This window comes from Strongylocentrotus purpuratus, unplaced genomic scaffold (genome assembly GCF_000002235.5).
Source record: "Strongylocentrotus purpuratus isolate Spur 01 unplaced genomic scaffold, Spur_5.0 spur5_scaffold_13, whole genome shotgun sequence".
In the NCBI taxonomy this organism is placed as follows: domain Eukaryota; kingdom Metazoa; phylum Echinodermata; class Echinoidea; order Camarodonta; family Strongylocentrotidae; genus Strongylocentrotus; species Strongylocentrotus purpuratus.
In genome coordinates, this window is record NW_022145598.1 from 36603037 (window position 1) to 36675125 (window position 72089).

The following is a 72089-nucleotide window of genomic DNA, read 5'->3' on the forward strand; positions in this document are numbered from 1 at the left end:
GTGTCATTTTTTTATTTCCACAATTGACCCTTTACATATGTATCGAGTACCCCTTTTCAGGTACATGACGTGCCCTTTACCGCATCGGATAAGTGCCCCCTTCACCTCTGATATATAACTGCACCTATTCAAATCCCTTTCCTTTCTAATAATGCCCTTCCTCTTCCAATGAGCATATCTCCGCTTGTTGCCCCATTTATTTTTTACACGTACCGCTTTTCCTTTTTTAGAAAGAGCCACTTTCCCTTCTCATAAATGTTCCTTCTCACTTCTGATAAATGCCCAATGGTGCCCCATTTTAATGTGCTAGAAGTGCCTCTTTTCCCTTCTAATAAGTGCTCCCTTTTCTTTTCTCTATAACATGTGCTCCTAATACGAGAAACTTTTTCTCAAATTTCCACCACAAATTAAGCTCACCTAGCTAGCTGCTATGCTCTCTCGCAGGTATAGATGATGTCATGTTTGTCATGTGTGGTCTCATATGAGTGGCCGGCCTCATATCTGTGGTCGGCCTCATTTGTGTGGTTGGTCTCATATGTGTGGTCGGTCTCATTTGTGTGGTCGGTCTCATATGAGTGGCTGGCCTCATTTGTGCGGTCGGTCTCATATGAGTGGCTGGCCTCATTTGTGTGGTTGGTCTCATGTTTGTGGTTGGTCTCATATGTGTGGTCGGTCTCATGTGTGTGGTCGGTCTGTGTGTGGTCGGTCTCATATGTGTGGTCGGTCTCATAATGTGTGGTCAGTGTGTGGTTGGCTTTATATGTGTGGTCGGTCTCATGTGTGTGTTCGGTCTCATGTGTGTGGTCGGTCTCTTGTGTGTGTTCGGTCTCATGTGTGTGTTCGGTCTCATATGTGTGGTCGGTCTCATAATGTGTGGTCAATGTGTGGTTGGCTTTATATGTGTGGTCGGTCTCATGTGTGTGTTCGGTCTCATATGTGTGGTCGGTCTCATAACGTGTTGTCAGTGTGTGGTTGGCTTTATATGTGTGGTCGGTCTCATGTGTGTGTTCGGTCTCATATGTGTGGTCGGTCTCATAACGTGTTGTCAGTGTGTGGTTGGCTTTATATGTGTGGTCGGTCTCATGTGTGTGTGTTCGGTCTCTTCGGTGTGACTGAGGTATGAGCGTATGGCACGGTTCATGTTATATTTGATTTAAGGGCTTACCGGAAGATCTGATTAACATTTGAAATATCGAACTCTATGTTATAGATTCATCTAAAGCGATAAATGGGTGATCATATATCCTATCCGAAGAACAGTTTCTAAAGACAGCTTTCACTCTAAGCTATAAGTTTGTGTTAATGAGTTCAATAACAAAATTTTAAAAAAAAGAGAATCAAGTATCAGTTAATTAAGGTCTCTTCCCGAGCTGCATCTATGAACTTGTTCCGACTCCGTCACCCTCCTCTCTCCACATATACACATATATCTCTCTCTTTCTCATACCCCACTCTCTATGTTTCTCTCTCTCTCTCTCTCTCTCTCGCTCTCTTTCTCTCTTCTCCATCTCTCTCTTTCTGTCGCCTACCCTTTTCTAACAATGCTAATAATATGTTCATTTATATCGCGCTCTCACACAATTGGTTTCACAGCGCTTTCCAAGGTATGAATTAAGGTGTGTAAAATCAGTTAAATAAATATGTTGTTTGTGTCTCTTACATGCGTCTATGGGTGCTGTTCCGGGGCAGTTGATTCCAGAGGGGGGGGGGGGCATTTGATTGGCAAATTATATGGTGCATGATTGTTCAAAGATTTCAAAATAGCCCATATTTTCATTTCATTTTCATGCAAATCAGGTATATTGTGAATTATACGACGTACCTCGTCTTTCAAAAGCATTTTCAACTAGACCCCGTCAAGGAACTATTTTAGCATCACATGTTCCTAGGTCTGCCTTCTTCTTTTCTACATGTCAAGAAGAAAAGAAATCTTCATATCGCGAATCTGTTATCTCATTATTCATGGTAATTCAGTCATTGGTCTCTGAGGAGACATGTATTTCTTAAATTTGTTTTAAATGCTTATAATTGATTTGTAATGTTTTGTTGGAAACATGAATAAATTTGAATTTGAATTTGAATTTGAATAACTCTTCGACTGGAATCTCACTTAATATTCTTTTTATGTTCATAAGTCTTTAATCAGTCTCCAATACCAATCATACATTTACCTGCACTATAATCTATTTTGACACGAATCATATCCTCATTGCATGATTAAAAAGTCATGGTTTATTTATCAAAACACAGCACACACATGTAATGGAACCTCGAATCACAATGTATACTGGTACACTAAACCAAATATTCAAATTTGTAAAAGGAAATGACGTGATTATAAACCCGTTCTGCATAGGACTGAGGAATGGCACTTGTTTCATAGAGACATCTATATTTGCAATCGAGATATTTCAATTGCATAAATGAAGCAGGAAAATAATGTTACGATATTTTAGCTACTATGATCAAGTTTGGACTCTTCGAAAAAACTAGATATAATATAATAAAGAGAGAATGATTTAATAATTTTGCACATAACAAAAAACTTGGGGGGGGGGGGGAGCTCTCTTTGTATGACATGATATACATTATGGAAGATTTTACACACCATTAGTGATCTCAACTTAAAAAGAAATTATCAAATCTCTCTCCTTTGTCCAATATTTTTGTCAAACTTTCTGTCAAAGGTTAATCTTTGCATATATATATTTTTTTTAAATATAAAACAGATACATGTAGCTCAAACTCTCTCATTCTGAATTCACATTTGCATAGATGCTTAAATATGTGACGTATTCAATGTACATGCATGACATGTTGGTGTATATGATGTACACATTAAGCGAGCAGGACATGATGAAAAGGTGCGATCCACTCCTGCAGCAAATTTAGTGAAAAATAAGTGTCTGGATTATTTCAAATCATTCTTATTTTTCTTACAAGTGAAAGTGGCTGTGCATTCATCTGAAATTTAGCCTTGCTCATTTGTCAAACAGGTTCATAAACATTGACACCATGACTTTTTGGAAATTACCAAATACAGTCAAACCTGATTTAGTGACCACCTGTCTACACAGACCACATTTTGTGTTTCCCTTGAAAATGGTTTCTCATTGAAACATGAACTAAAGGAACCTGTCTACAAAAAATACTTTTTGTGTGTCCCTTTGGCAGTAAGGTTTGACTGTATGTATGTACATATATGAGCTTGAACATAAGAAACAATATTTACTTCCATTGATAAAGAAAACAACAACAACACACACACACACCAATAGCTAGTTCTCTGAAACCTCTCGTTGGCAAGGATATTTCACTATAATACAAACAACACATCACACTGTCAAACATATAGGCTCAAATAAACAAAGGAGTTTTAAACTCTCATTTACATAACCCATGGTCTAAAATTAGCGCAAAATAAGCGTGAGACAGTCAAGAGGTCCAATATAAGACAAGCGCAAGGCAAGGTACACTTATTTTGTGCTAATTTTTAAACCATGGGTTATGTAAATGAAGGTTTAAACCATGGGTTAAATGTAAACCTCCTTTGTGAATTCGGCCATAGAGTACAGTTATATATATACACATTCTTTTACAATCCACTTATATCTTTGTTCAAATATACAAAAGCATTATTGGCAATTAAAAATAATAATAATACTTAACAATTATATAGCACAATTCCTGTCCTAAGGCATATCAGTGCGCTTTTCATAAATTACATAACATGAAATATAAAAGATACTGCTTAAATTAGAAATATAGATTTACTGTAACATTTTGTATCCCATAAACAGTTTTACCTAAATATTTTAAATACCAATTACCACCCAGCAAAACTCCTGAATAAGAATGTATGCTAGTATGCACTTTAAAAAATAACCATTTAAATGGTAAAAACAATCTAAATCAACATCAGTTTTTATGTTACCAGTATGTCAAGTATATCATCTTAAAATATGCTTAGCATGGAAGAAAATAGAGGAAAAATGTGCATAGATAACATGGAATGTATGAACATTTCAACACTATATATAATAGCCAATCTCTGTGCCTCCCCCTAAATTTAGTACAAAAGGTCTTGACATATTATGATAACAAGGTTAATACTTTTAATGTAAAATATCCTCTATGACCTTTGATCTTTGTGCTACTTACCTTAAAATATAATTAGGTAATCTTCCTGTGGTGATAATCTTTGAAAGGTCATACCTAGTTGTTCTTGAGATATTAAAGTAATTTCAGCCATTGACATGTATGACCTTTGACGTTGACATGTATGACCTTTGATCCACTTATTCCAAGATCTAATCAGATGATCTTCCTATGATGATACTCACTGTCCCTAAGTTAAAAGTTCAAGTGGTTCTTGAGATATTGTGATGAGGATAATACCTGTCTTTTCAGAAATTTGACCCTTGACCTTTGATCTAGTTACGCCCAAACCTGATCAGGGCCCCGTTTCATAAAACTTGATATCAATAGTTACAAGCTACTGTTATAAGCTACTGAAATCATGGCATGTGATTGGTTGAGAGCAAATTTGTCATAGAAATTTAGCTTTTGTTATAGATAAAAAGTTTTATGAAACGGGCCCCAGATTGTCTTCCTTAAGCCTCGGTCACAAATGCCATTACGAACTGCTACGAATGCCATACAAACAATTTTCAGACAATGGAAATTCGGGAAGACAATTGAAAAACAGGGAGATTCATACAAAATTAACGTTCGTACGAACCTTTGTGACCGTAGCATAAGGGACATACTAGCTATCATGAATTTTGACGTTCATATCTCAAGTGGTTCTTGAGATATCGTAATAACAAGAAAGTGAATTAGATGGACGTACGAACAACCTGACACATAATGCCTCCAGGCTCCAGCACTACCTTCGATGAGCAGAGGCATACAAATTTAATTATTGAAAAACACATAGATTATTTAGAAAGTTGTTGTAATCTAGTTACTTTACTCATTCACAGATGAGACATCCATAAATTAGAAATCAACTTGGGGGTGTTTCACAAAGATCCTAGGTTGAACTTATCTCTAAGTTAGACTTAACAATTATGGAAAGCCGTTGGCATGCATCTATGAATATATTTTGTAAAAGTTATTTTAAAAGGCATAAAATGTTGATTCAATTCAATAATATTTTCCATTACCAACAGGGATTTCATGTTCTTGATGTGGAATTTATAAAAAGTCTAAAATACGTGAATTTACGCTTTTGAATGACTCTTTATAATGTTTAAGTCTAACTTAGAGTTAAGTTCAACTTAGGATCTTTGTGAAATGCCCCTCTGTTCTGCAGAAATACCTCTGTCTAGCATGTAACATTATCAACAAGACAATAAGCAAATTCTGCATCTCTAATATGCCTCCGCCTGAATGTCATGGCTTGAACAGTTAAACGAACGTACGGACAGATGGACAACCCAAAAATATAATGCCTCCGGCACTACCTTCGGTGGGTGGGCATAGGCATATTGCAACTCTAATAATTATTATGATTTCTGTAGTCATGTACTTGAATTTCTATCAGATATTAATCAAAATGGATTCATTTGCATAGATAATGTTCAATGGTCTGCATCAGAATGGGTTGCCTTGGTTACAGGGACCTGGAAAACCACAGAGACCTGGAAAACCACACATTTCAAAAACAAAATATCTTGAAAATATATCATTTATATACATATACACCCATATACATATATATACACCCATATACACTGTCGCTCATAAAGGTGGAATATTTTAGTTTTACCCCAATTTATGGAATTATTTTAAAAATTATTTAAAAATAATAGATATAGATAATAGTATACATTCTCAGATTTTATTGAATAATAACTTGCCAATGTGTGTTTTGCGGAACTGCTAAAGCATGTGTATGCTACTATGCTTATCAACTAGGGGACCTACGCTCTCAAGTCATAAATGACAGTAATGAGGATTAATGCCCCACAAAAGGGCACTAATATAGCACATCGACACGGTTTTGATCCTGGGGCCTCACAGTTACGAGGCCATTGTTTTGTCACTGAACCATGACTGTACGCAGCGGGGGCTAGGGTAGGGGGCAGTTTCCATAAATTTAAAAAAAAAACAGAAAATGCAATAAATTTTCAATAATTTATTGCATTTTACCCCGGTCCCCAACATAAAAAAATCCTCTGGACGGCCATGCATTATGGCTCAAGGCATAGGCACACATAATTTCTTTTAATGTTAAGCACCGGGGTTAAATGCAATAAATTATTGAAAATTTATTGTATTTTCTGTTTTTGTTTTGAATTTATGGAAACTGCCCCCTACCCTAGCCCCCACTGCGTACAGTCATGGTTCAGTGACAAAGCAATGGCCTCGTAACTGTGAGGCCCCAGGATCAAAACCGTGTCGATGTGCTATATTAGTGCCCTTTTGTGGGGCATTAATCCTCATTACTGTCATTTATGACTTAAGGGCATAGGTCCCCTAATTGATAAGCATAGTACCAAACACATGCTTTAGCAGTCACGCAAAACACATATTTGGCAAATTATTATTCAATAAAATTTGAGAATGTATATTATTATCAAGATCTATTATTTTTACATTATTTTTAAAATAATTCCATAAATTGGAATAAAAAAAAAAAAATTCCACCTTTATGAGCAACAGTGTAAATATAAAGTGCGGGAATTCTCAACTCTGACATGACACCCATATAAATATATATACATACATATACATTTACCGGTATGTAAAAATACTACTCCAATGTTATTATAATGTTTAAGTACTTGGATTTGTGTGAGAGCCATCATACATGTAAAGATATTCCCTTCTGATAACTTTAGTGATACAGTCCTCTTCTTCTTCCAGTGCAAGTACAGCAAGTACCTCTGGGTAGAGTATTTTCGTACTGTTGTGTAGTGCTGTGAACGAGTGTAGGCCTACCGTGCTGCAATGTGTGAGCCTCCAAAAAAGAGGTCCCAAACGGTTTTAGAATCGAGTAGTAAAAAGTGTTCATTGCGCAAGTAAAAATAAATTATGTTCATAGGTGATATTTTGACAGCTCTCACATGGTCATTTTTCTTATGCATGTAAACCATAAAAAGTACATGTGTACACACCAAAATCTCTCTTTCCTTATTTTATCTGTGAATACAAAATGAAAGCAGCAATAAGAGGGAATTCCCCACAGGCAATGCAGCCATGATGTGTGATCCTACACACAAACTCTACCATTTCCATGTCATATTCATTAACGTACACTTTTTCCTGATTTTCATAAACAAAGAGACATTTTTATGACACACATTAATCAATCTGCTCAAAGCGTGTGAAAAAAAGGGAAAAGTACTTTTATTTTGTGTATAGAAAAATAGAGAGTTCTCCCATCATAATTTACGCACCATTAGCGATCTCATAACTGTAGGGATCTTGTCATTCTAATCATCATAACAGTCTTATCTTATATCTGATTTTGCTTAAACTCTGCTTCTGATCAGATAACATTTTTGACATTTCCTTTAAATCTTAAATACTGGATAATCTTTGATTATTGAAAATTGATTTGATAAGGTGACTTACAAGCAATTTTTCATCAAATAAGCACAAACAACAATTCTTTAGGAAGATCTTAAAGCACAATGACATACTTCATTCAAAAGGCTTTGAAAATATACTTTACATCCTCTCAAACAAATATATGTACAAAAATATTATATATAAAAATTCAGCCAATTTCATTGCATATTCCACATGTGTTCATGATAAGAAAGCTTAGTGGAAGTAATTGTATAAAAACCTGTTGTGTTTCCTAACCAGCTGCATGACTTTGATATTGCTAGTACATGATTATCCATAAACTATAAATGTATTATCCTGTAATGTAGGCAAAACTGTGTTTCCTTCACAGCTCATTGCCCTTCTCCTCTGGGCCAGGCTATATCTCTCACTGCCTGTTATGTTTAAATCTCTCCTGCCCACCCCCTCTCCCTCTCTCTCTCTCTCTCTATATATATGATGTTCTGTTGTGACATAACTCTTCAAAGCATAGACATATCAGTTCACCAGAAAGTGAATTCTGTTTCTAATAAGCTTTAGACTAATATAAGTGTATATACATTCATGGGTAATTCTTGAGAAAATATAAAAAAAGATGAAGAGAGAATTATTCTCAGAGTAAATCAGCCTCAAAGATAAACAAGAGTAGTGAGCACACAGGCGAGCAGGCACTTGAGTTTGCCGCCATACCTTCCTTCCATCAATGAAAACAAATATCAGGAGTGAGAAAAGATGGCGTTATTAGAAATAATGCATAATTCAAGGCGTTTTCAGTCTGAACTTTAGAAAAATAATGGTAAGAAGATAGATTTGATATCAGAGATTTCCATCAGACAGCATTTCTACGATCGTTACCGACTCATAAGCTACTCATGAGGGACCTTAAATCCACAAGCCTTGCTTTCAACCAAGGTCACCTCATCTTTCTATTTGTAACGCCATATTCTGTTCACTATTCATGTCATATTTGTAATGTGTGTTATGAAAGAAAGAAAGATAAAACAACTTGAAACTTGAAACTTGAAACACTAACAACAACAAAAATTGAAGACCTTTGACCAGCTTTTCTGGTGAACTGATAACATATACTCCTAATAATACTGTTATTCATCTTGACTTCACTTCTTCTTTGGCTTTACAGGTTGTAAGACCTGACCGGGTGATTTTGGCCTACCTTGACCTCTGACCTTTGACCCCATGTCACCATTGGGGCCTACAGCATTCTTCAATCCTCCTCTGAGATGAGCTGGTTTAACTGGCTCAACGAGTGTGACACGTTTCTTGACACCATACTTGGGATCAGCTTGGCCTGCTGAGCTGCTAAGCAATGGCTGGTCTGATCTGATGCTGGAAGCAGGGCTACGTCTACCTTTCACTTCTTTCATGTTAGATTTGAGCTTTCCCTTTCCTGAAACCAATCAAAGCAGAGGAGTGTTTAATATAGCTGTTCGTAAAGTTACGCATGACTTTACGAATGACTTGTGTATGAAAAGCCAAATGGGATGCTCAATCATTATCAAATACATCAACTAAAGTTGAACTGTGCAGATGTAGATTAACATTCTTATGATAACAAACAGTTTTAATGCAAAGTATATTTTTTGCCATAATTTAATTGAGGTTATTGAAAATATCTGAAACAATTTTGGGCATCCTATCTGGCACTTCATATACAAGTCGTTCGTAAAGGCATGCGTAACTTTACAAATTGCTTTATGAAACACCCCCCAGATCAAATAAAACCAATCTGGAATTTCACTGGTAGCATAATAAAGAAGGAAAAAAAAAACACACACAGTCTTATCTTATATCTGATTTTGATTTATTCTTAGAAGTGTTGTAGTCGAGTGGTTTAAGCACATGACTTGGAAATTAAAAAGTTGTGGTTCTATCCCCGACATGGCAATAATTAATGTCTGTTGACAAAGCATTAATCTAAATTTGCCACTCAAGACCCGAGAGAGAAATGGGGACCCAGTAGGATGACAGAGCATCTGTGTTAGTAATTGCCCATGCCCTCATGGCGACCATATGGTAGTAATACTCCCCAGGGAGTGGAGATGGTGCACATTGTGCGTGAATGAATCCGATGACCGGGGTAATAATATCTGTAAAGCGCTTAGAGACTGTATTTGGTATCAAGCGCTATATAAATCCAGCTGATTACTATTACAGATTGCAAATGCACATTCCAAGAGCCCCACAAGGGAAAAGAACAAACCAGGTAGACAACAAAGTGGCCCATTTGCAAGTTTAATTGAATAAAAAGATAACAATTAAAAAACAAACAGTCAAAGTCTCATCAAAATCGGATGAAAAAAGCCCCGATAGTTATGGAATTTTGAATACTCTCTGGTCTTACCGTGTTTTTCAGATTCATTCAGGCAATTCTTAGCAGCTTTCTCCGAGTGCGCCAAGTATTGATCTTCAGCTAAGCATTCAATAGCTGAAAGATAAACATTAATCATCAATTGAATAGAATCTATTTGCATTCCAAGAATATACCTTCTTATAATCCTTAGATTATCTTCATTTATTATCATTATTTTTTTTTTACCCCTTTTGTAACTGTACTTGTAACAATTTACCAGTTGCAATTTATCTTTAATAAAACATATCTGATCAATCTGAATGTTTACATCTACACATCAATGTTTATCAGGACTCCTGTTAAAACTTTTCCACAACATATCTTTGGGGCCATTTAGTAAACATCTATATCTAGAATATTTCAAAAAGTGTAAACATATTTGGAATGATGATGAAATAATGTATAAAATTAATCTAATGTGCCCAAAGCCTGCAATTTTAGGCGTTCTTTTGCCTGTGTGACATAAGAGAATTTTAACAGGAATGAATAATTTATGATTTCTAGTGTTTGATTTTTGTAAACGTTCAGGTGGTGCAAACATGTGGAGGAAATAGGTGCATACTCTGCCATTTATTGGCTGGTTACTTCTCTTCGTTTTAGTGTTGTTTTTTTTCTTCCCCCCCCCCCCTTTTTTTTCAGTGTTGTACTTTATTGAAATCCAAACAATTATTGGTCAAATTACTGCCGTCTTAATTTTAATTGTGTACTTCTCTCTACAGTAAACATTTTCTGTCCCTGTCATTTTTTCAAGTCTCTCAGGAACCTATTCTTTACAAGCTCTGCTTTTCTATAGGTTCCAGCACATTTCACTGTTTGTACTTTTGTCTGGGTTTTCCTTTAAATGATATTAAAATGTAACCTTGTTAATTACTATAATCATTTTTTTTTAAATTATGAAACATTATGTCTTTTATGTATATTTTGTTATCTGTATTATATTTGTGAAATATATGTGAAATGTGAAACCAATAAACTCAACAACAAACATAAGTAAACTGACACCCTAACTGTCATAATGATCAATAAAGTCTAGAATCAATTTTTTAAATGTTTTGAGGCCATTATGAAACATAAAGTACATGTATGTGTGAGAATAAATGGAAATAAAATAGTAGGAAAAAGGCTAGAAGCAATTTCAACTGTTTTAACTAATTTAATAAATTTGGACAGTTTGTAATGATTTTCTGTGCGAGCTGTGAATATGCATGTGTGCGATTGAGAAAAATCCTAAACATTTTCAAAAATAAGTTTGCTCTATCATACATACTGGAAATCGAATAAAGACTAAATGTCCTATCATATACTGGAACTTCAAGGAGAGGTACTATGCAAGACGGCAACATGAAAAGGCGGTTACATGGTCATTTTCAAAAAAAATTTGTGGATATTTATGATTGTTTTATTTTTTAAACCAGTCAATATCAAGCAAAGACCACATTATTCATGCAGAAATTGAAACTGGCACCGTGTCATCAAAGTAGGAACAAAAAATGCCACTTTGATGACACGGTGCCAGTTTCAATTTCTGCATGAATAATGTGGTCTTTGCTTGATATTGACTGGTTTAAAAAATAAAACAATCATAAATATCCACAAAACATACCTGACATAAGACTTGAGGCTCTATCATCACCATTGAGTAGCTGCTTCTCCCTCTCAATCCCTTGCACGTAGTCAGAATACTTCCAGAGTACTTTCTCCTCTTCTTCTTCTTCCTCTTCTTCCAGGAATCCTGGTATGATGCTAGAGAGACGGGTTGACATACGTCTTGAATTCAGACTGCTAGCTATAGCAGAGAGGTGCTCGTCTTCCTTTGGTGCATTCTGTTTGGCAAAGTCCTAGCAGGAATAAAAGAATAAAGTGGATATCACCATCATCAATATCATCACTATCATCGTCCTCATCATCGTCATCACCACAACCTCCATCACTATCATCGTCCTTGTCAAGATATACAAAATAGCCACAACGACTCTCATAAATGAGTTTTACAGACCTTTATTTGACAACTACACCAACATCTAAATTCATAGACATCTGCTGTTACAGAAATATTACATATACGTACGGTCATTTAATTACTCCAATACCCAAAAGTGTAATTCGTACAAGTTAACTTCCCAGTTTTTAAAGTGTCCGAAATGAATACAAGTGTCCGAAATGAATACAAGTGTCCGAAATGAATACAAGTGTCCGAAATGAAGACAATTGTCCGAAATAAGGCGAAAGCCTTTTGCTTAGTATTTGCTATATCAGAAGATCAAATACCGACATAGTTCCTACAACGATTCGATGCTTGAAGACTTGTGAAGGTTGATGTCCCGTAATCGCTTGTTACGGCAATCGGTCACGTGCTTCAAGATCCCGGATATACTGACTAGGCGGTTCTCGGATGCTAATTCGACGATCCGATGCTTGGATGCTAATTCGACGATTCGATGCTTGGATGCTAATTCGACGATTCGATGCTTGGATGCTTATTTCGACGATTCGATGCTTGCTACTAGTTAGTATATCCGGGATCTTGAAGCACGTGACCGATTGCCGTAACAAGCGATTACGGGACATCAACCTTCACAAGTCTTCAAGCATCGAATCGTTGTAGGAACTATGTCGGTATTTGATCTTCTGATATAGCAAATACTAAGCAAAAGGCTTTCGCCTTATTTCGGACAATTGTCTTCATTTCGGACACTTGTATTCATTTCGGACACTTGTATTCATTTCGGACACTTGTATTCATTTCGGACACTTTAAAAACTGGGAAGTTAACTTGTACGAATTACACTTTTGGGTATTGGAGTAATTAAATGACCGTACGTATATGTAATATTTCTGTAACAGCAGATGTCTATGAATTTAGATGTTGGTGTAGTTGTCAAATAAAGGTCTGTAAAACTCATTTATGAGAGTCGTTGTGGCTATTTTGTATATCTTGACAATAATTGGCGACCTTGCCAGGACCGGCGAAAAAAAATTAAAATTGTTAGGATTACAATAGGGTATGTTATTATAGCTGGGATTTCTAATATTTGAACGACTATAGGATATTTCTGGAACTTGCATTTAATATCTATAGTGTGCATATGTTTCTGTATAATATTTTCTTTGTATGTTACCTACTGTATTACAGGTTAGAGGTAATCAACTGGAGGTACATGCAGGATACCTGGTGACTGGTGCACGTTCGCCTTCCACATCGTCGCTCTCCACGCGCTGCTAAATTGTTTCTGGCTCTGGTGGTAAGTTCTCATGTGAATGACTGTGAGTGTTTGACATGGATGTTGAAAAGTTAGTAACGATTGGGGAATCTTTGGGACTCACAGGTTTAGAATTAAGGGATTTCTTAAAGGTAGAACAGGACAGAGAGAGGGATAAGAGAGCAGAAGAGCGTGAGCAATTGAAGGAGGAAAAAGAATTGGCAGAAATTAGGTTGAAAATAGAAAGTGTAAAGCTTGAGCAACGAGGTAACCAGGATAGGAGTAACAGTACTCATAATATTCGTCCCCCTAAACTTCCCTCATTTGTTTGTGGTAAAGACAAATTAGATGTTTATTTACTTAGATTTGAACGTTATGCGGTTGCGCAAAAGTGGCCGTCAAATGTTTGGGCTGTAAATTTAAGTGCTCTGTTAACGGGAAAAGCCTTGGATACTTACTCCCGGTTGAGTGAAGACGATGCTCAAGATTATAATGTAGTGAAGACAGCGATATTGCAGCGGTACTCGCTTACTAGTGACGGTTTCAGAAAGAAATTTCGGAGTTCGAAACCTGATTCGGGTGAGACAGCCGAGCAATTTATCATTAGGCTCAGGAGTTATGTTGATAAATGGATTGAGATGTCGGGACGCCAGAAGACGTTCACCGATGTAGTGGAGCTGTTCCTTATAGAGCAGTTTTACACTACCTGCTCGAAAGATATGGAGACTTTCATAAAGGAACGAAAGCCGAAGGGACTCAAGGAAGTCATAGAGATTGCCGACTGCTTTGTAGAAGCAAGATCGGGATGGCAGGGTGGGACTGGTAAGTCACACACCATTAAACCCACTTCTCCTCCTCTGCATGCAGGCTCGAAACCAGCAGGCTCGAAACCATCGGACAGGTCGCAAAGCCGTCCTGGTGGTTGTTTTATCTGTGGGAAACTAGGGCATCAGGCAAAGCATTGCACGCAACGGAAGAGGAAAGAGGTTGCAGCTGCGGGAGCTGAGATTCAGAGTGAATCGGACAGGACGTCGAGCATGCCGAAGCAACCTCAGAGACAGGTCCATGACAGAGATACAGATTCACTCCAGGAGTCGACTGGTCGGGATAAAAGAAGGGTGAATCGTCATGAGTCGGAAATGTACGATGTTAATGCATGTTTGGTAATAATGTCTTGTTTCTCATGTACAGATGTAGAAGGAGAAGTCACTGAGATACAATCGGAGTTGGCATTGCCGATAGTTAGTGGTGCTGGTGGAGCTAAACCCCTCCAGCTTATGCCAGTCAAAGAAGGGATCATCAACGGCACGCGTGTCAAAGTCTTGAGGGATAGCGGATGTTCCACAACATTTGTGAAGATGGGACTTATCAAGCCAGACCAATTTGCTGGGGAAGAGAGGAGGTGCCTCATGATAGATCGTACTATGAGGACGTTCCCCGTTGCTAAGGTAACGCTTGACTCACCCTTCTTCATTGGTGAGGTGGAAGCATTGTGTGTGGATAATCCTATCTATGATGTAGTTCTTGGGAATATTCCAGGTGTTCGAGAACCGAATGATCCGGACGAAGACTGGAATGGTGATACATGTCTAGCTGTAGAGACAAGAAATCAGCGGAAGAAAGAAAGCAAACCTATCCAAAAGTTGAAGGTACCAAAGCAGACTGACGTTGCTACCGCTGAAGAGTTCCGAAAAGAGCAAGCTAATGATGCAACGTTGGGGCGTATACGAGAGCAAGCCGAATCGGGAGTAGTCAAGACGACTAGAAATGGGAACCGGTCACTCTTTCGAAGAAAACAAGGATTGTTATATCGCGAGTTCCAATCCGCATCAGGTGATGTCAACCATCAGCTAGTTGTTCCTTGTAAATTCAGAGGACAGATTCTGCGGCTTGCACATGAGTGTCTATTGGGTGGGCACCTAGGATCACATAAAACCGCAGAAAGAATCTTACAGAATTTCTTCTGGGGTGGTGTAAGAGCGGACACATCTCGATTTTGTAGGTCGTGTGATGTGTGCCAGCGCCCAGTGTACAAGGGTACGGTAAGGAAAGTACCATTGGGGGTTACTCCCTTAATTGATGAGCCATTTCACCGTGTGGCCGTTGACATTGTTGGCCCTATCGCTCCTATGACGTCACGAGGTTGTCGGTATATACTGACGCTCATGGACTACGCGACAAGGTATCCTGAAGCTGTTCCACTTAAGAACATAGATACAGTGTCCGTAGCGGAAGCTCTTTTCAGCATCTTCACTAGAGTTGGATTTCCCCGTGAGATGTTAACCGACCGTGGGACACAGTTCGTGTCAGATGTGATGCAAGAAGTGAATAGGCTAATGTCAGTACGCCACCTTACTACAACTCCCTATCATCCGGCCTGTAATGGTCTCGTTGAGAAGTTTAACGGGACGCTTAAACAGATGCTTAAGAAGATGGCGGAGGAGAGACCCACTGACTGGGATCGATATATAGATGCACTCCTCTTCGCATATCGCGAAGCACCTCACGACAGCACAGGATTCTCTCCATTCGAACTTCTCTATGGACGAGCGGTGAGGGGCCCCTTGATGATCCTGCGGGAACTTTGGGCAAATGATGAAAGCACGGATGCTGAGACAAAAACCACATACCAGTATGTGATGGATCTGCGTGAGAAGTTGGAAAATACAGTCAAGCTTGTGAAAGAGCAACTGACGAAATCGCAGTCTGCGTATCGAGCGCAGTACAACAAGAAAGCCAAGGCTAGGTCTTTCAAGGTTGGAGATGAGGTGTTACTACTACTTCCTACAGACAGGAATAAGTTACTGATGCACTGGAAAGGCCCTTTCAAGGTAGTAGGTAGAGTTGGTAAACTCGACTACAGAGTTGACCTTGGGTCAAGGATAACTACTTTCCATGCGAATCTTCCCAAGGCTTATTATCGTCGAGACGATAATAATTCAGATGCTGGAATAAAATATCCAGCAGTAGCAGGTGTATCTGTCATTGAAGAAATTGACGAGGTCAATGATGACGAAGATGCACAGACGACAACCAAGATGAGGGTAAACGAGCAACTCATCGAAGTCCCCAGCCTGAGACAGACTCAGACAGTTGCTGATGTCTGCATCGGAGACACACTTTCTGAGGAGCAGAATAGTCAGCTGAGGCGACTTATCGGTAATTATTCGGACGTTTTTACAGATGTTCCTAGTGTGACCAGTTTGGGTCACCACGACATCAAGTTGACAGATCCTCGACCGGTAAAGTCCAAGCCCTATCCTCTTCCTCACGCTCTCCGACAGGTGGTTGGTGACAAAGTCAAAGAGATGCTCGAGCTTGGGGTGATTGAGCCATCATCATCCCCATATGCCTCTCCGGTGGTTTTAGTCAAGAAGCCGGACGGGTCTAACCGATTTTGCTGTGATTACCGTAAGCTGAATATGAACACAGTATCAGACGCAGAGCCCATACCGGACCAAGAGGAAATCTTCACTGCGTTAGCGAAGGATCACTACTTCAGCAAACTGGATCTCACTAAAGGATACTGGCAAATTCCCCTTACTGAGAATGCCAAACCCCGTACAGCCTTTATCACCCCTAATGGCCTTTTCCAATTCAAGACAATGCCATTTGGTTTGATTAATGCCCCGGCCACCTTTAGTAGAGTTATGCGAACTTTACTTCGTGATCTTGATGGAGTTCATAACTTCATTGATGATATCTTGGTACACACAGTTTCTTGGGAGAAACATCTTGAGGTTCTGAAAGAACTCCTAAGTCGCTTACGCACAGCCAATATGAAGGCAAAGCCGAGCAAGTGTAGTCTTGCTCAAGAGTCTCTAGATTTCTTGGGACATAGGGTTGGTGGTGGAAAGCTCCAACCGATGACGAATAAGATTCAGGCGGTACAAGAAGCACCAAGGCCCGAAACGAAACGACAGCTGAGGTCATTTCTCGGCCTAGCGAGTTACTATCGGAAGTTCGTACCATGCTTCGCAGAAATAGCCGTACCCCTGACGAATCTGACGAAGAAAGGCAAATCAAACACCGTAGAGTGGGGAGAGACTGAAGAGAGAGCTTTTCGATGTCTCAAGAGCAAGATCTCAAATGCTCCAATCTTGCATCTGCCTGATGTCGACCGCCCATTCATACTTCGAACTGACGCCTCCGAGACTGGTATAGGTGCAGTCTTATTACAGGAGTTCGACGATGAAAAGTTTCCGGTGGCGTTTGCAAGTAGAAAGTTGTTGGATCGAGAAACGAGATACTCTACCATCGAGCGAGAGTGTCTTGCTGTAGTCTGGGCAGTACAAAAATTCGAAGCCTATCTCTACGGTAGGGAATTCGTACTCGAGGTTGACCACGAACCTCTTCGCGCTCTTCGTCGAGGGAAGCTCGCGAACGGACGTGTACTCAGATGGGCGCTTGCCTTACAGTCTTACAGATATCGCGTACAAGCGATAAAGGGTAAAGAAAACGTAGGAGCAGACTATATGAGTCGTATTTGCTGAATATAAAGGGAATGTAGAAGTACACATTTTGTGTTGGTTAATGTTAGAGTCCCAAAATATTTTCTGAAAAAGGGGGTAAATTGTCAGAGTAAAATGGGAAATTTGTTCTTATTTTATTTGTTTTCCTATTTTCAAGGTCATCTAGACATTAGAGGGCGTTAGTGATAGAAAATATTTCGCTTGTCTGAATATATGCAAATTAGGGTGTGGTGCCGAGAATGCTTAAAGGTGTGTACGTGTGGACTTAAATCAGTGCAGTTGACTAGAAGACGAGGTTGTAGCTGGACGTGTGAGAGGTCTTGAACAGGTACCCTTATGTGTGTTGTGGAAGTTGCTACCAGAGCCTTGATTTTGTATTCGGCGCAAGCAGTCCTTTTCCTCAGGCGACACCGGTATGAGAGGTATCCTCCATGTAGCCCAGAACCTCGATTTTCCTGCCATTGGCACAATTTTGTCAACATAACTGTAAGTAGCTTTCTATACATAACCTATGTGTGATAATGAGATTCAGATAATTTACATGTTTACAGTGTGCAAGAAGCACCATGTTAGAGCAAATTAGCTCGTATGTGTATCAAAAGTAATTATTCACGAACACGTGACGAAAGAGCCGTTCATGAAATATCGTTCTCCTGAGCGTCGTTCGATAGGGATAATTATATACGTTTATTGATATAAATGCTTTAACGCTTCATGCATACATTTTGAAATTATATGTAAAAGAACATTTTATTTTGTGTTAATGAATTAACGCAGTACAACCTAGTAGTAATGATGAGAAACAAGTTATTATTGAAATTATTGTGCTAGAAATGACTTAATTTCTCTAACGAATTTTTATTGACATAACGGAATTCTTATAATGATTGATTAAGTTTGTGGGTCATCATCCTTCCGACACAAGTCTCCAGGGTTCTATTCCTCGTAGAAACCATGTCGGTTTTGGATCTTCTGACATAGCAATTAAATCTATTTTTGCCCGGGTCAGTTAGATTGGTGACCCTAGTTAATAATGAAATGAAAGTGTAGTGGAATGTTGGTTTTGTTATAACCGGATAAAGAAAGTCTGGTGAAATAACCTTTATTATTTCATCGTTTGCTTTATTCGAAAATGAGTATTATAAATAAGTGTTGAAACCGTAGAAATTAAATATCATGTATTTTGAAGGATATATTGATAATTTCATTTATATCCGTAAGAGCGGACAAGAACGTTCTTCACTACTAACTAGTAGCACGCTGAGCGTCATCGAAATAGCATCCAAGCATCGAATCGTCGAATTAGCATCCAAGCATCGAATCGTCGAATTAGCATCCAAGCATCGAATCGTCGAATTAGCATCCAAGCATCGGATCGTCGAATTAGCATCCGAGAACCGCCGAGTCAGTATATCCGGGATCTTGAAGCACGTGACCGATTGCCGTAACAAGCGATTACGGGATATCAACCTTCACGAGTCTTCAAGCATCGAATCGTCGTAGGAACTATGTCGGTATTTGATCTTTTGATATAGCAAATACCAAGCAAAAGGCTTTCGCCTTATTTCGGACAATTGTCTTAATTTCGGACACTTTAAAAACTGGGAAGTTAACTTGTACGAATTACACTCGTGGGTATTGGAATAATTAAATGACTGTACGTATTTGTAATATTTGTGTAACAGCAGATTTATATGAATTGGGAAATTAACTTTAGACGGGATTACACTTTTGGGTATTGGAGTAATTAAATGACCGTACGTATATGTAATATTTCTGTAACAGCAGATGTCTATGAATTTAGATGTTGGTGTAGTTGTCAAATAAAAGTCTGTAAAACTCATTTATGAGAGTCGTTGTGGCTATTTTGTATATCTTGACAATAATTGCAGAAGTGGGATTGCATCGTCATTATCATAATCACAACTATCACTTTCATCATCACTATCATCGCTATCACCGTCATCATTATCGTCATCACCACAACCTCCATCACTATCATCGTCCTCATCATCGTCATTATCATAATCACAACTATCACTTTCATCATCACTATCATCGCTATCACCGTCATCATTATCGTCATCACCACAACCTCCATCACTATCATCGTCCTAATCATCGTCATTATTATAATCACCACTATCACTTTCATCATCACTATCATCGCTATCACCGTCATCATTATCGTCATCACTATCATCTTTGTCACCATTTTCATCATCATCATCCCCATCATCATCATCATCATCATCATCATCCCCATCATCATCATCATCATCATCATCATAATCACCATCATCATCACCATCACCATCATCATCATCCCCATCATCATCATCATCATAATCACCATCATCATCACCATCATCATCCCCATCATCATCATCATCATCATCATCATAATCACCATCATCATCCCCATCATCATCATCATCATAATCACCATCATCACTTTCATGGTTTATCATCATTACTATCATCGTCATCATCATCACTGTCATCACTAGCATCACTTTCACCATCAGCGGCATCATCATCTTCATCATTTGGATACCAGCATCACTCTACCTTTATCATCACCTTCATTAGCAATATCATCACTACAACAGATAATCAAAACAAATAAACACTTAGAAAATATCTTCCAAAATAATACTTTCAGAATATGTGCATGATTTTATGAAAAAACAAAATTATGGGCAAGCGTGTATTCAATCGGATCTCACAAAAGGTAGTGACAATATTTTCTGCATGAGTGAACTCTAGGTAAATAAAAAAAAAACCCTCATGAATATTGTTTTTTTGCAATCACGTTTTAATCGTGAATTGGATCAAAGTGCAAATCAGGCAGTAATCGCAAGTGTTCTGCTAACTATTATTATTATTATTTCATTATTAAGTATTTGGCATCACCTGTGCCTGGGAGGCAAAAAACAAACTGAATCACTGTAGCCCTTGGGTCTCTCCTCCTGGTATAGCTGATTGGGGGTGTGGAGGTGGGCCACTACACCGGGGTTCCCCCTACACTTATACTGATAGTTCAGTGGGTTCTTAACATGCAAAGATGGTGACTCTCCTCTACACAGGGCCCCCATTTTACGTCCTATCCGAGGGACAAAGTATTTTCCACTTAACCTGTGTCTATGAAACAAAGGGAGGGGCACGTCAACACACAACGCAGGCTTTAGTTATCTGCCTGGGTTGGATTCGAACCAGAGATCTTTGGTTTGACAGACAGACGCTTTACCGACTTAGCCAACTATGAACAATTGATGTGAACAAAAATTTGATCTATAATCCTATACCCAGCTTCTGCATACATGTACCTCTAGTGGCATATCTAGAAATTCATAAAGGAGCTCACAGACTGTTAAAAAGGTACCTTGTGCAAGGAATTCTTACTAATGCCCTCACTGCTGTGTATTATTTGTATAATCATCTCAAACATCATCATCAATATCCTGACCATCACCATCTTTTAGTACCAACATGAAAACTCACTTTTTCATCTTCAATACGTGCTCTCTCCAACTCCTTCTTTCTCATTTTGCTCCGCTTTCTATCAAGTTCTTCTAGCATTTTCTCTTCTGAGAGGCTGGTTCTATATTTCTGAAAATCTTTCCAGTGACTGGAAAGTACCCGGAACACTGTCAACTGTAATAGAGCATGATACAAAAAATAAGATATAGAGAGGTTAACTTCTGCCATCATTCAAATGCGTGTCAAGAGAGAGAGAGAGAGAGCAAGAGAGAGAGAGAGAGAGAGAGAGAATGAGAGAGAGAGAGCAAAAGAGAGAGAGAGAGAGAGAGAGAGAAAGAGGGAAGACAGACAGACACAGAGGAATAGGGAAAGAGAAAAGTAAAGAGTTATGGTATGGTACTGATAACTAAAAAATGTACATTGTCACAAAATGATCCCCAACTTCAAAATTGTAAATGTTAAATCATGATTTATTTAAGGTGTATATCTGTATCTTTAATAGAGAAGCAGTGTTATCCATTGTTGGTGAATTCACTAGAAATATATATGTCAAGACAGAGCTATGTTATTCATGTTTTCTCTGATTACAGAAATAAAAACAAACCTAAAAATCAAACTTCAATGCCCTATCTACAAAACCTTGTTGTCTTATACACCAGCTCATAGTCTAAGATCATCACACCAGCATCTTCTTAAGATCTCAAAGACACGAGTAGCCTGTGGTGAAAGGGCTTTTACATCTGCAGCACCTGGTCTTTGGAATAATTTACCATTTAATTTGAGAATCATTACTTCCTTAAATCTTATCTTTTTTAACAATACCTGTATTTGGCACTATGACACTCATCCAAACTTTCTCACTCTTTCTATTTTTCAGGGGTGATAGTGAGCACTAAAAAACAAATAGGTTTTTTGTTTGCCCCTCAACCACGCCCCCCTTAAGTAAAAAAAAAAGCGAAAAAATGGCATCTAACAACATTCCCCCCTTTCGAGTAAGAAAATTGGGACAAAAATAGGGCAAAATAGGAAAGAATAGAGAAAATAAGGGGAAAATCTGGAAAATCAGGATAAAATAGGGAATTTATTTTTTTTAATCTGGAAAAAAAAAAAAAAAAAAAAAAAAAATTGGAAAACCGATTTAAATCTGGTTTTTATCAGGCCTGATTTTTCTTGTGCGCCTCGGAAAACATTGTCTAGATAGACGGCGCTATACAAATGCCTATTATTATTATTATTATTATTATTATTATTATTATTATTATTATTATTATTATTATTATTTCATAATATATACCTGAGCATCTCTGAAGACATAAGGTCCCATTTCCCTCATACGCTTATCAAGGATCTTCTCTGCTTGTTCTGGAGTGATATCAATCTGTAGACTGGATCCCATCTCAGAGTTGATAAAACATCGTAAGATGGCTTGAATCTTCTGGTGTATTAGGACCTCTTCACTATGCACATGGTACATCTCCTACTCGGATTAAACACGGACAAAAATCTGATGCTAAGCCTTGTACAGGAATGGGTTCCCTTAAAGCCCCACTGCACTAGTTTGGCCAGGAGGGATAAGGGATATGGGACAGTCCTTTAAACAATTTTCCTTAAATCAAGATTATAAAACATGATATGAAATTTGAAATGTTTTTTCACATTTGACCTTTCCTTTTTTTTTAATTGATACTAGCTCTACACAACGCTAGACAGGTATAGAGTGGTGAAGTGTGACGTCATCAAAAATCAATTTTTGGAATTTCTCAATTGTTTCTTCCTTTTTTGAAAGAGCATCAAAAATAATGTCCAAATGTAGAAAACCAATTGAATATGTTAAGTATGGGCTGAGATATGACCATCTGAATAAATAGATTTCCTATAGGAACTCAGTGTTATAGTGCTCTGGTTCATAACATTACAAGATTTATTCAGATGGTCATATCTCAGCCAATACTTACATATTCAATTGGTTTTTGACATTTGGACATTATTTTTATGCTCTGTTGGAAAATGAAGAAAAAATTGAGAAATTTCAAAAATGGATTTTTATGTCAGAGCTTTGGTAATCTATATGACATCTATCTATTTCTTAAGTGAGGACCCTCCCCCACCCGTAATCACTAACATATTCTTTGTTCTTTACTATCTATCTCCACTACATAATTTTCAGAACAAAATAGTGTCATTTTGATTTTCCAATACTAAAGAACACATTCATTTTTTTCCTGCACAAATTTTACCAGATTAAATCTCAGATATAATGCTTACCTTGAACTTTTGGACCTCGATCCAGAAGAGAACGTCATTCTCCAGGTTTTCTCCTTTGAGGCTGACGTACTTTCTGAAATGTTGGCATGTGATGGGGTTGACTAAAGCTTGGCGTAATGCAATGATCTCATGAGAGGATGACACAAAGCGACTCTCCAGTAGCTAGACATTCAAAGAAAGGGGTAACAATTCAAATGAATAAATCATTGTACAATGAGGCCTAAAAAAAAATAATTGTATTGCCCTTTGCGATCGACCCAAACATCTTGAAATCTATGGTCGGCTTGAAAAAAAAAAAAAAAATTAACCTTTTTTTTGGAGAAAAAAAATGTATTACCGGTAAAGCATTCACAATTAAGAAATATCAGCCAAAAGAGGGAGTAAATAAAAAAAATTTAAAAAAAAATTTAAAAAAAGATTTCAGACTAACCGACCATGTTTTAGCACTTAAAGGGCAATACAACATCTTTTTTGATTAGGCCTGATGTATCAAACGACTTTGAAGTAGCTAAACATTCGAAGAAAGGGGTAATAATTCAAATGAATAAATCATTGTACAATTATGTATCAAACATTGTTTGGAGTCCTTTTGCCAAATGTCTCTTAAGGGATCAGCGTAAGCATACATATTTCCAAATGAATGACCTTTGATTTCTTGAGATAAATATCCATTACAAGATATCTGGAAAGTCCATTTATACACACATAATAATAATCATAATAATAAATGAAACTTATATGGCACCAAATCTACAATGTGGAGTGCTCAAGGTGCATGTAGAAATAATTCATAATCAAAAAGCATTTTTACATGATTTTTAAAGGAATCAGAGGTTTGACACTTTCTGATGTCTTCAGGAAGGCTATTCCATTAAGTAGGACACGCGTGAGCACTGAAAGGATCCCCCCCCTCCTAGTTTTTGCAACTTTAGGAATCACAAGATAACCATACATACATGCATGTACTATCACACGAAAGAGGAGAAAGAAAGAAGAGGTAACAAAATGTAAACAAAATAATCATTAAATAGCACCAAGGATGCTGATAAACAGAGGTAAGCTAGGTACCTGTATAGTTAAACAGGTTGGTAAGAAAAATGTGTGCAACAAAGAATAATTTTTAAATTACTTTTGTTTGTATTCAAAATACTCAATAATCAAGCTCCACAATATTTACCCGGTAGATACCTGTTTGAATTTATAAACACCTGCCAGGGCAGTCTCCTTCTCACATATTCAGTTATCCGAACATTAGCCGGTGATAGGGCATGTGTCTGCCTCAAAATACTGGAATGATCTCCCACTTAGAATTAGGCAGTCTCCATCAGTTATTACCTTCAGAAAGACCTTAAAAACACATCTTTTTTGTAGTTTGTAGTTGCAAGACTGTTTTATTAATTATATGTATTTATGTAATTTTTATGTTTATTCACTGTAAGCGCTTTGGGCCTTATGGGAAAAGCGTGGTATAAGTAATAATAATAATAGGGTTAATAAAGGGAGAAAGTGTACCTTGTATATAGCCATGTATCTCTTGCGTTTATTAGCCATGACATCATCCACCACGTCTTCCAGTCTGATATGAGGGCGCTGTCTGTCTTGGAACGTCTCCGTCATGATAAATAGAGGGAGCCATTTACGAGCTAGACGCTCCCTCACATACTTCTGAGCCTCCACCATTATCTGATTAGGGGGGCGATCTTGAAGCAGTTTACCCCACCCTCCTCCTGCCATCATTGCCTAATAACAAGAATGATAATAATAATAGTATCCATTTTTTTTTTATATTGCGCCATCTCAACATGAATAGCGTGCTTAAAGCTACGGTCACAAAGGTTCGTTCGTACGAATCTCCCTGTTTTTCCATTGTCTTTCCGAATTTCCATTGTCTGAAAATCGTTCGTACGGCGTTCGTAGCAGTTCGTAATGGCATTTGTGACCGAGGCTTTAGGCACAAAAGAGGAACATGAAAGTACAAGAAAATGAGACAACTTAAAAAATACAAGAAGATCTGCTGGAAAGCAATTTCGAAAAGATTAGTTTTCAAGGTAATTTTTAAAGCAATGTAAAACTTTTAATTTTTTGAATGTCCTGTGACAACTGACTCCATAGCTAAAGTCCAGCATATGCAATGGCTCATCCCGTCATGATTTCTCTGTGTTAGGAACAAAAAGCAATCAACAACACCAAGTTATTTCAGTAACATTTTGGTAATAATACCAATTAGGATATATATCGAAGCTTCTAAAGACTTGACCATTGGATCACCTGCCGTCAGATTTCACCACATACAGTGAGTGATTTCAAGTTGGGTGTTTAAGGCTGGTGTTAGTGTTTAATAAACACTAACACCAGCCTAATCACCGAAATGGAAATCAGCTTGTGTAAAGGCTCTCATATCGTCAACTTCCGGTAGCTATAGTGTTATCAATTTTGCAAAATTGTCGTCTGCTGAACCGACCTTTGTGGCAGGTGTTAATATTTTACGTACAAATGTCCTATTCACTAACACTAGCCCCTAGGGATTAAGCAAATGTTGATTTCCAGTTCGGTGTTAGTGTTGTACCGCACAACAGTCAACACACAAACGACGCCAATTTATTGTCTGATGATCAAATAAAACTATGTGAAACAGGTAATTCATATATTCTTTTGTGTAAAATGAGTTATTTTATAAGACCAGAGAAATAGGTGTAAATTTATTCTGTACTTTTCATGATATCTTTAGTTTTGATGTACTATTTTTAAGTCATCGTCGTGAAATCAAGAATGTGGTGACGTCACAGCTGGTGTTAAGCTATCGATTTTGATATCGGTATCAGGCTCTTAATTTCATCAGCAAATTTTTCGCTTGATTTTAAGAGCTCTTGACTGCTCTTAACACTAACACTAACACTAACACCCAACTTGAAATCACTCAATGTGTGTTACCATCTCCACTTTCATTCCTACTACATAGTCACAATGAAGGAATATGGAAATTTAATCCTGATTTAATATTAACTGAATGCATCATACGTTATGCCACAGAAGAACTTCTACAAAAGGCAAAGTCCCTGGAAATCCCACCAACAATTAAAGGACTGTATGTCTACTGGTATTAAGAATAGATAATGATGAAATGTGAAAAACATTCATCTATTTAAAGCTCAATTCATTTTATTTCCATTTCTCTTAAAAAATACATTTAACAATACATTATACATATAAGCAAATATATAAATAATACAAAGAATATGGAGGAGCCAGCAGAGGCCATTGGCCTCTAAAAGGCTGGGCTCCAATGTCCGCAGATAATACAGGTAATACAAAGTAAAGAGAAAAGAAATAATGAGTAGTAAATAAATAAACAAGTGAGTACAGGCTAATTAAATTAAACATAAGATAGAAATTCCTTCATTAGATAATTTTTGTATTTTCGTTTTAAGTGACAGGAACATCAACTCTTGCCGGCTACACACATGAACGTCATACCTCATGCTGTTGCATTCTGGTTGCAGGACTGTTTGGACCAAAGAAGTACTTTTTGTTGAGGTACTTGGTCTTGATCTCAGTGGCCTTTGTATCTCGCTTCTTGGTGTCCAGGTGTGGAGTACGACGGAATGACTCGATGTCAAGCCAGCACATCAGATCCTTCAACGCATAGTTCTCCTCTGATGTTCAAAGTATATGGTCAATAGACGATTTTATATCATGCATCAAAAATGTATTGGTTTTTGATTGGTTGAGAGCTCGTCATGTGACCAGAAATATTTCAACTATTTTAAGGTTGCTTTGAAAAAGTACTACTACTATTTGGGGAGTTGAATTTTTTCTTTTTAATTGATTTTTTTTCTTCTTCAAATCTTAATTTTATGAAAACAAAATATTTCAAATCTTTTTCGATAGAAATTGACATTTTTTTGTTTTTTATTTTATTTTTTCCCCCAAAATTGTATTATTTATTAATTTTTTTTAAAAATAAATTTTTGATGCAGGATATAAAACAAAAATACCATGCCTCCTATTTGAGGTACTGGTTAAAACTATGGACCTCTCTGACTCCAAAAGTACCATTTGTGCCCATAAGCAAATAGTACTATTGGAGTCACCTCTTGTGCATAGTTTTAACCAGAACCTGTCAAGACCGTGTATATTTGTATACCGGTACTAGCATCCCAATACTGTCAGGAAGCAAATGCACAGAAACAAACTTATATACTTGTTTATATACTTGTTTATATACTTGTTTATATGCTTGTTTATTTACTTGTTTATATGCTTGTTTATATGCTTGTTTATATACTTGTTTATATGTTTGTTTATATACTTGTTTATATGCTTGTTTATATGCTTGTTTATATACTTGTTTATATACTTGTTTATATACTTGTTTATATGCTTGTTTATATGCTTGTTTATATACTTGTGTATATACTTGTGGATATACTTGTTTATATACTTGTGGATATACTTGTTTATATACTTGTGTATATACTTATTTATATACTTGTGTATATACTTGTTTATATACTTGTGTATATGCTTGTTTATATACTTGTTTATATGCTTGTTTATATGCTTGTTTATATGCTTGTTTATATACTTGTGTATATACTTGTTTATATACTTGTTTATATACTTGTGTATATACTTGTTTATATACTTGTGTATATACTTGTGTATATACTTGTTTATATACTTGTTTATATACTTGTTTATATACTTGTTTATATACTTGTGTATATACTTGTGGATATACTTGTTTATATACTTGTGGATATACTTGTTTATATACTTGTGTATATACTTGTTTATATACTTGTGTATATACTTGTTTATATACTTGTGTATATACTTGTTTATATACTTGTGTATATACTTGTTTATATACTTGTTTATATACTTGTTTATATACTTGTTTATATACTTGTTTATATACTTGTTTATATGCTTGTTTATATACTTGTTTATATACTTGTTTATATGCTTGATTATATACTTGTTTATATACTTGTTTATATGCTTGTTTATATGCTTGTTTATATACTTGTTTATATGCTTGTTTGTATGCTTGTTTATATACTTGTGTATATAATTGTTTATATACTTGTTTATATACTTGTTTATATACTTGTTTATATACTTGTTTATATACTTGTGTATATAATTGTTTATATACTTGTGTATATACTTGTGTATATACTTGTGTATATACTTGTTTATATACTTGTGTATATACTTGTTTATATGCTTGATTATATACTTGTTTATATACTTGTTTATATGCTTGTTTATATGCTTGTTTATATACTTGTTTATATGCTTGTTTGTATGCTTGTTTATATACTTGTGTATATAATTGTTTATATACTTGTTTATATACTTGTTTATATACTTGTTTATATACTTGTTTATATACTTGTTTATATACTTGTGTATATAATTGTTTATATACTTGTGTATATACTTGTGTATATACTTGTTTATATACTTGTGTATATACTTGTTTATATACTTGTGTATATAATTGTTTATATACTTGTTTATATACTTGTTTATATACTTGTTTATATACTTGTTTATATACTTGTGTATATAATTGTTTATATACTTGTTTATATACTTGTTTATATACTTGTTTATATACTTGTTTATATACTTGTTTATATACTTGTTAATATCTTGCTAGAAATGTATTTAAAACAAATAATGACAAAACATTTTATAGGCTTACCCAATCTACACATAAGGTTTTCATTTTTCAACAGCAAAATTGGTCTTGATGTATACCTTGTATTTACTGCTGGAATACAATGTAATTGAATGTTGAATCTAAATTGAAATCAATTTCCTGAGCAAATTGCACTTGCTTCTGAGTGATATATAAAAAAGGGAATGTAAGGAAAGAACACCTGTGTAGCATTTATCTAGGAATTTTCTGAATTGCTCTACTTCCATTCGATTCAGGATAAGTTTGTCTGGAATACAATGTAATTGAATTTGAATCTAAATTGAAATCAATTTTCTGAGCAAATTGCACTTGCTTCTGGGTGGTTTATAAAAAGGGAATGTTAGGGAAGAACACTTGTGTAGCATTTACCTAGGAATTTTCTGAATTGCTCTACTTCCATTCGATTGCGGATAAGTTTGTCAAAGTCATAATCTCTGAATTCTGCTGGGACTTTCTCTGCAAGTGTCTCATAGTAGACTTCTCTCTTAGTCTCTTCGTCCTCTCCTTCCATCGTAAAGTCTGGTGTTGCAATACGCTGTCATATAAAAGAGTACAAAACTTTCATATAAAAGAGTACAAAACAAAACAAAAGATGTAAATAATCATATCTGATTATCAGCTGCTGCGGTAATATCTCCAACAGTGACCACCTTCCAGGAGGCTGCTCTACCCATCATCAGAGCGTTGCCTCCTCCTGTTAGGTCCAAGCTACTGTAGACTCCACGTCTTGGTTTTTACTTGCACGTCCACTGTTTTATTGTAAATAATAGACATCATTCACCGTTTTGAATTACTTCATGCACTGTCACTATGCCAGCACGTTGCACAGACATCCCAGTTTAGCTGTATGATAGCTGCCATCGGGATTATCTCTACAAGTTACAAGATACACGTCTGTAAAAACCCAATACACACTCTCACTGAAACTACTTAGGCATACTCTACGATAGCAAAAGTTATTTCCAGGGGTGTGTTTCATAAAGATCCTAAGTGGAACTTAACTCTATTAAAGTTGGGCTTTAAAATTATGGAGAGCCATTTGTAGCCTTCAAAAGTATAATCAAAAGCAAAAATTCAGTTATTTTAGACTTTTTATAAATTCCACATTAAGAACATGAAATCTCCTTTATAATAGAAAACATAAAGGATTTGAAACAACATTTTATGCCTTTTAAAATAACTTTTTACAAAATATTTTCATAGATGCTAACAGCTTTCCATAATATTAAGTCCAACTATAGAGATAAGTTCAACTTAGGATCTTTGTGAAAAAAAAACCCAGGATAGCAAGGTTATTTCCTGGAAAAGCTGATCTCTTTTCTTCAGCTCCTGTTTTTCAATTCTCCCCTCATAGCAATCATTCTTTAAAATCAGGATACAGGGTGAAAATCAATGTACAAGTTTGTGAAATGAAAAAGGAAGTACGTTCAATTGTTTAATCTTTTCTTTTGAGGGCTTGTTACATTGTAAAACAAGACAAATGCAACTGCGTCTCCAATATACCTCCAATAGTCCCATATACATCTTTCTGTATACAGTTCTTGTAACTTTACCAAGACTGGCCAAATTTCTTATCATTTTGATGGTTCCAGAACCTTGCAGTACACACCAATACTTGTATGTAAATGCTAGATGATCAACCTTTTCTGATCGATTCCACAACTTTTCTTTCACATTGCAATCGCATGACTGGTCTTTATCTTTAAGGAATATATGTACATACCTCTCTCATGAGTCTGCGCTGCAGTTTCTGTAGATGCTTGGATTTTATGTTGTCCAATTGCCTCTCTTCTTCAAGAAGCTCAATCTATAACAAGAGGACAGAATGACATACTTTCATTTGAAACATTTTTCTTCAATGAGTAAATAATAATAATAATAATAATAATCTTTTTAGTCCACTCCAAATGTTATTAAACCGAAAATGGAAATTCCTTTTGCCCAATTGATCGTGAGCCCGGCAGCCACTGAGCAGCGCCAGATCGACGTTGCTCTATCCCCTTATTATTGAACGCCAGACAAGGTAGCAGCAACTCCGTCTTTTAACGTCTTTTGGTATGACGCGGCCGGGATATGAACCCACGACCTCCTGGTTGTGAGGCGGACATTCTACTAACTGAGCCAACACACCGGTAAATACCGTCTAATGCTCATATAAACTTCATCCAATTTTGGTTTGAATTGCTTTAATGCTACTCAAAGTTTCGTGATAATGCGGTACTTTTATGACCCTGTGATTCATGGCATCCCATACCAAAATCACAGATGAGCAGCATTAGCGATGAAAGAAGTAATTGTAAATATCACAAATTTAGCGATGCAATCGGCGGTCCCACTTTGAAAATTTGAAAACATGCATTTTTTTAGCATAGCAATATAACAACATGGTTTTGAAAACTCGACACTACAAGTACAATCAAGTTAAATGTTTGCTCTTTCATTAAAATTTAAAGAGAAAATTGTAAAGCAAATTTTTTGTTGGAGTTGCGGGGATTTACATGTACATGTTTCTATGCGATTACGCGGTTTTTATGGGTTTTTTATGGGGTTTAAATCATATTTTAAGAGGTGATATCATATTATCGTATTTCACTCTTATTATTGTACTAAATATGATTTCAATCGTACTGGTTGACACACACGAACATTGTCCCGGCCATCATACTGACCTTATACCAATACACACGCACACACACACACACACACACACATCATACTGACCTTATTTGAAAGTGAACGGTCATTCTCTTTCATGTCCAGCCATGGGATGAGCAATGTGGCTAAGATGTGTTCTTCTAGTCCATCAAACAGGTCTTCATACGGAGGGTTGATCTGACGGAATACTTGGTACCTGATCACTGGAGGGCACCTCACCTCAAAGAAGCATGTCTCAACCACATACTTGGACTGGATTGTCTTTATCATCAAGACAAGAATTATAATGAAAAAATGTTGACAATAAACAAGGCCATGGAAAATAAAATAACATCTTTTAAAATGTGGATCTACAGAAGAATGATGAAAATATCCTGGAAACGAATGAAAACCAACAAAGAGATATTGCACATGGCAGGGCGTAAACAAATTGCACTAGTAGGATTAGTTAAGGAGAGAAAAATCAAATACTTTGGTCATGTTAAAAGACACCAAAGCATCTAAAAGGATGTATTGGAAGGAAGAGTGGAAGGAAGTAGACCTAGAGGGAGACCCACAATCAACTGGAAAGAGAATGTCAAGAACTGGAGTGGACTAAAACTGCAAGAGTGCACCAGAATGGCAGAAGATAGAGTGAAATGGAGAGATGTTGCAATCAACCTCTGTACCGGGAGAAGATACTTATAGATAGATAGATAGAAAAAATGTTTATACACAAAGTGAGATGTTAAAACTACTCAATTACATAATTGTTTTATAAACATTAAAAGTTCTTTGTACAGATAAAAGTAAATCCATACAAATCTTTAACAAACAGTTTCAAATGATGATGCTATTGATAATAACCTAAAGCCCTGAGGTGAAGAGCATTTTATTTTCCTTTAAAAAAGCTGAGTGTAGGTGGCTTCAAAGTGCTTAAGACATAAAGCCAACCAATAATTACAAATCTTTTGTAAAAAATTCTTCTTGAAATGTCATTTTATGTGATTTTTTTTTTACAAATCATCAAAACTGAAACTCACTCAGAAAATGCAGTAGATTTTGTACACAACACAAACCGCCTACTCTCCTTTTAAAACAATCAGCAATTTTACTGATTTGAAATGCACATTTGCTTTCCTCATCAGAGAAAGCAAAAATACATTCATTGGTTTGGAATATTTAAAGAGTCCAACAGGCAAATTTGATCATACTTTATCTTTTGATGTGATATAAACAATGCATTTTGCATGATTGTTGATATTCAATGCATATACATGTACAGTACAGGTATGTGTACATACATGTGTGGACTTCAGCTGTTACATTCATAGTCTTCTCTCGCCACTCATTTCTGGTATAAAGACTCAAGGACTTACGAAAAGGTTGAAAAAAGCATCTTACTAACCTTAGCTTTCCTTGTGACATTATAAGGGTTAAAGACATCTGTGTAGAAAAGAGCATGGTAATCCTGAAGCTCATGCCAGCAGCCCAAACAGTTTACAGCTACCTATGAAAGCAAGAAAATAAACTTTACTGAAAATATCTGCAATCAAATATACACAAATTTTACAGAGAGTATAACATATTCACTTCTCTGTGTATATCTCTCAGATAATGGTTCCCAAGCCCAATACCATCAATGTGTTAATATCTTTATACCGGTAACTAATTGAGTTCCAAGGTCCTTATGGGAGTGTCATGGACGAGTGGCTTAAGGCACTTGACTGGAGATGCGAAGGGTTCGAATCCCGATACGGCACTAATATCCTTTAGCAAGATATTTACCTGCACTTGCTACTCTGCCATAGTTCAAGTCCAACTTGAGTCGATCTTAGTCTTTGAGAAACACTCCCCCGGTGTTAACACTTTCAGGATCAAAAGGATTAAATGGTATGTATTAATAAATCTTACCTCATCTTCTCTCTTCTCTAGGAAGGTTCTAATAAAGCCACCGGTTCTTTTCTCCTGATAGAGATCCTTGAGTAGGCCTTCCATCTGAACTCCTCCACGGAACTCTGTATCATTGGAAACCACACTGCTCGTAGCAGAACATGGGCGGGATCCTTTCTCGGACTGACATGGCGGCGAGCTCAAGAATTCAAATTCACAACCAAGTTGGGTTAAAGGGTGATTAAAATAAACATGCAATGCTTCTGTGAACAGGTGGTCAGTTGATGGAAGGGACATACCAATGTCTTTTGTTCATCTACCATACTGATGAATGACTGGCATGATGATGTCATAGAAGTTATTTGCTTTTGGAGGGTTTTTGGTTAGGGATGGAGCTTAGCAGGTAGAACAAAAGTAATAGAAAAAATAATACAAAATATATGAAATAAATGTACATCTAAAAGTCAAAAGATATGTGATGTATACATAGTAACAAATCAACACAACTCAACATGAATTTCTAATTTAGTCACCCTTTAAAACATGTCAATGTTTCTTGAGTTATCGCGGTATCAAAAAGCGGGATGGATATGGACAACCCGAACCTACAGTGGTAGAGGCGTAAACATTCTCAAAGGAAGAAGCCTCATGAAGGAAAGCAGAAATTAGAGAAATAGAATGATTCACCTCCAAAACAAAACTGAAAAACAAGGAAGTATGAATTTTAAATATTTGACTCCTCTTACTTATGGTAATCTTGAAGTGATAGAATGTTATGTCAGATTACTCAGTATCCATCTACTCCGTCATTTATTCTTTATTTCATTGATAAGCCGGGTCTCATTTTAGTGAATACATGTTATGTATTGAGTGTAGCCCTGAGGGGAAAGTTACTTAGGAGAAAAATCATGTAAACTTCATGGTTTTAGTGTACATGAAAATGGGGGGTGGGGGTATTCGCGACTCTGTCACAGTCAATTTAAGATTCTGTGATCTTCATTAATTTATGTCAAACTTTCATCAATCTATTTCTCTGATTTTTCTGTTTCCAGATGTTCAAATTCAAATTAGAACAACTGTTGGATTTCCCTTTTTAATACAGCAAGCAAGGTACATGTAAATAGAGAGACAAAGCAGTGACATAATGCTCTAGAACCAACTATGGTGATCAAGGGCAGATCTGGGGGGGGGGGGGGGGTTCGGCGGTTTAACCCCCCCCCCCCCCTCCTTGGGCGGCCGAGTGAAGAAGAAAAGGGGGAAAAAGGAAGGGGAAAAAAAAAAAAAAGTAAAACGGCGGTTTAACCCCCCCCCCCCCCCCCCCCCCCTTGGCAAAAAGCTAGATCCGCCCCTGGTGATGTATGCATAAAACAAGAATAATGAATCTTACTGTTGTGAATTATTACTGCATTGAGATCCTCTGTCTCCTTGGCCCTCTGATGCATCACTCTTCACATCATCATCATCAACACGCTCTTCATCTTCCGTCCCTTCTTGTATCGCTAGCTCCTTCTCTTCATCCTTTACCGTTGGCTCGATCTCAAGTCGTTTCCTTCTTGTCATTATGGACGATGGAGGAGCAGACTTTGGAGGAACAGGTTTGACTCTGCTAATGAGACCAGGTCCTGCTGGAGAGCCATAGTTGATCACTTCCACTCTCTTCTTGGTAGGGATACTGGTAACGGATGCCTTACCAAGCGGTACGGCTTGTTTAGGGGAGATAGTTGTCAAAGCACTTGTGAGGGGTATGATAGGTAGGGTTTGGCTCCTATCATGTCTACTGTTTGCTCTGTTTCCTGATCCCTGAGGGCTACTGGACGGTCTAACGTCTGAGCATGATGGTGATGCTGGTGGATTCATCATGTGTTGATTTACATGAACTTCGACGGGCTGTAACAATAGAGAAAAAAATATATCTATTATTTAAATTATTTAAACATATTTGTTGCTTACACCCAGTAAATAAGATCGATTGATCGATCTGTATAAAAAAACAAATCAGAAAAAGAAAAAAAAAAATTCTACTTCTATATTTCTGGAGTTCAACTTGAAAGAATCTTACAGCACTGTTCATATGAAATTATAATATCAACATTTCTAATTTGATGTATCCGAAAAATGCAATATCTTACTGAAAGAGAAGAGACCCGATTCAGAATCAGATTGTACTAGAAAGGCAAGGTAAGACCTATATGCATTTCATAGCCGGATTGGAATAGAAAGATATACGTCAGAATCAGACTGAACAAGACAAATGCGATTGCGTCTCCTATATGCCTCCACCCTAAATTGGGTATAGGAAATGGATGGAATAATCCATGACATATCACAATGAAACCAAAAAGCCTGTACCTGGTAATCAAATGTCGACCGACGACTATGATCTTGACCTACTAGCCCCAAAATGTTGAGAAGGAAATACTACAAGTAGCAGTCGAAGGAAAACAGGGTAGAGGGCATCCACCAATATCTTGGACTGATGATATCAAGAAAGTGTCTGGACAAGGAATGCAAGGTGCAACACAAATGGCAGGTGAAAGAGTTGCATGGCATGCTCTCGTGAAGACCACAGCAGCGCTTTACAGCGCCACCTGAAGTTGATGATCGATGATGACGACCTTCTTTAGAGTAGTACTGTCACCATGTTTGAGGCTCATACAGTGTATCTCTTGTGGTTTATAAGATATTGCAATAGGGACTTTTAGATTTACACGACGAGAGCATGGACTGCCGCGTGTGACATTGTGTAAAGACACTGGGCCGTGCCCGGCAGTACCTTAAAAGGACATCACAGTACCTTAAAAGGATGTCACACATAGCGGTCCATGTTCTCGTCGTGTAAATCTAAAAGTCCCTAATAACAAGAAAGCAGGACGGACAGACAAGCCCAAAACATAGTCCCATAGTTATAGAGAATGAGACCTACCTCAGAATCAGCCGAATATGAGCGAAGTCTGGGGCAGCATGTCTTAGGGCGAAGGGGAAGTAATGTGACTGTTGGAGGATCTGGATGGGTTGCAGTGTCTCGTTGGGTAAGAAGCTGCTGTCGGATGTAAAGGTAGTTGCTTGACTGGTTCTGCTGGTAGGTCTCTCGCATCAGGAAACATGGCGCCCTGCATAACAGAGACACAGGGAGATGATCGGAATTGAAAAAAGTTATAATAAGAGCATACACTACGAACATGTCGGACAAAGAAAGCGGACAAAATATACAGTTCCTCATTCTACCCTCAACAATTGCTGCTATTATGTAAAAATGTGTAGAACAGGTGTCACATGAATATTCACCTATTCTACCTATTTTTACATAATAGCAGTAAATGGATGTTCCTTTGTCTACCACAGCAATTGTTGAAGGTAGAATGAGGAACTGTATATTTTGTCCTCTTTCATTGTCATTCATCTTAATAGTGATAGTAAACAGAATTGTGAAAATGAAAAAAGACTAACAAGATCATTAAAGAAAACTGAATAGAGAAAAAGGAAGAAAAGCCAACAAAAGAGGAAACAAAATAATTTGCCAAACAATGCACTTTCACTCATAAGACCTGCAACCATTACATGTATAACCAATGTAGAGGTGTCCTAGCTTGATGGATACATTATCAAAATGGTGGCATACATAATAATAAAAGTGGGTTCTTGTATAGCGCTCATGTCTTTCAGACTTGACACTCCTGGCGCTCCCGATTACGGCACTCTAGCATTTAAAGAAATTTATTTCTGCCAGGTACCCATTTACATCACCTGAGTTGGGGGTGGCAAATGTAGAGCACTGTCTTGCCAAAGGACATTAGTGCCGCGGCGGGACTCAAACCACGGACCTTGTGATCTACAGTCCGGGGACATATCCACTCGACCATGACACCTATATGTTCTCTTTCTACTTTTATACCAAGATTCTACATTCTGAGGCATGAAATTGGCACTATAAATATCACCAAACATGGAGGAAAATAATATAAAATGGGAGAATATATAGATACATGTATGAGCCAAGGTATGCACATGAGTTGCTTTATTTGATTGCTAATTTTTTTTTCACATTTAAGGGGTTTATTTTTATTGCGATCCAATTTTGGGTAACTCTTATTTTTTGACCGGGGACCCAAAGGTCACGAGCAGGACTCTTGTACCCAATTTTCAGTACCAGCCCTAGATGCAACATATTTGCGAAATCATGTTTAGATTTATTTTAGGAGTACATTTTCTTAAAATTAAAAAAGAGGTTCTCTTGTGTAGTTATCAAAGCGCAAGTAAGCCCTTCAGTTTTTCACTCCCACAAAAGCAACCATCCCTGTAGCCTATTAATACACCTGTATCAGATGAAGCTATTCCTATTCTAAAATAGAATTTTCAAAACCTGATCTACGAAATAGCTCAGGGGCATGAAACACTTTTGTCTTACCAATACAGGAGCAGAGGTTTAATGATATTGGTTTTGAGCAGAGCAAGTTATGCCTATTCTAAAATAGAATTTTCAAAACCTGATCTACGAAATAGCTCAGGGGCATGAAACGAATTCTTACCAATAAAGGAGCAGAGGTTTAATGATATTTGTTTTGAGCCGAGCAAGTTGTTCCTATTCTAAAATAGATTTTCAAAACCTGATCTACGAAATAGCTCAGAGGCATGAAACGATTGTCTTACCAATAAAGGAGCAGAGGTTTAATAATATTTGTTTTGAGCCGAGCAAGTTGTTCCATCGATGTCCAAATTGAAGGCTTTTTAAGACCCAGTCTTTCTCTGATGGCAGAGGACAGCTCACATTCGCCTCCAGTCTTGATGTACTTGTCTCTAAGATGCGATAGAAACCTGCAGAAAACACACTTCGGTTACTCCAACAAAATATAAACTTTCACCAAAAAAAATCAAATACTCACCATAAAAACCATCCAAAATTCTCTTTGACATCTACTAAACTATAACCAGATGTTCTGATTGACATACAAGTAAATGTGCAGTTAGCTGTTGCGGTTTTATGTCATTACAAATTCTGACATTACAATGTGACTCTTCCTGAGAACTCTGACTCTAATGATCTTCTTTTTTTGTTTCATAATAATCAGTTCTTCTTTTAAAAGGGATGCATACATGTACCATTATCATGTTTGATGTTCAAATTAGACTTGGAGATGTTGCAAAGAAAAGGAAAAAAAAACAAGCAGGACAGAACTTCTTTCACCAACCAGGGGGTTGTTTCACAAAGACTAAGATTGACTCTAAGTTGGACTTAACTATGACAGGCTGTTCATGCCGCTGTTTGCTCTCACCATTTATTGGCATTGGTCTCTCAAGAGACGTACAAATCATGGTCACAAATCTACAGAATTAACATTTTTTGATTATTCATTAATGAAGGAAAAAAATATCATCTGAAGATCATAATTGAGAGACCATTGGTGACAGCAACCAGTGGCATGAATGGCCTGCCATAGTTAAGTCCAACTTAAAGTCAATCTTAGTCTTTGTGAAACACCCCCCAGACGAGCAGTGTGAATTAACTTACACTTTGCACACCTCCTGCTCATCAATCATGGTTCCCCGGTCAATGTCTAACCATAAATTCCAGCACTTTTCTCCTTCTGAGCCCCAAAGAAACTTCTTGAAGGCATCTATACCCTTCTTACTGGTCAAGTCAAAGGTTTGTTTGGGTTTGTTGAAGAAGATATCCCGGCTTTCCTCTTCTTCTTCTGCTTCTTGATCACTGTCAAAGAGAGAATCTGCATCCCCCACTGTGTCAGCTTTACATTCAGACAGTGTGGTAGACAGTCGACTAATGGAACGCTCAACTTCATCAGGAACCTGCATCAAAAACAATAACGAATGGAGTCATTTAAAAAAAAACATATTTGTGGCTTACAACTAGTAAATAAGATCGATTGATCGATCTGTATTGAAAAACAAGTCAGAAAAAATCTTGGAACCAGCGGGACTTGAACCTGCATCTACTGCTTGCCGGACAGCGACTCTACCACCAGGCCATCACTGGTCCATGGCACAGTCACGATGAACTAGAAACAAATACCCAAGCTCTCCTGATTCATTCTGACTTATTAATATTTGTTAGTCTGCCATAGGAAATAACTTTTATTAATGTAATGCTTCCTGGGAGAAATTTCAATTATTTAAACATATTTGTGGCTTACACCCAGTAAATTTTTTCTGACTTGTTTTTCAATTACAGATCGATCAATCTATCTTATTTACTGGGTGTATAAGCCACAAATATGTTTAAATAATTGAAATTTCTCCCAGGAAGCATTACATATATAAAAGAATGGACTCATGTCATGCAAAGTTATTCAGAATTGAAAGATAATACACAAATGAGTTCATGATACGATCTATCCACCCTCAAGTTGAGGCTGTTTGCATCTATTGTATTGAAGCCTTAACATGAGCAGAGAAATCCTGTAATGAACAAATTAAAAATGTGTTATCTTTTTTATACACAGGGGTGATAGTGAGCACTAACAAGAAAATAGGTTTTTTGTTTTTCCCTCAACCACGCCCCCCTTGAGTAAAAAAAAAATTGGAAAAAAATAGGGCAAAATAGGGAAGAATAGAGAATATAAGGGGGAAATCAGGATAAAATAGGGAAGAAAAAAAAAATTGGTAAAAAAAAAAAAAAAAAAAAAATCTGGATTTTTTTTTTTTTTTTTTTTTAAATCGGGAAGAAAAAAAAATCGGGAAAAAATCGGGAAAAAATAAAAAAAATCGGGAAACCGATTTAAATCGGGTGTTTATCAGACCTGATACAACAAAAACTCCGGTATTAAAAGAATCTTAAAAGAGTTCATTTCATTTGTGAGGTTCCTTGGGCCCATATTTTTTTTATTTATTTATTGTTTTTTTTTGGGGGGGGGGGGGGGACACAGCGGACAAAACCATCAAACTTTCTACAGGTAATTTTAGCCAAATATACCAATAATGTTTGATTTGGTTCGGCAGTTGCATGTTCGGTGAAAATCGGCTACAGCACTAGGATTAAGCATATGAAATAATAAATGAAACAAAAAAAAAAGGAAAAAAAGTTCATGCGTATATGCATAATGTTCGTGGTCTGCGGTAAATTTGGTCATGATCTTTTCATTGGTCTTAAACTACCATGGCAACCTGAAAACAGAATGCCTTCAGCACTAAATTAGGTATTTATAAAAAATAGAATTTGAGCTTAATTTTGTCCTAATGTAAAAGAAACTTAGGCCAAGTCATGGCATGAGGCTCTTGGGGACAAAGACTTGATGAGCTCCCAAAATAGTTCAAGGATTGAGAATAAATACCTGCAGTGTGATATTCTTGGGAGTGACTAGACTTGATGGTAGTGCATACTCTAGTTGATCCTCCCACTTTGCAGTCAGGTCGGCCATTTTAACCCCTTCAACCTTCAGCACTTTGTCATCTAGAAACTTATCAATGTCCTCCTTGGATGTTTCAGTTGCAACTAATATTGCCTTCTTTAGTGAGATGGACACGACAACACTAGCAATATCACTTATATTCCTTATCTTGATAACCCTCGGGGTTGGGGTAGACGCAACCAATTCTTTCTCTTGTGTCTCAGACTCAGTCTTGTTTTCAATCTCAGTTAAATCAAGAGATTCTCTCTTCTCAAGCGGCTGACTGTCACAACCACTCTCATCACTTTCTACCGAAGCCTCGTCATCATCTTCTTCTTCTACCATTTCTGGTTTGTTGATATCCAGATAGTACGCCCCACCATGTCCTTTCTTTTCGATGTCGGCGGTCACCACACACACATTGTCACCGATTGGTGCCCGCCATTCACGCAGCTTTAAAGGATTCTCAAACAATGTTTCTTTGTTTGGTAGATCACTGAGCATATCCATACTCAGGTCCTGATTGCTGAGCGATGTATTTAAGCCATCCAATCTTGAAGGGCTGGCAAAGCCACTGTCTAAGGTCAGAGCAACACTACCAGGTCGTGAGGTTCCTAGTGCTCCAACTGCACTAGCCGGTCTATTGCCTACTGGATTGTCAAACAATGTTTCTTTGTTTGAGGTTCCGAGAGCTCCAACTGCACTAGCCGGTCTATTGCCTACTGAGTTTGTTGTGGATGTGGTAGCTGACATCTTGACGGTAGTGAACCACTCTTGAGTTTGCGTAGTTGAGGCTTCACCCATGCAAACAAATAAGTCTCGTATGGCTATGGCTTGTTCATCAACCTCAGGCGGTTCAATCACAGGTGGTCTTTCAATCGCAAATGGTTCATATTCTGGATCAATGAAAAGCTTTAATGGAGTATCAGATACCTTGTCGGCAATCTGAAATAAGAATGGCAAGTTTATAATACAAAACATTAGAATACATATACCGGTAGTAAAAATCTGGTGAAGATAAAAATAACATTAACAAATTCTGTCTCATACATGTAACTTGACAAAAGCAATATTATCATCCAATGATTTCCTGTCCACTGTTCAAATATTAGTTCTTGATTTCGCTTTCTTCCACATAATGATTTTGGTGGCAAAACCTTACATCGGATATACATCAATACCAACTAGGTTTTATTGTTTTCATATCATTGAGCATTAAAGATACATCAGCCAACATCAAATTCTGTAGAAGTTTGCAGGAATTATGAATGTGTGTCATGTATGTCCTATCTGTGAAATTTAAACATTAGCAGTGTCCTGATATTCAAATTATGCAAGGAAACCTGTTTACTTGCTAGAATTCACTGTCAGACACTATTGAGTGACTGACTGGCTTTTTTTCTTCTTTGCTATTAAATAACATACATAAAATGAGATGTAAAGGGTACATGAGCATTTGTCTACATCAATAACCCGCTTCTTGTTATGGCCAAAATCAAACTAATTGAATCTTTGTGCAACATAAAACGTACGACCATTCGGTACAATGGTCTGAAAATCAAACTATTACTTACTGGCTCTATAGCTCTTAAGTTGATTCAACAACTAATAAAACATTTTCAAGCCCCCTCTTTCTTAGGGAAGTTCTAAATTACTAGTATGTTTCAAATGCCATTGGAATTTAACCTTTTTTATTTTTTGGCCTGCAAATGGGACATAGTACCTTTAAGAAAAGAAGTAGAGTCAATTGAACTGTGTGAAACCTCTGAAGGGTATTAACAGCAGCTCATGAAGAACAATTATTTTGTCTTATCTTTCAAAATGTAACCCAGTCCGCACCACAAAACCACAAAACCACAAAATGTTACCAGAAATGACTTTTTAGATGAGGTCCAATTCAGTGGGCCCATGCATGTTTAAAAGAAAATCTTTTTGAATCAGGCCTATTAATTGAATAACCTTAAAGGCATCGCTTAACAATGTTAAGTCTGAGATGCACAGCCCAACGTGTTATCAGCGTCTGTGATATGGTGTAATATTGAAGCCCTTAAAAAATTTCAAAATGACCATGAAGTGCCTCAAAAAAGTAAAAATCTTTGAGTGACCGGTTTTATCACACTCTTTTCCCCCAATAGACTGTAGTGTTATGAAAACCGTTAGGAAAAAGCAAAATTAAGTTGATTTCAATTTCCAATCAGAAATATCTTGATAATCAGACAGGCGATTGGCTTGTAAAAGTCATGGAGTTCCTGACTGACCTAAAGTTTTATAATTATCATAGCAGCATGAGCTAATTCCATAATTTTGTTTCAGAATCCGAGGCAAAGACGTAATACCCAATCCCTTTAATGCTACATTTTACCTCTGTTTGTGAGATGAGCTTGGCCAGTCTGTACTCAATAAAACAGTCGCTCTGTAAGAATGTGGGTAGTCTCTCAGCCTTTATCCACTGAATGCCTTGCTCCTTGTTCAGACACTGTAATACACAACACAACATCATTAGAATACAGTGAAACCTGTCTACAAAGACCACCCAGGGGAGACAAGAAAAGTGGTCTCGATAGGCAGGTGGTCTTTATGTACAGGTTCTTTTTAATAGTACATGTTTCAATGGGAAACCATTTTCAAGGGAAACAAATATTGTGGTCTTTATAGACAAGTGGTCTTTGTAGACAGGTGGTTACTAAAGCAGGTTTGACTGTATTTATTCCATACATGAATATGTCCAAGCTATTATGCCCTATATGTTACCAATCATTTCTATGATTTCAGTGTATCTGCATGATGACTGAATCAAGCTGATAGCCTATTATAGAGCTTGAATCAGAACATACATCAAATATAATTATATTTCAAGTCAATTAATGTTCCATAAAATATATTTCAATAATAATTGGTAGCATATATGGGACACAGCTTGGCCTCGGCGACATGTATTTTATTTATTTATTTATTTATTTATTAATTTCTGATATTCATACAGGGTGGCAATTTCACCAATTTGGTGGCCTTCCATGAGGCCCTGTTTGGCAAGAATAAAACAAATAATAGCAGCAAAAACAAAATAGATAAATACTAAAGACGAAAAGACAAACAGGTACATGATAAATGGAAGAATTTTTGTTGGTCGTACCAGAGAAATGCCTATTAAGCCCGACTGGTTCATTTATAGTTGATCGATACACGTCAAATACATGGATATTACAATAAATCTTATTAAATAGGATGTAAATGGCACACTTGGCACACTTGGTACACTTGGTACACTTGGTACACCTTTAGTACTAACCTGTACTTTAAAGCTGGTTTTGATATCTGGCTCTTCCATCTCTTCAGCATAGTGCCAAGGCATCTTAGGAGGCTTCTTGGCCATCGCCACAGCAACAGCTGCCTTGTAGATAGGATTAGGCTTCTGCTGAGAGCGCACCAAGTCACGCAGACGTTGCTTAAGGCTTTGCTTGTCATCATTGACCACTTCAAAGCCACCATACTCCTTGTTGAAGTAGACAGGTTTGGAGAATGTCTAAAAGAAATATACATTAATTGCTTCAGCATTAGTCCTCATGTTATTGAAACTTATTCCTGCAACAACAACACAATTCCACTTCAAATAACAACAACCAATGTTTACCTTTCCTATAGCTTTGAAAAATGATATCCATTAAAACAAAGTAATTGGTAACAAGGTCTTTCAAAATAAAATTAAAGGGATTTTGTATCTTTGCCTCAGATTCTCAACAAAAGCCCATGCTGCAATCAGGCCTAAAAAAAAAGATGTTGTATTGCCCAACCGACCCAAAAATTTGAAATCGACGGTCGGCTCTTTAAACAATTTTTTTTTTTACTATTTTGGGGAAAAAAAATGTATTAAAGCATTAAAAACTGAGAAATATCAGCCTAAAGAGAGAGTTTGTTTAAAAAATTAAAAAACAGATTTCCGACCGACCGACCCATGTTTTGGCACCTAAAGGCCTCATAATTATACACTTTTAGGTATTTATGATTGAAATTAGAAATGTCAAAAACTGTTTGCCAAACAGTTTTGAACAGTTTGTTATAACATAAAATGAGTATGGTAAAACCTGCCTCTCAAAGATTTTTACGTTTTGAAAGCGCTTCATGATCATTTTGAAGCGCAATTTTTTAGGGCTTCAATATTACACCATATCACAGACACTGATACTACGTACATGTAGGCCGAGCCATGCATCTTAGATTTGTAAAACTGGAAACATTGTTAAACAATACCTTTAAGTAGAATAAAAAATTATGACTACATTTTAAAAGGTTAGAAACATGTCATATAAATGTAGATTCTCTAACCCTGCCAACATGATCAATGTGACATTTAGATCTTTTCTTGTCACCCAATGAATATCGGTTGGATTTAAGATTTACAAATTGATTCTTACATTTGAAATGAAAATTTGTCATCCTATCAAAAGAGCATCAAAGATTCAAGATTTATTCTTTCCATTCAATAAAAAACATATATGTATATAAAAGATATTACAAGTGTAAAAAAGAAAAAAATGCAAGTTATACAAACATCAGAAGGTCACTGATCAATACATTTAAAGGTAAAGAAATCAAATGGAATTTGGGTCACTGCAAAAGTTCAAATAAATTTGAAATTGTCGAGGCTGTGCCAAAGGTTTGAATTAAAATATTTTTGCAATGGATAACTATGTACAAAAATAATTTACTGGACAATAGCAAAACAATCCAAAACGAAATATATATAATATGTGAAGAAGTACTTGCTATTAATAAGATTGAGTTTCCTTTTAAATCCATTACAAATTCTAGTGTTACATATTTCCTGAGGAAGTGCATTCCAGACAAGAGGTGCAGTATGTCTAAAAGAAAAGGAAACAAAGTTTTGTGTACATTTGAATAATGAATGTATCAAAACACATACCGACAGCTGCAAGAAGGCATTGAAATAATCAATGAAGAGATCATCTACTGCCAGATAATCCTCCTGTGGAGAGACAAGTACACCATGAGCACCAAGAACATACAGAGTACTGTCAATAGGCCATCGATCGTAATGTAACCAAATTTAATGCTTAAGTCTTTGTGAAGTGCCTCAATACAATTTCATTCACCTGATAAGAATAATAGTATTTCAATAGACAGAATTCAAACTGCATACATTAGTTGTTGCCAGGTAGGACAACATTATGGCTTGACCTACCTAGCAACACTTAATATATGCAGTTTGCATTCTGTTTATTGAAATACTATTATTCTTATCAGGTGAATGAAATAACTTGTATTGAGGCACTTCACAAAGACTTATGGATTAAATTGAGTTACATTACGAAAATGGCCTATTGAAATTCATGAACAAAAATATGACAAGAGACTAAGATGTATTTCTATCACTCTCATATATTCTTGTATACATGTCCATATATTTTAACGGCTCATTCAGAAATGATGCAGTAAATCTGTGGCAGTATATTTATGACGTTAAAGGTAAAGACCAGTTATGGTCATGCGATTGCATTGTGAAAGAAACGTTGTGGAATGGATCAGAAAAGTTGATCATATAGCATGTAAGTAATGGTGTGTAATGCAAGGTTCTGGAGTCATCAAAATCATCACAAATTTAGCAGACTCTTGGTAAAGTAACAATCACTTACACAGGAAGATGTATATGGGACAACACACATGGTGTCGGGGCTAGTACTACCCCGATTTCCTTATCTTTCTATGCTCATTACTCAGCCAGTATACATTTTCTTTAAAAATTGTTTGGCACATGACATTTATTTGTAATCTTGAACATTCAGTGTAAGTTTCGTTAGATTCTGTGAGAATTCATTTTCTTTTTTTACCAGAACTCAAGTTTATCTTTAAGTGTAATGCGCTTCACTTTTTCAAAACTTAAAACACAGAGCTCATCAGTGTGAACACACCCAAGTCCTTAACTAGCTGCACACAGTTGCTATTCATTTTACACGTTTAAAACAAAAATTGGCAGCCTTTTTCACCGCAGTTCTGAACAAGCCTTAATTAAGTAGGAATGAAATAAGTGTTGAATGGGCAGCCCAACCAATGTAATCTGTGTGAAAACAGATAGGAAAAGGATGATGGCAGTTTGAAAGAAATTAGATGTATTATAAGAGTGCAATGTGTATGCCAAGTTTCAAGAAGACTCAATATTAGGAAAGGGTCGAAAATGTGTCACAAAGATTTGAATTTTGAAAGAAAATGGTGTTCAGCATGTCACGCTTGAGTAATTTTTAAAGAAGCAAGAATGCATGCCTAGACATTGATAGTAAGATGCCCAGAAAATTTGAAGAGGATTGGTGGTAAGGAAAAGGTTTTTAAAAAAGCCCTGCACAAAAAACATGTAGCCATAGCGATAATGCACAAAGAAGAAGAAAATAAGAAAAATAAAACTTACCAAATCCTCCAGTGTTACATCAGGAGGTACTGTAAAGGAAAGGTTGAATAGTCAAGCATGAATTACATGAAACATACAATTAACAGTTGCAAAGTGATTTGTTAAAACATGCAAGAGAGTCTTATATGTAAACTTTAATATATGACCTCAAATGACCTTTGACTTTAGCATGTGACCCTTGGCAGCGGTTCCATGACACATGCTCCGCCGACGATTGCTCCGCCGACATTTACTCCGCAAAACGCGACAATTGCTCCGCGACATTTGCTCGGCGACATTTGCTCCGACGTCAAATGCTCCGCCGACAGGTGCTCCGCCGACAGTTGCTCCGCCGACAGTTGCTCCGCCGACAATTGCTCCGCCGACAGATGCTCCGCCGACAATTGCTCCTCCGACAATTGCTCCGCCGACAATTGCTCCGCCGTCAATTGCTCCGCAAAACGCGACAATTGCTCCGCCGACATTTGCTCCGCCGACATTTGCTCCGCCTGAAGCGACACTTGCTCCGCCGACATTTGCTCCGCCGACAATTGCTCCGACGACATTTGCTCCGCATGAAGCGACACTTGCTCCGGTGACATTTGCTCCGACGACATTTGCTCCGCCCAAAAAGTGTCCCATTAAATACAAATGCTACTAGTACTACGACAAATGCTTCGCCGACAATATTTTTTTTTCACGGGTTGTTTTTGTTTCTTTCTTTTTTTCTTCATTTTTTGAATGCATTATGTAAATGAAATGAAATGAATGAATGTTGATAATGTGGGAGGAAAAAGCAGTTGCCTAAAAGTCATTTCGAATATACTGAAATAACTTTCCATCTATCACTGTACGTCCCACATAATGTACACTAAACACTCATTACATGTCATGGGAAGTTTTTTTTTTTTAAGTAGAGCAGCAAGCCACATTCCCCAATACGCGCATACCTCCTAGTTAATTTCAAACAGCTCATCAATATGTAAGACCTGAAATTACCTCAATGAAAGAAGACTAATAACATGAGAGGAAAGAAAAGAGCAAAAAAGACAACTGTTTTTTGCTATTCCCCATAATGTTTGATTTAAAAAAATAAAAAATAAAATTATAGCTCCTTACGCAAGTTCTCCGGCGAAAGATAATTACTCCGCTCAAAATCTGTTTCATGTATTACTCATTAGCTGATCCAAAGCTCAAGGCTATCTCTCTCTCTCTCTCTCTCTCTTTCTCTCTCTCCCATGCTCCTCCTTTTCCTGTTTACACCGTTTTCTTGTCTTCTTTGCTCTTTTCTTTCCTCTCATGCTATTAGTCTTCTTTCATTTCCATCACTTCTTCTCTGCTCCCCCTCTCGAGTTCTATTTCTCTCGTGAAATTGAAACGTAAAGTAATACAATCATGTAGTACATTCTTGTTTAGAATAATATTTTCAATAATATCCAGTCCATTTTCTAAAGGTTTCTTTCCTTTAGTTAAGTGTATGTAGCTTTAATATATATATGTTAGTGTGCAAAACACTCCGTTTCATTCGAGTACTTTGTTTTCACTAAATAATTTAAGGGACTCACGAAGCCACCGGAAGAAGAGCAATTGGCTTATCATGAAGAACTAACATCAAACTGCAACAAAATGATTTGTATAAATGTGAATAAGCAGAAAGGCTGCCATCTCATTTTCCCGTCTGAATGGGTTCTCTTCCTTACGTATATAAGTGCCCTTATTTTCTAAACTTTTTTTTTAATATTTGTGTGTTTATTAAATTTGCAATCATATAAAAATTACATATTTACAAGTCATTGGTAATAATTAGACAAACAAAAAAAACAATATGTATAAGAACAACTAACAATAATAAAAGGACAAGAAAGTTATAAAAAAAAAACATTATAGTAAAAAAAAATACACTGTACACATATAAATCATAGTTTGAACTCCAGTGCATAAAGGGGAGTGAGGGGGCACAGGAATAAAAGTTAAATCAACATGAGTATCATAAGTCAAATCGCCATTTCTTAAAATGCGAAACAAGCTTGTTCCTTTTTTTCGCTGAGAAATATTCAATATCTTTTTGTTTCTTTATAAAACTCTTAAAAAGATCAACACTTGGTAAATCCCCCTTACTTATTTTCTAAACTTCCATGATGACCTATTTTATTGTATAATGCTTTACCTAGTAAGATGCATTGATCGAGGTAATTTCAGGTATTACATATTGATGAGCTACTTGAAATTAACTAGCCGGTATGCGCGTATTGGGGAATGTGGCTTGCTGCTCTACTTTTTTTTTAAAAACTTCCCACGACATGTAATGAGTGTTTAGTATACATTATATGGGACGTACAGTGATAGATGGAAAGTTATTTCAGTATATTCGAAATGACTTTTTGGTAACTCCTTTTTCCTCCCACTTCATCAACATTCATTCATTTCATTTCATCTACATTATTTCAAGAAATGCATTCAGAAAATGAAGAAGAAAAAAAGAAACGAAAAAAATAGGTGTAAAGAAAATAGTGTCGGCGAAGCATTTGTCGTAGTACTAGTAGCATTTGTAGTTTATGGGACACTTTTTGGGCGGAGCAAATGTCGTCGGAGCAAATGTCGGCGGAGCAATTGTCGCTTCAGGCGGAGCAATTGTCGGCGGAGCAATTGTCGGCGGAGCAAATGTCGGTGGAGCAAATGTCGGCGGAGCAAATGTCGGCGGAGCAATTGTCGCTTCAGGCGGAGCAATTGTCGGCGGAGCAATTGTCGCTTCAGGCGGAGCAAATGTCGACGGAGCAATTGTCGCTTCAGGCGGAGCAATTGTCGGCGGAGCAATTGTCGGCGGAGCAAATGTCGGCGGAGCAAGTGTCGCTTCAGGCGGAGCAAATGTCGGCGGAGCAAATGTCGGCGGAGCAATTGTCGCGTTTTGCGGAGCAATTGACGGCGGAGCAATTGTCGGCGGAGCAATTGTCGGCGGAGCAATTGTCGGCGGAGCATCTGTCGGCGGAGCAATTGTCGGCGGAGCAACTGTCGGCGGAGCAACTGTCGGCGGAGCAACTGTCGGCGGAGCATTTGACGTCGGAGCAAATGTCGCGGAGAAAATGTCGCGGAGCAATTGTCGCGTTTTGCGGAGTAAATGTCGGCGGAGCAATCGTCGGCGGAGCATGTGTCGGGTTACCTTGGCAGCACCATAGTGTGAAGGTCCACTCAGTGCATCTCTGACCCATGTTTGGTGATACTAGGATGAACGGTTTTGAAGTCATTTGTCACAAGTGTGATATGACCTCATATGCATGACCTTTGACCTTAGCATGTGAACTTCTAAGGCACAACAACATTAAGGTTCCACAACTGCATCCCTGTACTAAGTTTGGTCACATTAATATAACAGGTATGAAGATTAATATTTGTCAAAAGGTAATTTTGCAGGTAAAAACTAACATATGACCTCAAATGACCTTTGACCTTAGCATTTGAACCATGATAGCATCACAGAGTGGAGGTCCCCAAAATGCACCTGTGACCCAACATTGGTCACAATATGATTGAGGGATGCAAAGTTACTTGTCACAAGAGAGTCTTGCACTTTTTGCAGGTCGTGATGGACGCCCGACAAATGGATATGGACGGATGGATGCCATTGGGGTACCATGCACCGGCCAATTGTAGGGGTACCAAACGTTCTACTCGTTTTTACATCAAAAACTTTCCTGGTGGCAAATATTTTGAAAGATACCCTCCGAGACTATCAGAAATCTCCAAATCAAAATCTGCTTATGATGCAGCATTATGCCTTTGTGACAAAAATGCTGCTTTATCACAAATTTTAGTCCCAACAAAACAATTAAGTAATTGTGACTTGATGACTTTAATTTGCAATGGTATCCAGTTTGTTGAACCTACCTACTGATAGTCTCTTCTCAGACATGGTAGCGGCTTCTTCATACTCCTCTATTCAAACATCCAATGAGATTCACCTGAAATGATAACACAATGTTAAATGGTTAGATCTCTTAAACCGTGTATTCTGGCACCCCTATCTCTTCATACAGCTCTACATATCGCTATATTTGTGAATGCCTCTTGTAGTATTTTAAAGTGACGGCTTAGAACCGAAAAAGCAAATTATTTGTGAGCTCTTTAAATCCCCCCCCCCCTAGAAATTCCTATGAAGTCAATGCCTATAGTCTTACATGTAGGAACAGCCTACCACAAGGGGCGATAGAGCTACATGTAGACCAGCACCAAAAACTACTTTAAAAGTGCGAACAAGTAATTCTGAGATTTAAAAAGGACTGGGAGTACATGCCTCTTATACATGTATACTGATGCATGCGCATGAGTTCATTATACGATCTATCCGCATTCGAGTTGAGGCTGTGTGTATCTATCGCATGAAGCCGTTAGGCTGAGTGCGATAGATACACACAGCATCAACGAGGGCGGATAGATCATATAATAAGCGAATGAAAACATGCATCATTTGTTTTATACAACGAAACCCCTAGATCCTTGTTATTTGAAGTAAAAAGAATGCATTCAAGATTGTTTCGTGACAGTATATGGCTGACAAATAAATCTCAAGTTTTAATAAGTCTCAATTTAGTGCGCACACATAAGTATAGATATAGCAAGCACACTTACCTCTACACCCATTTACGCATAGTGCTGCGCAAGAATACGCCCATGCACACGCAGTATTAAGCGCTAACCTCTACGCGCACTACTGCGCGCTCTGAAAACGAGTTCATTAGTACTGGAAAATATTGCACTCCTTTTCATGAAAACGAGTGCAATATAGGCACAGTAATTGAATCGCATGACCAATCATTTGATTAGGATCTGGGCATGAGTTGTATAATATAGTATATAGTATATAGTTACAATAGATTATAATACCAATTTTGAGCAGATTCTGATTCAAAATAAGACAGTTAAATAGGTAAAGACCAGTTTTGGAAATGCCCCCCTCTCAAAAAATGAAATGGAAGCTCTTATTACCAATCATGTGAAACATTATGTTTTTACTAATACGTGATCATAAAAATTTTGCTGAGAAACCGCCTTCTAATTGATATATTTGGTAAATTAGTTTATCTATTGGGATGTGATAGATATTACGCACGTGTCGCGCACGTGTGTGTAGTCCCATATACATCTTTCTGTGTACAGTGCTTGTAACTTTACCAAGACTGGGCCAAATTTCTTATGATTTTGATGATTCCAGAGCCTTGCAGTATACACACCAATACTTATATGCTAGACATGATCAACCTTTCTGATCTATTCCACAACGTTTCTTTCACAATGCGATCGCATGACCACTGGTCTTTATATCTTTAAGAATTTTTGAAGTTGCAATCAATCAAACATAAAGAATTGGCAACTCTGTGACCTATCTTGCATGCTCCCCTCCTATTTGCTCTGTGTACTAACATTTTTTTAAACATCAGAATTATGTTTGCTTTCCCTCAAGAAAATTTTCAATCAGTACTGTACATACATGTGTATACATGTATGCACCCAAAATATAATTAATTGCAAATATGTTTCCATACAACCCTTTTATGGAGAAAAAAATCTATTCTGTCATCAATAACAACAAAAAATTAAGAAATTTTACGTCAGAGTGTTGCCAATTTGTGTTCGATTGATCACAACTTAAAAAAATCATAACTTTCCATCAATTTTTTTTTATTTGAATTTGCTTAAATTTTCACTGACCTGTTCCTCTCATTTAATCTGCTATTATTAAAACTAACTTACATGTAGTATCACCATGAACTTCCCTTTGATACCGGACACTTATTTGTAAATGAACTATAATCTAACACCAAGATAAAAGTGAATCATTTTTTACATTATATTACAATTCCAAATCAAGGACAAGATCATAATGCAATTATTGATAAATCGAATATGAAACATTAAAATAACAATACAAATTGATTTACATAAAGAGTTAAAACTTAATAATTTAAAATTTGAAGTATGGAGGTAAGTAAAACAATCAAGATGAATATGCAGAGACCAACTATCATAAGCATGAATGCTCGAGTCGATAGCAGCTGGGAAAAGGGGGGGGTGAGGTACATGTGGCGCTGTTATAATACAAACTTTTCTAAGTTTGGAAATTAACAAGAAATCTGTGAAAAAGTATTTTTCAACATATATTTCTCTAGATTCTAGTACATATTTCAACATTTGAGATTGTGTGTTTTTCTGACTAAAAAGCTGAACAACTATGAGCTCGCCTACATGGTGTTTGCGTAGTTAAGACAAGCGACAAGCAATTCCATGCACCAAACGTACCCTCTCTCTCTCTTACTAACTCCTACTCCCACCCCTCCTCTCTCTAGTCTTACCCTCTCTCTCTCCTCTCTTTCACCCCCCCCCCCCCCCCGTTCTTTTGTTTCATCAGAGGAGCTCAATGTTTTGTACCCATGTATTTTAAGAGATGTAGACCTAGATCTATCTAGTAATACATACCCTGATCTGACCGTCCGTGGCCGTAGGATTCGCTCGATCGATGAGCTGCTAGCTAGTAGACGAGGCCTGTACGGCCGCCGCGCCTCCAGGCAGGCAGCAGAGCGATGGATCAGGTGCGCTCCTGAAGCGAAGCTTGGTGTAGAGAGAAAGACCCTCGGTTGCTACGGAAGCTGTTGATGTAACATATTGACGGTGAACCGGAGCTATATCTCGTATAAGTCTGTCAGACTATGATGTAGAGTAATAATACGAAACCACTCGCCAAAACACACTTCATATGTTCTTTACGCTAAACAACAATTCAATGAACTCAGTCTTCAAACTTACTTCTTGAAATTGTTCATGAAATTAAAGTCCACAACTTTGCAGGGTCAGTTTTCGACACATGCATATAGGCGTGCGTGACCCATCGCATCTCGTACACTACCCCGATACCAAAGAGATACTTTGGTGCTACGCGTTACCGTACCGTACCCCCCGCATAGTTACCCCTTTTGAATGTGCGTACAGTATGGTATGTACGGAAGCCCATTAGTGCCACTGTGACCGCGCCGTTTGTCCTACCAGTTTCGTTTGTCCGTCGGACATAACATGCGGGTTTTTCTGCTCGCACCGATCGTCCGAGGGAAGATCGGTAAATCGGTAAATTGGTAAATCAATAATGATAAATCAAAATCGATTTTAGCAACTGTCCACCAAAAAAAGTATAGGGAAAAAAAAAAAAGAAAAAAAAAAAAAAAACTTTTTTATATGCATGCAAATTCCAAGGGTCTGTAGTTATTATTGTGAGACTGTTGGTTAGGTGAAATGTATCACTCTTTAATAAGAAAAGAAAAGAAGTAGTTTCGGAGAGCATTGGAATGTAAATGTTGCAAGGAAGCATTTATTTTGTGTATTCTGTAAGTCAGGCTATTATAGCACCTTCAATGTGGAGAGGGTACATAATCCTTTATAGCCTTATTTTCGGGAATGTTACCTTTAAATAGAAATTTTTAGAGTGGGAGGGGTGGGGCGGGGGAGCTGCAATATTGCATGCCTTACATGTATCAGTTTCTTTCCCAGATGACGGGGTTTCGTTCTTGCTTTTCGTGGGTCCTTTAAGGTGGGGGATTGGCTCTGGGACTGGGTTAAATTTTCTTGTGTGTGATAGGTTATGGATGTTCTGATTAATTGTAAATTGTTCTCCCTCAACGTGAAAGGGATCAGGGACAGAGATAAAAGGGAACGCATATTTTTCTGGTGCAAAGATAAAGGGCGGACATTGTTTTCCTACAAGAACATTTAGTACTAGCGATTGTGAGGACAAGTGGGCTTCAATGTGGGAGGGTTCTACTTATTTTAGTCATGGTTCTAATCACAGTAAAGGAGTTCTCGTTTTGATTGCGCCGAGGATAGATATTGAGATATTGCAAGTCTTAAAAGACAGTGAGGGTAGATATATTTTTATAGACTGTAAGTTTCAAGGTGTTAGGTTGATTTTAGGCAATGTGTATTTTCCAACAAGAAATTTTGAGAGTGATCAATTGCAATTTCTTCGAAAATTACGTAATAATCTGGCTAAGTTAAATAAAGATAACTACCCGGTTACTATAGGTGGTGATTTTAACATGATTAGGGACATTGAATTTGATTATAACGGGAAATCTTTAAACAGGATTTCGAAAAGATTTAATCGAGAATTTGAAAAATTCATGGAAGATTTGCAGCTTTTGGATATTTGGAGATGTAGGCATTCTTTAAAAAGGCAATTCACTTATATGCAAAACAATCCCTTTATGCAAAGTAGACTAGATTACTGGATAATATCAGAATGTCTAGAGGAAATGGTTATGAAGTGCGATATAATTCCATCTGTTGCCCCTGATCATCATTCAATATTTTTACGTTTATTTGACAAAACAGTCAATAAAACGAATGGAAGAAAAGGGTCATATTGGAAATTCAATAATAGTTTATGTGAAAATGAAGATTATGTTAGAGAGTTAAAAAAGAAAATTTGTCAATTAAAAAACGAACTGCAAACTAAAATAAAAGACAAAAGGTTGTTATGGGATTTTTTAAAAATGAAAATTCGGAGCTTTACACAAAAATTTTCAAAAAAATTGGCTGATCAAAGAAGAACAATAAGAACAGATTTAGAAAAAGAAATACAATGTTTAGAACAACAATTGACGGAAAGCACTAATGCAGATACTTTAGAAAAATTGGAAAATACAAAAAAGAAATTAAAGGAAGTTTATAGCTATGTAAATGAAGGAATTAGGATTCGATCACGAGCCTCGTGGTACGAAAGCGGAGAAAGGGATTCGCGTTATTTCAATCAATTAATGCAAAATAACAAAAGAAAGAGTACTATTACAAAATTAAAACCTCAGATGGTGCTATTTGCTGCGATGAAAAAAGGATAACTGAAGAAATCCGGAAGTTTTACAGCATGTTGTACAGTAAAGTAGAGTACGAGTGCTCGGATAATTGTTATAATAGTTTCTTTCAAGGTTTACCGAAATTGACTGAAAAATCTCGAGAATACTGTGAAGGATCTATAAGTAATAAAGAATGCCTAGAAATCTTAAAAGAATTAAAACAGAACAAATCACCTGGAAATGACGGTTTTTCTTCAGAATTTTATCGTACCTTTTGGCCGAATATTGGAGATTTAGTTAAAGATGCCTTGAATGAAGCATATAGATTAGGAGAATTAGCATCGTCTCAAAAACAAGCTGTAATTACGTTAATCGCTAAAGATGGGAAAGATCCCTTTTCACTGAAAAATTATAGACCCATTTCCCTTCTTAATGTCGATTATAAAATCTTAACAAAAATTTTGGCTAAGCGAATCAAGAAAGTATTAAATGAGATCATTATGGGAGATCAGGTGGGCTACATGAAAGGGAGGAATATTGGTGAGGCCATTCGCATTATAGATGATATTATTTTTCATACATCCCGTTACAATTTATCTGGTTTTTTGTTAGCTGTAGACTTCGAAAAAGCTTTTGACTCAATTTCACATCAATTTCTTCAAAAAGTTCTGTCGTCATTTGGTTTTGGTCCGTCTTTTCAAAAGTGGGTTAAAGTTTTATACATGAACACTCTAAGTTGTGTATTAAATGAAGGAGGGTCCACTGGTTATTTCAAAGTAGAAAGGGGAGTAAGACAGGGAGACCCTCTTTCTCCGTACCTCTTTATCTTGTGTATTGAAGTAATGGCACACAAATTACGAATAGATAAATTGGTGGACGGAATTAATTTTGGAGATAAGGAAACTAAACTAGTACTTTATGCGGATGATATGACAATTTTTGTTCGCAATAAAAAATCAATTAATAGGTTAAAAGTATTATTTGCAGATTTCGAAAAAATTTCTGGACTGAAAATAAACAACGACAAGACTAAAATATTAAGGTTAGGTTCATGTCAACGTTTAGATTGTGATTTTGCTTTTGGCGAAATAGTTGACTTTCTTAAGGTTTTAGGGATTTTCTTTTCCCTCGATGAACACAAGAAAGAAGATCTAAATTATAAAGAAATCTTAAGTAAAATAAAAACACTTTTAAATTTTTGGAAGCAAAGGGATTTAACACTTATGGGTAAGATTCAACTATTGAAAGTGCACATTTATTCTAAAGTTCTTTATCGGGCGTCACTTACTCCTGTTCCAAAATGGGTTTATGATTCACTGGATGAATTAACTTTTGATTTCATATGGAAAGGAAAAACAGATAAAATCAATAGAAACACCATGTTCTTAGACTATAACCAAGGGGGGTTAAAGATGTTAAATTTTTCTGCACAAGTTAAATCGCAGTGAATTATGTGGATTCAAAAACTTCTAAACAAAGATGAAGACATGAAATGGAAACAATATTTTAACTTTGTCACTGAACACGTGGGTGGAGATTTGATATTTTCATGTGACTATATACCAAGTTTATTAAAAGTGACAGCTCCACAATTTTATATGGATTTATTAGAAGATTGGGTGAATACGAGACATATAAGGAGTATAGACATTGGTGATGTGGTAATTTTTAATAATAAACTTATTCGATATAAAGGAAGTTGTATATACGATAAGAGGTTGTATGACAAAGGAATTTACAAATTAAAACATATTCTGGAAAACGATGGTAAACTAAAAAGTGACAGGCATTTTATCGATTTAGGTGTTGAAGTAAATGAAATTGAAAAGATCAAGCACTTTTATGCCTGTTTACCAGTTGGTTGGAAAAATAATTTTAGAAAGGGAGAAGAAAAAAATAATTCTGGAACTGATTTCACTTTGGGGAAGAAAACAACTAATATAGCTGATTTAAAATCAAAACAAATTTATGTACAATTAATAAAGAAAGATGATTTTAAACCGTTGGTTTTTGAGACAATTGGAAGGAACTATGGTTTTTCCTGTAAGGAAATAGAAAACATATTTTTAAGACTAAGACAGTGTACACTTAACAGTCGATTAAGAGAGTTTCAGTTCAAACTTATACATAATATATACAAACCATCACCTCTTCCGTTTTGGTCTTGTCTCGACTAACTTATGCTCATTTTGCGAAAAAGATGAAGAAACATATAAACATTTATTCTATACTTGTGAATTTGCACAATCAGTGTGGGAAATGTGCACGAGATTTTTAGACTTTGAAATACATAACTTTAGTTTGGAGGAAATTCTGTATGGGAAAGAGGAGAGAAATAAAGGAAATATCAATTAATGAATCATGTTTTAATTCTTGTTAAATATCTGATTTATAGAAATAGAGAACTTAAAAAATCACCCTCTTTTAATGAAATAAAGAATAGTATAATAGGGGATAAAGTAGAAGAAAGGAAATTGGCAGCAATGAGGGGAACTCTCACTATTCATTTTTCTAAATGGGAAAACCTGAGTATTAGACAAACAATTGGAACCCAGAGCCAGTCGTCCACCGGTTAAGAGGGGGGGGGGGGGATGGGGATAAGGAAAGGTCGGGTAGGGTAGGGTTAACAAAAAGAGAAAACTTTTCTCTCAGGACAACAGTATAAAAAGAAGTATAAGTTGCTACATTGTTAAAACAAAAAAAAATTGGATTATACAACTGCATATGTTTTCTTTGAAAATATGAATTTTTGTTTCAAATATGATGTATAGGAACTAACTATGTAAGTTTCTTTTGAAGCCGTTTGTAAGACAAAAATTTATACTGATTTATAATGTCATCACATTTGCAGTGAGAGTTACATATGATGATTGTAATTTGTACTATGATTATAATTTGTTTCAAGAGAGAAAAGAATAAAAACTGACCTTAAAAAAAAAAAAAGATCTGTGCGGTTTGCTTTCCGCACAGTCTGTCCTCATATTGTTTTACGTGTATATTTGATAAAAGGAAGCAACTCGGTAAATCATGTGGTAGACATTTTTTCTAGAAATTACATAATAATAACTCTTTAAAAAAATTTTAAAGCAAATGGGCCAGTCAATTGAAAGTAGAAGTGAATATTCAGCCCATCCACAAACTCTCCCTGGATAATCAAGGGAGATTTTACCTCAGTCTCCCTGGTTTTTCCTTCTCCAGTGCGTCTATTGGTCATTAGTTGCTGGAATTTCCCAGGATAATCAAGGGAGGCTGGCAATCGTATTCTTCGAATACACAAGGCTGCTCCCACGATATACCATTGAAGAGATGGTTCTGCGAACTGCTTTCAATTAAAGGACGCAAGAAGATGCGAGCGAAATGTGGATTATTTTGATCTTTTTAAAATAGTATTTTACATCTGGCAGGGAGCCTGATTGAAAATCAATCTGTTTGTAGTAATTTTGTTTAAACCTGCTCGAGTGCATTTTCCCCAATTTTGTATAGGCCTATTTTGATTTAATGCAGATATACTGTAGCTTAATTCAATAAATGTATTAAAACTGATGGATGCATATCATCTGCAATACCGTCGATGCTATATGGATCAGGGGCGGCTCCAGCCGGCGGCGAGGGGCCCAATTTGTGAGAAAATATTTGGCGGCGAATAAGAAGGGGGGGGGGGGTAATGAGCTATAACTTTTTTTTTTACAGAACACCCCCCCCCCTTCTTTTTTTTGCCAGGGGTGGGGGCCTGTGCCCCCAAGCCCCCACCATGAATCCGCCACTGCTATGGTTACAGATCTGTGTAGGGAATGGCTCGCTAGGGTTGCTGTTTCATAAAAGTTACCCATTGATAGTTGGTACTATAAGTTAATTCTTTCTTTCAGCATATCTACACGATATCGGTTATGATGATAGATGAATGCCATTTTATATTGCAACATATAACAGGTTGTATGTGAACCCCCCCCCCCCCCTCCCATGGCTCGTATTTAATGAATGTCGATAATGACCATAATGAAAGGAGTGGTAATTTAAGAATTGTTGGTGAATAAGAGGGGTGGGGGGTAATGAGCTATAACTTTTTTTTTTACTGAACACCCCCCCCCCCCTTCTTTTTTTTTGCCAGGGGTGGGGGCCTGTGCCCCCAAGCCCCCACCACGAATCCGCCACTGCTATGGTTACAGATCGGTGTAGGGAATGGCTCGTTAGGGTTGCTGTTTCATAAAAGTTACCCATTGATAGTTGGTACTATAAGTTAATTCTTTCTTTCAGCATATCTATACGATATCGGTTATGATGATAGATGAATGCCATTTTATATTGCAACATATAACAGGTTGTATGTACACCAAATAAAGAAATAATTTGTGCTGTACCCGTGAATCCTAAATATAAAAAGAATGATTTACACCATAACTTTAACCAGCACGTACAGTCGTAAAGTAAAGATGACTATGGTTTATTTATTCTTAGTGAGTCATATTGTGTGTTTATGAATAAATTTATTACATTCAAGCATTTAAACTTTTGACATTTTCAAAAATGATTAATACAAAACCAGCGTGTATGGGAGCGTCCTTTAAATTTCTTCATGAATAGTCTGCTATAACAGACTCTAAAAAAAAAATATATAAAAACCTGTTTTAGAATAACAGCCCTGGGGTGCACTGTCTAAGGTAGTTGTCATCAAAATGTATTACGTGCATACATTCTAAATCTTCCAAGAGCCCGCCATCCCCCCCCCCCTCCTACAAAAAAAAATCACATGGAAACATGGACATGATAGAACGTCCCTGATTGCAGCATGGTTCTAAAAAAGAAGACTAATAGTAGATAGTCTGTGATATATGCCTCACTATTAATCGTATTGGTACATAGATTCAGTTTTCTACGACAGAACTTTAGGCATGTAGCCGTTGCAACTCCAGAAGAAGATATGAAAAGATAAAACAACAACAGCGCCGTAATATTTATATACCAAAGCATCAATGACAGTAAAAAAGGAAAAAAAGGGTTTGGGTCCCCCCCCCCCCCCTTTCCCCCTTTTGCTCTGCTCATAGGGGTTGTCAATATATAAGGAATGTGTAACAAATAGCTGTTTAATTTCCAGTACTTCTATACAAACAGACCCACCACCCCCCCCCCCCCCCCACCCCCTCCCCATGCGACACGATCACGAGGAAAGCGTATAGATGATAGAACGGCCCTTGTGAACAAAGTGTACTCAAAGAAAAGACTAGCTGAAAATAGTCTTGTAACTTAGGCATCTTAAGCCTTCCGAAACGCTTTGTTAAGTTTCTGGCAGGAATTCACTTTCTTGCCCTGGCACTACCTGTCCAGGATATGTATAAACTGAATCAACCCAAGAACATGTGTATGTACTAAACGTAGCATTTGAAATATAAAGAAAATAGGGATATGGTCCCCCCCCCCCCGCCTCTCTTTAGAACCGCTATGCCCACAGGTCTGATCACTCTATAAGGAAGGCGAAACAAATAACGATTTCATTTCTAGCTTGGTCGCTCCGCTCCCTCGCCGTTAAAGCCTCGTTCTGTTGCTTCATCGTTTTACATATATTTCAGCCCATGCCATTTTGTGCCCCCCCCCCCCCGGTAAGAAATTCCTGGATCCGCCACTGATGCCCATACCCCTTGAGCTTCGGGGGCTTCGCCCCTTGAACCCCACCGGGCTTTTCCCCTAAACCCCACTTTGAGAAACGTAATTCAGCGGCCTGCATGTTAGAGTGGGGTGATTCAGATTTTTTTTTTGTCAGCCCCCCCCAAACGTTTTTGCTCATTACGCCACTGCCCCCACCCCCCACCATAGAAACGATCTGCCCACATGTTTCATCACTCCATAAGAAAGGTGGAAATAAACAACGATTTCATTTCTAGTAATTCAACTCTAACAGCCCCCACCACTCACAATCGGACGCCAAAACGGGGAAAATGTAGATTATCAAAAGTCCTTTATTGAGATTCTGTTCTCAAATCAAAGACTAACTGAAAATAGTCTATTAATTTAGGCATTTTAAGCCTTCTGAAACATGTTGTTTAGTTTTCTGGCAGGAATTTACTTTCTAGCACTGGCACTACCTGTCAAATATATGTTATAAATATATATGTATAATCTAATCAACACTGGAATATGCGTATAAAAGCGGCAGCTGAAATATATAGAAACAAATCATCTAGGGTCGCTCCCCCCCCCTTTCCCACCATAGAAACGATCTGTCCACATGTTTCATCACTCCATAAGAAGGGTGGACAAAATAACGATTTCATGTCTAGTAATTCAACTCTAACAGCCCCCACCTCCTCCCAATCCGACTCCAAAATGGGGAAAATGTAGATTATCAAAAGTCCTTTATTGAGATTCTGTTCTCAAATCAAAGACTAACTGAAATTAGTCTATTGATTTAGGCATCTTAAGCCTTCTGAAACATTTTGTTTAGTTTTCTGGCAGGAATCTACTTTCTTGCACTGTCACTATACCTGTCAAATTTATATTATATTATATATATAAATATATATATATAACATAATCAACACCAGAGTATATGTATACTAAAAGCAGCAGCTGAAATATATAGAAACAAATCATCCATACTGCAGGGTTTGCCCCCCCCCCCCCCACCATATATAGAAACGATCTGCCCACATGTTTCATCACTCCATAAGAAGGGTGGAACAAATATAGATTTCATTTCTAGTAATTCAACTTTAACATCCCCTACCCCCTCCCGACCCCAAAACAGGGGAAATGTGAATATTAAAATGCCCCTATTGAAATTTTGTTCTCAAATCAAAGACTAACTGAAATTAGTCTTTTGATTTAGGCATCTTAAGCCTTCTGAAACATTTTGTTTAGTTTTCTGGCAGGAATTTACTTTCTTGCACTGTCACTATACCTGTCAAATAAATAAATAAATATATATATATATATATATAACCTAATCAACACCATCTACTAAAAGCAGCAGCTAAAATATATAGAAACAAATCATCCAGGGTTTGTCCCCCCCCCCCACCACCATATATAGAAACGATCTGCCCACATGTTTCATCACTCCATAAGAAGGGTGGAACAAAATACGATTTCATTTCTAGTAATTCAACTCTAACATCCCCTACCCCCTCCCGACCCCAAAACAGGGGAAATGTGAATATTAAAATGCCCCTATTGAAATTTTGTTCTCAAATCAAAGACTAACTGAAATTAGTCTTTTGATTTAGGCATCTTAAGCCTTTGAAACATTTTGTTTAGTTTTCTGGCAGGAATTTACTTTCTTGCACTGTCACTATACCTGTCAAATAAATAAATAAATATATATATATATATATATATATATAACCTAATCAACACCATCTACTAAAAGCAGCAGCTGAAATATATATTTTAAAAAAAATTATCTAGGATTTACTCCCCCCCCCCCCCCCCCACCATAGAAACGATCTGCCCACATGTTTCATCACTTCATTAGAAGGGTGGAAGAAATAACGATTTCATTTCTAGTAATTCAACTCTAACAGCCCCCACCCTCTCCCAATCCGACTCCAAAACGGGGAAAATGTAGATTATTTAAAAGTCCTTTATTGAGATTCTGTTCTCAAATCAAAGACTAACTGAAATTAGTCTTTTGATTTAGGCATATTATGCCTTCTGAAAAATTTTGTTTAGTTTTCTGGCAGGAATTTACTTTCTTGCACTGGCATTATACATGTCAAATATATTATATATATATATATATATATATATATATATAACATAATCAGCACCAGAGTATATGTATAATATACTAAAAGCAGCAGCTTAAATATATAGAAACAAATCATCCAGGGTTTGCCCCCCCCCCCCCCCACCATAGAAACGATCTGCCCACATGTTTCATCACTCCATAAGAATGGTGGAACAAATAACGATTTCATTTCTAGTAATTCAACTCTAACATCCCGTACCCCCTCCCGACCCCAGAACAGGGGATATGTGAATATTAAAATGCCCCTATTGAGATTCTGTTCTCAAATCAAAGACTAACTAAAATTAGTCTTTTGATTTAGGCATCTTAAGCCTTCTGAAACATTTTGTTTAGTTTTCTGGCAGGAATCTACTTTCTTGCACTGTCACTATACCTATCAAATATATATTATATAACATAATCAACACCAGAGTAATATACTAAAAGCAGCAGCTGAAATATATAGAAACAAATCATCCAGGGTTTGCCCCCCCCCCCCCCCCCACCACCATAGAAACGATCTGCCCACATGTTTCATCACTCCATGAGAAGGGCGGAACAAATAACGATATCATTTCTAGTAATTCAACTCTAACATCCCGTACCCCCTCCCGACCCCAAAACAGGGGAAATGTGAATATTAAAATGCCCCTATTGAGATTCTGTTCTCAAATCAAAGACTAACTGAAAATAGTCTTTTGATCTATAGGTATGCTTTCTGAAAAGGTGTGTTAGTTTTCGGACAGAAATTCACTTTCTAGCACCGGCAATACCTATTATAATATATATTGTTTGAATATAAATACATGATTTTATCATCACTAAAATCTTTGTAGGCCTATATACTAAAAACAGCAGCTGAAGTATATAGAAAAATTGGGCTAGGGTTTGCTCCGCCCCCCCCCCCCACACCATAGAAACGATCTACCAACCTTTTTCATCACTACATAAGAAAGGTGGAACAAATAACGATTTCATTTCTAATAATTTAACTCTTATAGCCTCAAATCAGCTTTCAATTAACATAAGAAAAAGGGGGTCATAGGGGACCAACGGGCTATAGAGGATGTGGATAGGGGTCCCTCCACCCTCCCTCTTTTGAATCGCTTAGAACAAAGGGGTGGTCACTCTATTAGGAAGGTATACGAAATAACTGTTTAATATCCTGTCCTTAAATTCTTACAGCCCCCCCCCCCCCCCCCCCCCCCATGCAAGACGACACGTAAACGAGAAATGTGTAGATGACAAAACGTCCCTTATCGAGAACAGAACTATAACAAAATTATTAATTTTTGTTTTGTTTTCTAGCAGGAATTCACTTTCCAGCCCTGGCATATTACCTGACAAATATGAATAGATATATATATATATTTATGTATATATATAGTACTGAATACTGAAGATGGAGTTACTCTTTACTTTTTACACTTTTGGTACACCTGATCAGCTAAATGTCACAAATAGCGTCTGCGTATGTTTAGACTAGAGAATGTTGTTATCACCTGACTTGGTTACTCAGTACCGACCCGTGACGCACAACTTCATAAGCCGTGAAAAATCTCTAGTCTACGCTGTTTTAAGGTAAGATTTGTTTCTGTTTTTCCTTTGATTTACCAACAAGAAGCATAATTTTCGTTTTAATCATTAGTTGGCCCTCGGAACTATGTGATTCTGCCCGCGGCCCGCAGTATGTAACTACATATATATACAGCCTCTAGCACTGGCTCTAGTACTAGTACTAGTAGTAGTAGTGAATACTAGCAGAGGCCAGATAGCCTGGTGCTCCGGCCGTGCCAGGGCGGCTAGGCCAGGCGTGGCGTAGCTTAGCTCACTAATCATGCTAATCTGCAAATACCAATCGAGTCGTTGTTTAGTTCGTACAGGATTCCCATCTTGACAACCTCTTTGTCTTGTAAAATAATGTTGTAGTACTAGTTTATGAATGGGAGTGCACCTAGCACTGCATGTAGCTCGAGCTCGACTGATTAATAGACCAAAAGCTTCACTAAGTTCAGAGTGTCCGAAGAGTGTGATATATCGTTGTTGGTTGTTCTGCTATAAACAATATGGACTTTTGCATGTTGAAATAGTGGACTGCTACGTGTGACGTCCTTTTAAAAGTACCTTAAAAGGATGTTACACGGAGCAGTCCACTATGTCGACGTGCAAATCTAAAAGTCCCTAATAGTAATACTAATATGTCCACTGCACTGACTGCCTCTAATACTAGTAATAGTAGAGTCTATGAAGAGACTGACTGTAGTGACAGTGTGTTGTACGGGTAAGTGGATGTACTGTAGGCCTACATGTAGGTGCAATGCAGTTTGTGTATGATTGCCATTCACAAAGAAGACGAAAAATATCGTCAACGAAACATAGTTAAATCTTTTGTCTACTCTGTTTGTTGCTACGGCAGGTCGCCATTGAAAACTAATTTGTTTTCAAAGTTTTTTAACAATATCATCAATATTTTTTTCCAAATTGTTTGTTTACAAAAGACCGATATAAAAATCAATATCTACTTTATAGACATGCTTTATCATTTCCATTAATTTTTCAAAGAAGGGCATGTTCATTTCACAGTTCAAAAAAGCATGGAATAAATCTTCTCTACAGTTACATGTTTCACATTAGATCTACATCAGAATTACTAAATTCCCATAAAATAACATTCTTTTTACAGGAATCAATTATAAATTGTCTTAAAATCAAATTGTTTCAATTTAGTTTCCTTTACATTCATCAAATTTCTTTGGAAGATCTTTTTCCACTTTAAATGATCAATTAAGTTTGTCCCTTGCTAGAATATGATAAAATACCCTACTTGACACAAATTCCATTCGTTTTTCCTTTTTACCAATTTGTATAGTGGGATTTTCTAACAAAATAGATTCTTTTAAGTTATCAGAATATCAGTGCAAACTTTTGGTATTGCATTTCTCAAATAAAACAAAAACAAAAACAGTGCTGTCACTTTTGCTTTTTATTTTTTATTTTCAATGGTTGTTATCAATTTTGTCATCGATATAAATATCTTTTACAAAGATTATGTTACTCACATGTACATGTAGGTACCACTCTCTATAGAAGATTGGCTGTTTTTCATGCGTAATAGGCCTATATTTATTATACCATAAATCTGATTATCCAAATGAATATAATCCTGTTTCACAATATCATTTATATATGACCAGGCTTTCATAATTTCTAAATAAAACCTTGGCAGTTTGCCGACAAAATATTTTTTCTATCATGTTTCGACAGTACAATTCAAAAGTAAATCGTTGAGACCTCCTAATGGTTGGAAATATAACATTGCAAAGTCTTTCCAATAACTTTCTGTGTCATCAACTATTCTTCCAAGCCTATTTCAACCTGAAACTATGTATTAACTTGTTAAAATCAATCATTCTTATTCCATCATCAGTATAATCTCTAACTATCATTTTTCTTTTCACTTTGTCAACTTTTGAATTCCTTCCAAAATTGTATTTAATCTTTTCTATTTTTTTTTACAATATAAATTTGGTACTGAGCAAAACATAATCAGATGAACTATTTGACTAATAAGCAATGTCTTAATTATGAGAACTCTTTCTATAATTGTAAGTTTTCTCTTCCGCCAATTGTCTACTATTCTCTGTATCTTTTCTAATTTCATTTCCCAACTTAATTTCACCACTAAATCTAGGTCTGTGTCTATATAAACTCCTAAGTATTTGATACAGCCATCTTTCCAAAGAAGGCCAAACGCTTGAAAGTTTCATTTATGCTGAGTAGGGCCCACCCATTTCAAAATTGTTTTATCTTTATTGAGCACTGGGCCAGCAATGCTTCCAAATCTGCCTAATTCTTCCAAAATATATTTCACAGATGATTCTTCTCTGAAAAATATAGAAGTGACTGTCATCTGCATATTGCACCTCTTTTAGTTATTATACTTTTTTTTTTAAATAAATACTAATATGAACAAGGATAACATAAATTCTAGTACCTGCACATGCATTTCTCCAGTATTTTCATAATGTTTCTCAAATGTATTTCCCACTAAAAATATTATGTGACATTGGGCTTATCAAGGTAATGATCAATTTAATATTTCAAGAACATTAATCTTGTAATGGAGCTTGTAAATAGTAAGTCACAAATGTGAATATTATTCAGATGATTTACATGTAAATTCCAAATTAGGACATATTATGAAGTTTTATACACTAACTCAAGGAACCTCAGTAGACCATCTACCGGTAATGTGAATAATGGATATATTGATACTCTTGAATTTTCATTCTCTAGCTTCCTCTGAAACATGGAGTCACAAATTATTCAATAAACAAGGTTATACTTTTATCCAATCCAAATGTATGTTTTGAAGGGGTGGTGGTGTTGCTACATGTATGTTAAATTCAGATTCACCTAACATTACTGTATAGAGATGGCATTAAACTCATTCAGATGATTTTGAATATCTTTTTATTGAAATCATCAATTATTGACCGGCGCGATTTTCCAATTTTCGGGAGCCAAAAAGAAGAAAAACAATTATTGCTCCTCTTCCCCCCCCCCCCCTCCACCGCTTATTCACTGGCTGGCTTTTTCGCCGCTAAATATTCTCTCATGAATTGGGCCCCCTCTTTGGCCCCCTCCCCTGCTGCTGGCTGGATCCGCCCCTGGATACATTTATATGTTGATTTGATTAGATTGTATCTTAATGAAAAATTAAATAAATAAATGCATGAACAAACTAAAGAATGATACATGTATACCTGTTATCAGTCATGAATTTCAATTTTGCTTTATCGCTTTTTTGAATTTGAAAAAGTTTGTTACCAAGATCATAGAGCAACATAATTCAGGGTTATTATCACTGATGCATATATATACACACTGTTGCTCGTACAATGTATCACATCTTTGAGATGCTTTTAGCAAAAGTTTATTGGAAGATGTTAATATCATAATTTGCATACGTGACATGAATTTCTTTAGCTTTGTCAAAGTAATTTTCGATAGTTGGTGTAGCATGTAGACATATTGATCAATAAATTACACATCTGTACTGAAATATTATACGAATATGTACTTCTTGTGATCCTGTATTGTGTATGATATGTTAAATATTTGATATATTTTGATTATTCTCAAAACACATATTCATTTCCAGAGGAGCAGGCAGATACTTGGTCACTATTAAGGCAGAGGCGGCACAAGGTGACTGTCAAGATGAAGAAAGAACTGCATACATGTGTACTCCACTGACTGGGACAAGAGGCTTTGATTATCCTTTGACAACGTGGTAGATCAAGATGATCCAGTATACCACTAGCAGCCAATCTATGAGGTATGTAGTATGTACATGTATATGTAGATAGATTTTAATTACTAGGAAACGTTGGACTTTAGAAAAGATGAGGGTATTTCAGACTCCTGCCCCATCATCTTAACCATTTTATTTTTTATTGATGGTCTATTACCTGCTGCATGTACTCTAGCTCTTCAATGAATACCTACTTAAAAATGTATGCCTCCGGAACATAATGTACTAGTATGCTCATGACCATTTTTAATTTGTTTTAAACTTATACATGTTTACTTTGCAATGAGCTATTACATTTACCTGTTTTGTATTATTGTTTCTCAATAGTCTGAATACAGTTAGTCATAACAGGGGAATGAAATGATTTTTTAAGGAGGCAGTTAACAAAGACATATGATTTTATATAATTAGAGTGATGGGAGATGGCCATTATTTTACCATGCATCCTCTTTTTTAAAAAGCCTTTTTGATAGCTACATTATATTTTCTCAATTGGCATGTAATTTTTGAAAGCAAAGCAGATTCCATAAAGAGATAGCTATGTGTACTATCTTTGTTACTAAATTTTGTTTTTTTGTTAGATGAATAATCAATACTTTAATTAAATCAGTGCCCAAGTCTATTTATTCAAAAAAAAACTACAATCAACGTATTACTGTATGTTCAAAATCTAAAGATTTCTGTGACCCAGTTCATTTGCAAACTTTTAAAAAATTGGTTACTTGTTGGTAGTAAAATAGTATGCTATCAGTATTGTAAGAGATCCATTGTACACCTACTGTAATATGATATCCAAGATAAGTTTGGAATAAATTGTGCACATACTTAGCATAAGTCTTGCGCATAATTGCGAATTTGCAATTGATCGCAACTGAACTTTCTAGCAATGCCCTAATAGTAAGAGAGAGAGAGAGAGATAGAGGGAAGAATAAAAGCTAGATCTAGTTAATTTTATTTATTTCTTAAAACTTTAATCCTAACAAAATCCTAGGAAATTTAGGAGACTAGTGGGCGTGGCAACAAAGTTGAGTTGCAATCAATTGCAAATATCAGTTGCAAATTTCGCAACTGTCTTGAATCGCCCTATTATTCTATTACATTTTGTAGTAATATGTTTTTTTTAAATATGGTAATGTAACATACTGAATATAAAACATCGTTTAGTGTTGCGAATTATTTTGTTCCTTGTTCATATTGTTGTCTTTTGATGTTATGCATTAACAGGTAAAGGGTTACTTAAGAAATAACCATAAAATGTCACTCATGTAGTGACCAATTCTTGTGCTTTTTCAGTTTATTCAAACTGCAGTGTAAATTTTGGACAGCCTTACAAAAATGTTTAATATACCTTTCCAAACATCTCTTTGTAAAAACAATTACAAGGAATATATAACATTTAAAAGTGAATTGCATAACCATAGCATGGTTTAGATGTATTCTGCTAGTTTGAAACATGTGTTGGAAACACCCTTCCTAGATAAAGATAATTGAAACAAAGAATGATTTTCACATTTTATCTGTTAGATATTTTATAGACATTTTAATGAATCCTACACAAAGAAACATAACTGTTGTCATTGTTCATACTGATCTTGAGACCAGAAATCAAATGAAAACTCTGTTCTTTTTTCTCAAACCAACAGATTCCATATGGGATCCCATCAAGTACAAGGTGATGCTGCTTGACACATGCACTGAGAGGGACCTGGCAGAGGCTAACGGCATGGCTCTTGGTTTTTCTGAAATGATGATGACCAAGTACACCTGTAGGAGGGTCTAGAGAAAGACAACCATGTGTAAACAAACATGAAATGAGAAGGTCTGCAGAAATTTAATTCAGAAGTTACAAGGGGAATTGAACCAAACGATGGAGTATCTAGCAGAACAGACACTTTCCTTGTGAAGAAGCCCACATTACAACAAAGATGCCGATTTACAGAAAAACGTCAAGTACCCTGCAAAAGAAATATGAACTCTAATAAATATTTTTTTCTTTCCTATCATAATGACATAGTTATATCAGGAGTGACAATTACCAGCGGGACAATCACCCCCTCAGAAAATTACCCCCAAGGACAATACCCCCCCCCCCCCTGAGGACAATGACCCCCAAGGATACCCCAAAATAAAAGTTTTAAAATCTGTCTTTATAAAAACCAACTTCTTATCAGGGTGGATCCGGGTGGTTATTTTCCTGGGGGGTGGTTGTCTTGATACGGCTTGGCCAAAGCCAGTGGGTAATAATGAGGCACTTTGCTATATATTTAAGTGGATGTACTTAATATTGCATATCTTCTACTTCTCATTTTTTACTACAGTTTTTGGGGCAATTTTTGTAACTGCTACTGCAAACCAATTTCCCTCTTGTTGGAATCATGTGCTTGTTCTAATAAAGGGATCGTTTAACAATGTTAAATCTGAGATACACGGCCCTACGTGCTATCAGTGTCTGTGATATGGTGTTAAATTGAAGTCCTAAAAAAATTGCGCTTCAAAATGATCAAGAAGTGCCTCAAAGAATTAAAAATCTTTGAGTGATCGGTTTTACCATACTCTTTTCCCCCAATAGATTGTAGTGTTATGAAAACAGTTTAGCAAACGGTTTTCAAAATTTGTAATTCCAATCATAAATATCTTGATAATCAGACAGGCGATCGGCTTGTAAAAGTCCTGGGGTTCCTGACTGACCTAAAGGTCTATAATTATCATTGCAGCATGAGCTAAATCCAGAATTTTGTTTCAGAATCTGAGACAAAGTTACCGGATCCCTTTAAATATTGTATGGTATTGTAGCTACACAAAGTTTTAAGTATAACTTTAATGTTGTGTGTAAAACTAGTAAAAACTACAGATTTTACAAAAGCCAGTGCTATATAGAGTGCAGATGGATGCA

General features: G+C 36.7%; 1 protein-coding gene and 1 long non-coding RNA gene across 2 annotated transcripts; one reads left to right on the forward strand and one right to left on the reverse strand.

Moving 5' to 3' along the window:
- Positions 1-6937: 6937 nt before the first annotated feature.
- LOC100889559 (regulator of G-protein signaling 22) lies at positions 6938-54292 on the reverse strand. The gene is made up of 24 exons (XM_030983461.1): positions 53797-54292; positions 51211-51284; positions 47350-47378; positions 45853-45915; positions 44221-44454; positions 43294-43407; positions 40875-41876; positions 39098-39393; positions 38239-38403; positions 36515-36701; positions 34979-35478; positions 33613-33790; positions 33107-33208; positions 31786-31980; positions 30788-30871; positions 29434-29599; positions 26826-27004; positions 24864-25091; positions 23352-23513; positions 22381-22563; positions 21108-21260; positions 11535-11769; positions 9923-10006; positions 6938-8968 (listed from the first exon to the last, which is right to left on the reverse strand). The coding sequence occupies exons 2-24, from the start codon at positions 51233-51235 to the stop codon at positions 8679-8681; spliced, it is 4854 nt and encodes a 1617-aa protein (XP_030839321.1). The 5' UTR covers positions 51236-51284; positions 53797-54292; the 3' UTR covers positions 6938-8678.
- Positions 54293-65346: 11054 nt separating this feature from the next.
- On the forward strand, positions 65347-71159 carry LOC115923159. Its single transcript, XR_004063830.1, has 3 exons — positions 65347-65460; positions 69044-69220; positions 70840-71159. It is a non-coding gene; the product is annotated as an uncharacterized LOC115923159 (long non-coding RNA).
- Positions 71160-72089: the final 930 nt, after the last annotated feature.

Excerpts from the sequence above, each read along its gene's own strand:
- LOC100889559 (XM_030983461.1), bottom strand. The coding sequence starts at position 51,235 with ATGTCTGAGAAGAGACTATCAGTAG. Across the intron at positions 23,514-24,863 it reads GATACATGGCTATATACAAG|CTACTGGAGAGTCGCTTTGT; the intron begins GTACACTTTCTC and ends TTGAATGTCTAG. Across the intron at positions 8,969-9,922 it reads GAATGAATCTGAAAAACACG|GAAAGGGAAAGCTCAAATCT; the intron begins GTAAGACCAGAG and ends GATTGGTTTCAG.